The following is a 72,089-nucleotide window of genomic DNA, read 5'->3' as shown; positions in this document are numbered from 1 at the left end:
GAATCAAGCATACATATATAATAGCTATATGTACAACTGTATAAGAATTATAGTTTGAATAGTAATCCACAAATAAAATATTTATTCAAAATTTGATATCAAATATACATATATAATAACTATATTCAAGATTTATTTTCTTAAAAGGGTTTAAATCTATGATTTATTTTATTTTATTTTTTTGGGTAGCAATCACAAAACACATGAATAAATGAAATTTTACTTAATTTATTAGTGGGAATCATTTAAAAATAATAATAAATTATCTATTCTGTGGGGATATATTTATGAGTACCAACACGTGACAAGGTGACGCCGATGTGTCAGCCGAGGTGCCACGTGTCCTGGTTATTACGCCGAGGTGATCTCGGCAGGGCCGAGGTTATCTCTGAAGATATCGAAATCCGAGATAAACGGATAAGGGACAAGAGTCCTAGGATAAAGAGGGGACTTAGTCAATATGAGGATAAAACTCTTAGGGAGTTTATCTTTATCTCTTGAAAAGTTCAAAGTACTGAATTGGAGTCCATAGAAGTCAGACTTCCTGTGGGACTAGGATTAAGTAAACTATAAAAGAGAGGCACCCCTGTGGGTCTAAGGTACGCAATTTACGCTTTGAGCAGTAAGTCTAGCACTTGATTATCTTTAAGAGAGATACTGACTTAATCGTCGGAGTGCCCCCGGGTGGAAGAGCCACTGCCGGAGCCTTTTCTTTTTGTTGCAGGATAACTGAAGCCATCTATTCTGCCAGTGCTCTCTAGCTGATTACTAAGCGGGCAGTGTGATCAGAAAGTCGCCCACACAATTTGGCGCCGTCTGTAGGAACTTAGAAGAATAGATGGCCAGTAATGGACAGAAGGAAAAGATTGGGGACGACACTCCTGCTGGAAGCGGCAGACCAATCGACCTTGATATTGAAAGAGACAACAACAATACAGAAACTCGTAACCAGGGCCACGGAGAGAATGACTTCGACCAGGAGGGCGACATTTCGAAGAAGGCAGACCAAAACAAGTATTATAACGAAGATAACCTCCAGGTATGGAGGGATAGGTGCCTGCGGAGGGATGAAGAAGTAAAAGAATTGGCAAACAAGTTGACAGACCTACAGTCGGTCGTCAACTTCATGATGCAAAACAATGTCATGCAGCCACCGTACCCGCTGCACGACACGCCGATTCCAGCAACTAATACCCAGAAGGGAGGAAGGAAAACAATCCCTGACGCCCCTCAGCACACCAGGAGTGGAAGGCACTCACACCGATCTTCCAGGGAAGTCGGACGAGAGGAGCCACGACAAGAGGAGTCCCAAAGGACACATCACACAAAGGACCCAAAGCCCAAAGAACATTGGCACGTTCAAGGACAGGCGCTCTGCTTTGACACAACCCATGGAGAAAGATCAAAACGGGCCCACCACGAGGCCGAAAGTAGTGTGCCGAAAAGATTAAAGTCTAAAGATAGCCGAGCTCTAGGAAGGAGTAAAAAAGACTTGAGAGATTACCTCAAGAGGAAGCAATAGAATACTGAAGCCGAGGTAACTTCCCCGGTTAAGCCGAAGACACCATTCTCGGTGGAACTGGACAAATTTAAAGCACCAAAGAGATTCAGTATGCCGAGGTTCCAAATATGTTATGGTAAGTCAGATCCCAACTTTCATGTTGGACTATACCTGAATTCAATGGCACTATATAGTGGGAACGAGCCGTTGCTCTGCAAAGTATTCCCCTCATCCTTCGGGGAAATTGCATCAGATTGGTTCCATAAACTACCGAAGGGAAGCGTAAAGACTTGGGAAGGCCTGGCAGAGATGTTTGTGGCCAGGTTTGTGACGAACAAATTACAGTCTTGAGGGTTGACGCACTAATGGCTTTAAAAATCACCAAGGATGAAGGCCTTAGGGCCTACGCAAAAAGGTACTACGACGTGTTCAATCGAATACCTGAATGCAAGCAAGAGGTGGCGGTCGTGTCTTTCAAAAACGGCCTGAAAGATGACTACCCACTATGGAAGTCTCTGGCAAAGACATTGCCAAAAAGTATGGAAGAACTCATGGCAAGAATCAAGAAGTACGCTAGAGCCGAGGAGGATGCGTCGGGAAACAAAGACATAAAGTAGAAGAAAGGAAACAGCTAGCCGAAGCGAAACCGAGGTAACAATGGACCGAACAAACAAGAAACGGAATTGAGGGCTAAACAGGCAGTAACGACTATATTCCAAGTCCCGATCCACAAAGTCTTGGATCAAATACGAAACCAACCCTATTTCAGAGAACCGACAAGAACACCAAGGGAATTTATGGGAAGAAATGTCGGTAGGCGTTGTGCTTACCACAATGAAAAAGGGCACCCAACTCAGGGTTGCAGAGCCCTAAAAGCACACCTAGAAGACTTGGTGAGGCAAGGCCATCTGAGGGACCTTGTCGATGAGGCCAGGACTAGAGAAGAACAGACAAGATTGCCTCAAGCACCAGCAGCTCCGCCTCCCCCAGCTCAGCAACCACAGGTAGGAGGACCACGGGTGGTTAATGTAATTCACTCAAAGGTGAACGAAAACGACATACGAGGGGAGACTCAGAAGGTAAAACACCTACAGCACGTGAACCAGGTCGGACACAAAAGACCTCGGCATGAAGAATGCCAGGGACCAACGATAGCTTTTACTGAAGCCGACCTAGAGATGGTCCAGCATCCGCATAATGATGCCTTGGTAGTATCCCTCCAGGTTGGGGAGTGCCAAGTGAAACGCATCCTGGTTGATCAAGGCAGCTCTTACGACATCATGTATGTTAGATGTTACAAGGAGCTGGGCCTTCATCCTGATGACTAGGAGCAATCCAATGGCCCGATGGTTGGCTTCAATGGAATGCCGACATGGCCACTGGGCGCAACAAGCTTGGAAGCCGGCACTAAGAAGGTGAAGACAGAATTCATGGTGATTGACACGCCGTCACCATACAACATCATATTGGGAAGACCATGGTTGCATGCAATGGGGGCAGTTCCCTCAACGTTGCATCAACTACTGCGATTCCCATCAGAGCATGGGATAGAGGAAGTTAGAGACGACCAGCTACAGGCGAAGAGTTGCTCCATGGCAGCAATGAAATCTACCTGCAGTGTGCGAGAGCCAGAGAAGGCAGAAATTAAAGATGAGGACTTGGAAGTCCTAGAAGACGTCGGCAAAGAACCAGCCAAGAAGAGCGAAAAGGTGCTAAAGAAAATCCTCGTCCAGAAAGGAGATGAAGAACGATTCTTTCTTCTCAGCTCGGGCTTAGCCGAAGAAGAGAAAAAATAGTTGGAGACTTTTTTAAGAGCAAATATTGAGGTGTTCGCTTGGACGCCTTACGAAATGCCTGGCATTGACCCCGAGGTCACTTGCCACAAACTGAATGTTGACAGGTCGGCCAAACCTGTAATTCAACGAACCAGAAGACCAACGTTGATACACGTCGAAGCAGTAGAAGAAGAAGTAGACAAACTTCTAGAGGCCAAGGCCATTAGAGAAGTGCACTACCCAACATGACTATCCAATACAGTGGTGGAAAAGAAGAAGAACGGTAAATGGAAGGTCTGTGTAGACTTTATCAGCCTCAACAAAGCTTGTCCCAAAGAGAGCTTTCCCCTGTCCAAAATTGACCAACTAGTAGATGCCACTTCAGGGCATGGAAGAATGAGTTTTCTAGATGCCTACAGGGGGTACCACCAGATCGCCATGCACCCCCCAGACGAAGAAAACACCACATTCATCACCCCAAAAGGCCTGTACTATTACAGGGTAATGCCTTTCTGGTTGAAAAACGCAGGAACAACTTACCAAAGGCTGGTAACCAAAATGTTCAAACACCTGATTAGCCGAACAATATAGGTCTACATCGATGACATGGTCGTGAAGACCAAGGAACCTCAGGGTCATCTTGCCGACCTAAAAGAGGTCTTTGATATACTCAAAACATACCGGCTCCAACTCAACACATCGAAGTGCGCGTTTGGAGTTGGATCAAGTAAGTTTCTGGGGTACCTGGTAACAAGAAAGGGCATTGAGGCCAACCCAGATCAAATCAAGGCCATCCTAGAGTTGAAGAGCCCGACGTCGACAAAACAGATGCAGATGCTAACTGGAAGGGCCGCAGCCCTAAACAGATTCATCAGCAGAAGCTCAAACAAATGTAAACCTTTCTTCAACCTAGTGAAGAAGGCTACGGACTTCCTATGGACAGAGGAATATGAAGCCGCTTTGGCCGACCTAAAAAAGTATCTGACCACGGCTCCAGTCCTCTCAACACCTGAACCTGGAAAAGAACTATTTTTGTATTTGGCAGTTTCAGAACACGCAGTAAGTGCAGTACTAATCCGAGAGGAAAAAGGGGAGCAAAAGGCTGTTTATTATATAAGCAAAACCCTGGCCGATGCAGAAACAAGGTGCCTACCACTAGAGAAATTAATGCTGGCCTTAATAATGGCTTCAAAGAAGCTGAACCATTACTTTCAAGCGCATAAGATTATAGTGCTAACAGAGCACCCACTGAAGTCCTTGTTACAACAAGGAGACTTAACTGGAAGAATAGCAAGATGGGCAGTGGCCTTAGGCCAGTATGACCTGGAGTTCAGGCCGAGAACAGTAATTAAAGGACAAGTTTTGGCCGACTTCGTGGCCGAATTCACGCCAGAATCCATCGAACATCGGGCTCCGTTGAGCCAAGATGAACGATGTCCAAACGAACAAGGAGAAGCCCAGCCAAAGGCAAAAGAACAAGGAAAGGAAAAACTTAGACCCTGCAGCATTTACATCGGTGACTCCTTTCGTCTGTTTGTCGATGGGAGCTCAAACCGGCAAGGAGCAGGGACAGGAATGGTGTTAATAGCTCTTGATGGGGAAATATTGGAACAGTCTATTCGATTAGGGTTCAAGGCCTCGAACAATGAGGCAGAATACGACGCATTGATTGCAGGACTAAAGCTGGCAGTGGCAGCAAAGGCAGATGAGGTAATAATTTTTTGTGATTCACAACTTATAGTAAATCAAACAACAGGAGAGTTTGCAACCCGAGAAGAGAGGATGTCGGCATACGTAAAGGAAGTCATTAAGCTGGCCGCCTTGTTTCGCAACTGCCGACTTCTTCAAGTTAGCCGAGATAATAACAGCCACGCTGACGCATTGGCCAACTTGGCAAGTTCAATACAAACTAGAAAAACAAGAACAATCATGATTGATTATTTGTCAAGCCCAAGCATAGAACCACCGATTACAGAACAGGAAGCAATGTGTGTGGACTTGGGACCAAGCTGGATGGATGCAATTGTTGCATTCCTAAAATAGGGAAAGCTGCCAGAAGACCATAAGGAAGCACACAAGGTCAGATTGAAGTCGGCAAGATTCAATCTGACAGCGGACGGACATCTCTACCGAAGGTCCTTCACTGGACCCCTTTTAAGGTGCGTACACCCTTTGCAGGTTGAAGATTTTCTATATGAAATTCATGAAGGGGTTTGTGGAAGCCACGCTGGGGGCAGATCACTAGCTCACAAGGCCATTACCCAGGGGTATTGGTGGCCCTATATGCAAAAAGATGTTGAAGCCTACGTGAAGAAGAGTGAACAATGCCAAAGGTTCGCACCTTTGATACACCAGCCAGCTGCTGACCTGAACCTTGTATCCAGTCCATGGCCATTTGCCCAATGGGGCATGGATCTCATTGAACAGTTGCCCCAAGCAACTGGGCAAAGGAAGTACTTGCTGGTAGCAACAGATTACTTCATGAAGTGGATAGAAGCAGAACCTCTTGCCAAAATTCGAGATGTGGACGTCAAGAACTTCATATGGAGAAACATCATCACCAGATTTGGCATTCCAAGAGCAATAGTTGCCGACAACGGAACGCAGTTTGACAGCAAACTCATCAAGAACTTCTGTGCGAAATTCAAAATAAAGAATTACTTTTCAACACCAAGTTTTCTCCAAAGCAATGGACAAGCAGAAGCATCCAACAAAGTAATTTTGGATGGGATAAAGAAGAGACTGCAGGCAGCAAAAGGAAAGTGGGTAGACGAGTTGCCCAATGTACTCTGGGCATATCAGACTACGCCGAGAAGATCAACAGGGGAAACCCCCTTTGCCATGGCCTACGGCACAGAAGCAGTCATCCCACTGGAGATCGGCATCCCAGGGATCAGAACCCAAGGAGTAGAGAGTGGGACTAATGACATACTTCTAGCCTGAGATCTGGATCTCTTAGAAAAAAGAAGGGAGAAAGCTGCAATTCAGCTGGCAGCATACCAGCAGCAACTTGCTAGAGCTTACAATAAGAAGGTTAATCCAAGGGATTTTCAGGTCGGCGACCTAGTCCTGAGGAAAGTTGTTGGTAACAAGAAGGACCCCAGAGAAGGCAAGCTTGGCCCAAACTAGGAAGGACCCTATAGAATCACTTCGGTATTGGGCAATGGAGCATACCGGCTTGAAGATAATGAGGGCAAAGCATTGCCAAGACCTTGGAACACTTGTAATTTGAAATTTTTCTATCATTAGATGTTCCTTGTTATTTTTTACCGATGTCATCAATAAAATTTTAGCAAGATTGTCCAAAGACTTGTGAATTAATAAAAGACGCATAATGTTGTTTCTGAATAATGAGAACCCAAGTGGAACTCAAGTTCACATTGGGGGCAGAGAGAAGACAAAAATGCTTAACGCTTGTTGAAATTTATAGCAATTTACAAGTTGAAGTTAAGTCGAGATAATTGTTTATCTTCACTTGTTGAAATTTGTAGCAATTTATAAGTTGAAGTCAAACCGAAGTAATGCTTAACGCTTGTTGAAATTTGTAGCAATTTACAAGTTGAAGTTAAGCAGAGATAATTGTTTATCTTCACTTGTTGAAATTTGTAGCAATTTACAAGTTGAAGTTAAACCGAAGTAACGCTTAACACTTGTTGAAATTTGTAGCAATTTACAAGATGAAGTTAAGCCAATATATATTGCTTAGCACTTATTACAAAAGTTTATAAAGATTAAACCAGTTTATGTTTATCCTTGTTGAAATTTATAAGCAATTTGCAGGACAAGAACTTGCCGAGGTAGATCATCGGTTGGCATAACCGAGGTGTGTCACCTCGAGAAGGTTACACAAAGGAGGAAGAGTATACATAAACAGAATATTCTAAGTATAGAATCATGCAAAGACAAAAAAGAGAAGACAGAAGTACAAGCACTTATAAAAGAAAAGTTGTATTAACATTCACCAAGAATGGGGCACATCGGCCGTACAAGAGCTTACATTGTCTAAAAAAAAAAAGAAGAAGAAGAAAACAGTACAAAAGACAAGATAGGAAAAACATGAAAATTAAGGTTCATCAGGATCAACAGCAACTTGGGTTTGGACCTCGGAAGGTTCTGGAAGAGCTACCTCGGCCGCCTTTTCCATTGCAAGTTCTGTATCAATCTGGGCAAGGGTTTCATCAATACTTTTTTCGGCTACAGGAACATCAGAGGATGCCTGCTCCAGCGTAGTTTCCTTGACAACTCCATCGCCCTCTTCATCTTAAGTCAAGTCTAGGACTTGCTCAGTTGAAGGAAGGGACTTGGACGCAGTAGCCTCTTTCTTCCCTTTTCCCACCAAGGCATCGTCCTCTTCCTCATCACCATCTTCAGACTCAGATTCGCTGATGTCTTGACTTGAAGATTGAGCTGGAGGGAATGGAAGAGGGATGGCATCGGCTTTCCTCAATGGTGAGTCTTCAGGAACATTGAGTTTTTTCAAAAGAGACATCCAACCAAGGGTGAAACCCTTGTTGCATGCCTGCTTCACTTGAAGTTCATAGGCTTCAGTAACGTCGGCCATGCCTTGAGTATATGCCTTTTCATCAGCTTCTTTTATTTCGGCGTCCTTAGTGGCCAGGGCCTCCTGAAGCTCTTTTTCGGACTGGGCCATTCGTTCCTCAGCTTCTCTCTTCTGAGATTCAGCCACTTTTCTAATCGCCTCAGCAGCCTCAGCCTTCTCTTCAGCATTGTTCTGAGCTTTGATTGCAGCCTCGGCTTGATCCTCCAATTTTTTCATCTTTGATTGTAAACCTTTATTAGTCTTTTGGAGGGAAGAGAACTCCCTCTTCATCTCGACAAGCCTCTCCCGATTCTCAAAAGACTGCATTGAGAAAGAGTGGGCATGCTGGATGGCCTGAAAAAAAACAGAGGTGTTAGAGAATACTCAAAGTATAAAATAAAGGGAAGAAAAGAAGAAAGATACCAAATAGAAAACATTTACCTAAACGGAGTGTTGAAGCATAAGGGCATAGTTCTCATACTCACTATACTGGGCATTTCGCTCTAGATCGCCTGGAAGAAGCAGAGCGGTACTAAGTGCGACGCCGACGTTTATATCATCAGCACTATCGCTCGCCATGACAGGCTTGTCCTCCAAAGTAATTGTGGGAGCCGAGGGGGCATCGGGCTTTTTTGATCCCGAAGTTGTTGCAGAAGAAGACCTCGGCTTTTTGGATTGTTGGGATTCTGGTGGTTAAGACTCAGAACGCCTCTTCCCAGCAGAAGGCTGGGATTTATCACTCGCAGTTAACTTTGAAATAGGGAGAGTGCCTTCAGACTCAACCTGAGCTACCTTGGCCATTGGTTGAACCTTTTTTATTCTTTTTGGCTTCGGTGGAGGAAGGGTTTGTGTTGGCTGCTCATCGACAGATGATGGAATACTGGCTAGAATATCTTTTGCAACAGGCTTAGGGCGACCCATCTTGGCAGTAAGGACAAGTCGTCACCGACGTTTTCGTTCTGCAATTGGAACCAAGTATAGAGCTGAAGAAGATGGCTGATCTGGTGGATCAGATGTTGATCCTTGATCTGTTCGTGATGTGGAAACAGTCAATGGAGTTGTAGCTGAAGGTGGAGAAAGGCTCTTCTTCTTCCTTTTGGGAACGTCGGGCAAAGTCGAGTTATATAATGGAATAAAATTAAGAAGCACAGGTGCTTTCCTTTTATGGATTGGCAAATCCAGAAGTCTCTTCAAGTCCTTGCTAGGGGCAAAGGATTGGCGAAAATCTTTTGGTGGCTGACGAACAGCTGCAAAAAGAACAGACGTCAGAAACAGACAAAGTATTTAAGACTTTGAAAGAAAACAGGCAAAGCTGAATACTGGGCTCTTACCCTTGCCCTCTAAAACTGATTGGGGAAGAGGGTAGAGATGGATGTCCTCGTCTGGAGCAAACTCCCAATTTTCTGAGGTAATGAGATAGTCATCTCCAGCCCCCTTGTTGGAGTCTGGGAGGTCAGCTATGATTTTGAATTCTGTAAACCTCGGCTTAAGGTAATAAATGAAGCCTTTTTTCTTTCAAGTTAAGGGCACACATGGTATAACAATACTGGATATCGGCTAGGGAGATCCTAACGTTTTCCTGTTTAGCTAAGGCGATAATACCAAAGACCACTCGATAAGAATTGATTGCTAGTTGCATGGGGTTCAACTTATAATAATGAAGAATCTCACGAAAAATGATGGTGAGTGGGAGCCGGAGTTCGCATTCAGTAAAAGCTACGATGAGAAAGGGCATGGCGTTTTCTGTAGGCATGATGAAGTCATCATCCCTAGCCAGCCTCAGATGGACATCGGTAGGGATGGAGAACTCTTGCCTAAAAGTACTCAAGTTTGGTCGAGGTATCTACCCTATGTCTCCACATACCCATGATATCGGCCGGAATTTGAAGGGTTGAAATTCAGAAAGAAGATGTTTCTTACTGATGGGACCTCGGTAAAAACCTAGGTTTGGGCTGGTACAGAAATTTGTAAGGAATGTTTCAATTTTGCCCTAAATCGTGGGTTCTACAAACAAATCCCAAACCTAAAACTATGGAGATGAAGATCAAAGGCACAGATCTGGAAAAGACACAAGAAACAGAAAGCAAGAATGGAATTTCAGAATCAAGAACAGAGATGGTTCATCAAGAGCATAAAGAATACAAGAAATACAGGGCCAAGATTAGTGACAAAGATACTGGGAAATAGTGAAATAGTGCATGTGTTCAAGATATGGGCAAAGGGAAAATCATGAGAATGACACATTCAGGTGTATGAATCGCAAAATTAAAAGTTTCAACAGATGCAGTAAAGGCCACAAGTAATGAAGAATATCAACAGAATTAAAAACGAAAGGAACAGTAGCATACCAGAAAAGAGTGAAGCCGGTATGAAGATTGCCGAAGTCAGACGAAGGTTGCAGGAGTAACAGAGTAGCGAAAGCTTCACAGAAAGGAAGAACGGAAGGTAATTACAGAGCTTGGAGCTTGAGCAATGGCGGATTCGAAAGAAAGAGTTTAGAGAGAGAAAAAGCAAGAGAAATCAGATGCAGAAGTGGAAAAGTGAAGAAAGGGGGAAAGATTTTGTCAAAAATGAAAACGGCGGCAAAAAAGTAATCAATACGCCTAGAAGAACGCACACGTCGGACGGCGCACGTGAGAAAAAGATGACTTACGGGCGCGTCACAGGTACGAACCAGTGAGAAAGAAACGCGTGGTTAGAAACGGCTGAAATATGGTGTATGACAGCTCATACGCATGGAAGGGTTCTTGAAATTCTTGTTCTTCAATAAAGAATATCGGCCAAGTTAATGATCTCGGCTGAAATACTGAAAACGGACGTACTGGAAAAATGGAATGATATAGGTTCCATCACCTCAGAATGCCGAGGTAATAGAACCTAGGGGGCAGTTGTGGGGATATATTTCTGAGTACCAACATGTGGCAAGGTGACGCCGATGTGTCAACCAAGGTGTCATGTGTCCTGGTCATTACGCCGAGGTGATCTCGGCAGGGCCGAGGTTATCTCCGAAGATATCGAAATCCGAGATAAACGGATGAGGGACAAGAGTCCTAGGATAAAGAGGGGACTTAGTCAAGATGAGGATAAAACTCTTAGGGAGTTTATCTTTATCTCTTGAAAGGTCCAAAGTAAGTACTGAATTGGAGTCCATAGAAGTCAGGCTTCCTGTGGGACTAGGATTAAGTAAACTATAAAAGAGAGGCACCCCCGTGGGTCTAAGGTACGCAATTTATGCTTTGAGCAGTAAGTCTAGCACTTGATTATCTTTGAGAGAGATACTAACTTAATCGTCGGAGTGCCCCTGGGTGGAAGAGCCACCACCGGAGCCTTTTCTTTCTGTTGCAGGATAACTGAAGCCATCTATTCTGTCAGTGCTCTCTAGCTGATTACTAAGCGGGCAGTGTGATCAGAAAATCACCCACACATATTCATATACATTTTGTGATTAATTTTAGGACTAATTTATGCATTCTTAAACTTAACCCAACAATTAACATGCAAAGAATGTAAACTTAGACCTAAATAATGCGAAGAGTGTAAAGAATGTAAACTTAGACCTAACTTTTTGTATATTGCTTTGCAGACCTAAATTTGAACTGAACCTTATGATATTTTGGGTTTTCCACATGCTTAGAGTGGCAACATTAAAAATTGGTATCCAACACAAACTTCCAAACTTTTCATTGTTACTTTTCTTTGTTATTTTTTCTTTCCACTTTGTTTGAATTTTGAATTTGGGAATATATTTATGAAGAAAAAGCTAAAATAATAAGTATGCAAAAAAATTCACTGAAAATGAATGATGTGCTCGAGATTCAACTTGGATTTAGTGTTGGTCACACTTAAAATAATTTCTACCACACAATGCACTTGGCCATTGGGACACATGGATTAAAAGTCAAAAGTCAGCTTTTAACACATTTTAAGTCATATTACTTTCACATAAAACAGTAAAAAAAGCTTAAATTTTTTTTTAAAAAGTCAACTTTTAACCATCTTCCCAAAACACCCATGTTTTTAATTTTGTGCATTTAACATCTAAAAAAAAAAAAAACAACAACAACAAAAACAACTTGTACTTCATTTAGTAGAGTGGAGCAATTTGTAAAAGAAAAGAAAATAGAAACAAACAATTTTACTTTATTATTTTTTTAAAAATTCAAAATTCAAACACAATTTCATTTGAATTATTTCTGTCTCCCACTCCTCACTCTTTTTGTAAGCACCATTGTTTCACACTAATTCTTCAAATGTAAAAGATAGGGGGAAAATATCTAACATGATCAATTAAGGTATTTTTAATCATATGACTATTGCCCACCTTGAATTAACCATTTGGATTTCTTAAGATTGAACTATTTGTTAAATGATTGTGGCTTTTTCAATCTAATTATGCCATAAATGTCACAAAATAAGAGAGATGACTACCAACATAGATTCATGCATAAAGGTAAATTAAATTGTTTTTTTTTTTTTGTCGGCAAAATAGAACATATTGATACATCAAATTAAAGTATAATGCACATAGATACATCAACGAAAAAAAGTAAATAAAAAGCAAAAGTTGGAGCATCAAACTGTAGAGTGAGACCCAACAAGATTGGACCACCATAAATTACATTGTATTTGGAGAAAACATAACAAGATTAACAGTTTTAACATAATTATATTAGGTTCTGTTAAAAATTAAATTAATATAATAATAACTTTTTTTTAATCAATAATTCATTAGTTATAAACAAATTATAATCTTACAAACAAAAATTTAAAGGTAAAAACACATTTTAGGAATGAAATATCTTAATTACTAAAAGTATTATTGTTGTATTTTTAACACCAAAATTAAACATATAGCCATGAATTACTATCATTTTATGACCAAAATTATTATCTAAAAAAGTGAATCTTTTTGCATCAAGTTGTTTGTCACCAATGTATTTATTAGCAACATATACAAAATTGTCGCAAAAAGTCTTTTTTTTTTCGAGATATTTTTTGGAATGACTTTGTGACGCCAGCCCTTGAAACGATAGGAATTGATTTTTAAATATTTTTTGAACAAGATTTTCACTTTTAAGAACAAAAAAAAGTTTTTAAAATCCTTATATGGTGAAATGATATTATCATGTCTTTCACATTATAATATATAATTTATATATTATTTATTTTCATATCTTCATACTATCTACATTACTTCTAGTATAATCTTATTAAAATATAATAATAATATAATTATATTAAAATTAGATCAGTATAATTTGTCGTATTATTTATATATCATCACTTTGCGTATAATATTTGAAATGATGAAAAAGCACATGGAGGAGGGACCCATTACTGCAAACTACAAAGTTGTCGTGTTTCATGATGTGCTCAGTGGCTGTCCAATGGGGACCAGGTCCAATTCTACCTATATTACTTTCTAGGCCCGTTTCTTTAGGATCGTTTATTTTCAGAGATAAAATAAAAGAGATTGATAGTAAAGGAATTAATAATGAGAAGATTAATAGTGAGAAATTATTAAATTATTTTTATATAAAATAATAAAACAAATAAAAAAATATAAAAATTAAACATTAATATTTAAAAAAAAATTCCCAATATATAAAAAATAAAAATAATAAAAAAATTTCTAATCCCCTCACTATTTTTCTAATACCATCTCTACCTCCTCACTATGAATCCCCACTCCAAGGTATTAGTAATACCAAGGTATTAGTAGTCTCAAGGCCATCTCTCAAAACAAACAAGGTATTAGTAATACCAAAGTATTAGTAGTCTTAATCCCCTTCCTAAAATCCCAAACAAACGGGGCCCTAGTATAACCTTACTAAAAATAGAAAAAATAATATAATTATATTAAAATTACAGTATAATTTGTCCAAGTATTTATATATTATCGCTTTGCATGGGCAATAATATAGAAAAAATGTTTGAGGGCCCGAAATCAGTGGCTTGAATTCGGCTCGAAACCCAAAACGACGTCGTTTTGGGTTTCATTTTTTTTTTCTTTTTCTTTTTCTTCCTTTTCTTTCTTTTCTTCTTCTTCTTCGTTTTTGAACACAGAAGAGAAACAGAGGCGAGAGAGAGAAACAGAGGCGAGAGGCGAGAGAGAGTCGTCGCAGCTCGTCGGCCGATCGTCGCAGCTTGTCGCTCGTCGCAACTCATCGGCCGATCGTCGCATCGCAACCTCGCCCCCGCCTCCGCCCGCCTCCGCCTCCAGCCCCATTTTGATGGCCCATCCAGTTCCTTCCTCCTTCTCTTCTTCTTCTCCTTCTTCTTCCTTCTTCCTTCTCAAATTCGAGCCACAGCTTTCGGGCTCTGTAACGGGGCTGAATAATACAGTATTTGAAATGATGAAAAAGCACATGGAGGAGGGACCCATTACTACAAACTACAAAGTTTGTTACGTTTCATGATGTGTTCATTGGCTGTCCAATGAGGACCAGATCAAACTCCACCAAGCTCAATCTTCAATGTGAATGTGAAGCTTCTCACACTACAAGAAGTTGGGTCTTGAATGACGATTTTTTTTTTGTTTTTAAAGTGTTAATTTTGTCACTATAGATATATGTGAGGAAATATTTTCGTCACCGATTTTGTCATTGAATATTTGTCACTAAAAACCACTGTGACGAAAATAATTTCGTCACCAATGAAATTACTTCAGTGATGAAATTTTTGTCACCAATAATTCTCGTTTTCGTCACGAAATAGTTATTTAGTACCATATTTATAACTTTAGTTGACGAATAAATTTTTCACACATATTGGTCATTGATGAGAAAATAATTTCGTCACAGTAAGATGTAAAGGTGACGAAATTTTTCGTCTCCAAAAGTCATACATGGGTGACGAAACGAAATATATTTCGTCACAAATATATATATACATGACGAAATTTTTAGTCACCAAACAACAAAATCAATGAAAACTTTCATATATATGCGACAATAAATTTTATCACAAAAAATATTTATTAACGACGAATAATCACTTTGTCATAATAACAAGTACAAATGACCAAAAAAATTGTCACTAAACTTATTCCATATTTTATATTTCAATTTAAATTATTATTTCACAAATATCCCTACTCATATCCAAATAACCTTTGAAATGTACTAAGAAATCAACTAGTTATTATACACCACTCTACAAAAAAAATTCACCAAATAATTTATATTATAACTCAAAATATATCCATCCAACAAATTTAATAATAATCCATTAAGTATAAAAAAAAAACCATCATAGTAAATTCCAAAATGAACTAAGAGCATCTCCAATGGCATTTGCTATAATAGCATTGCCATTGCTATAATTTGGTAATGAATAGTAATAAATCGCCAAATTATTACAATGATGCTCCAATTGTCACATGCTATTTTCGTAATTCTAAACCAACTTTCCCTCCAAATCAACGTTTGATGTTAATTTGCAACTAGAACTAAGTATCAATTTACGGGGGAAAAAAAAAAAATTCAACACTTGATCTTGATTTGCAAGTATGCTTCCAGATGTCACAAAAAACCAATTTGCAAAGAAAATAAATAAGGAAAACATTAACATATTATCAATTACATCTAAACTCGTATATAAATAATTTTATTTTATAAACCAATTTAGTAGAAATGCATATAACAATCCAAAATTTCAAAGAGTTGAGGTGATCATTGATAATAAGCAACACGGATAACAAAAGATGCCAAAAGATTGTAGGAATGCCATTGTACCGATGATGTGTACTGATCCACCACTATAACCAAACTTTATAAACAAGGCTATGGTGATCTGTTTCAATTACTATGTTCATCAGATTCTAGAGAACCAAAGAAACTCTAGTAAGAAAAACAAAGAACAAGTTTTCATATATGCTATAAAGCAAGACCAACACGAAATTTCCTGATCATGTCCACTTGAGAGTTGAAGTCCAAATTGACCTACAAAAGCCAGAAATGTATCCAACATTTCCCATTCAGAACACAACTTATAGATTTGTAAGGGAAAAAAATGCTTAGAGACTTCAGGAGTCCTGATTTGAGATGACTGGAACACCAAAAATGTAAAGTTTCTCACACCTGAATAGTGCATGTCTGAAACATCATGTCAAGTCCAAGAGTGCCAACTTTGGGCATGTAAGTCCTTATAATCTCATATCTTCCCTAAGCCAAAATACTGTGTCAGTACACAGATAGTTGATCTTGTATTCATATATCGATGTAACATCGTGTTGGTTTTTCTCCTTTTCTTTTCTTTTCTTTTCTTTTTTTGTGTGTGTGTGTGTGTGTAAATAATTCTGTTGTTGATGTTTGGCATTTCTACAAATTTACATATTTGATCCATGAAACTTATTAATAATATGAACATTGTTTTAATGTTTTTCTCATAATCTAATCTCTCTCTCTTCCCTCCCCCCCCCCCCGGCCTAATGTGCAAATTAATTTAGGTTTGATTTTTCTTTTCAAGCTCAAACCCTACTCGTATATGTAATTGAGTTGATTTGAGTTTAGCTCAAGTTTTTCAAGCACTAGGCAAGCCGAGCTTGGGCTCGATTTTTTGAGCTCAACTCAAGCTCGAACTCGACTAATTTCAATGAGCCAAACTCGAACACCCCAAAACTTGGCTCGACTTGTTTGCAACCCCAAAAGCAGGTAAGCTAAAGGAGTCATACAAAACTAGAACAGGAACCTTGATGGGTTGGGCTTAAATCTGGGTTGTGCATGCTGACAGGTATCTAAATTCCTTTTTAGTCCTAACTAATTCAAAATCTATGACAAAGTAATCAATTGTACTAGTGAGTTAAGTCTTTGTAACCATATGTACTACAAGTCATAAGCCATGCTCAACTGGTGGTAGTGGGGTAGGAAACTAATCTGCAACACAAACAACTAGCTCTGATTTGGAGGATACCATAAACGTGGTCCCAGTCACCAAGCTCGGACAATTCATCACATCTTGCTTATATATAATGAGTACATCTTCCTAAAATTCCCCCCACAACCTATGATTTAATACATGCCATCAAGCATGTGTTATTCCTTCAACTTCCTTCAACTCACATGTGATCCTCAAATATGATAAGCTTGGCCTTCCATAACATCATGTGTGATTCATGATACCATCTAGCATAGCTAATATTTCTTGGTCATCATAACATAGACTTGAGATCAAATCCCACCTTCGCCAGAACCACATAAAAACTAAAAGCCATGATATATGGTTTGAGAATCACATACATTCATTTTCTCATAAATCATCATATTCAACTTTGGCTATCCAAAAAGTCTTTCTCCAATGGATTTCATAGCAATTATTAGTGTCTTTGTATTTTTATTTGTATTTTTATCAGCCATTTAGTTTTCGTTTGGCATAAATTAAAATAAAATTTTTTAGTTAAAATAATAATAAAAAAATAAAATAAATTTTTTTAATCTAATAAGATAAAATGTCACATCCAAATCATAATAATTTTATTTTTTTCTCATAAAAATCAAAAAAATTAAAAAATTTATTCCAAACGAGATTTTATAGTCCCAAAAAATTAATAGCGACTACTTTTTATGATTGCCCATGGCCACTTAAATCATGCTTTTAATATTCCAATTTTAATCATATATTATTATATTATGATAATGTTACATGGAATTTCTTTGCAATATTTGACCCTACAAGTGTTGGATAGTGGAACCAACTTTATTTTACAAAGAAATGCAAACGAAAGCCGTGGAAATCTTGAATACGTTAAACAGTAAAAGTGCTTTTACTTTAGATCCTGTTTATTTTCCGCCATCACTATCCGGATGGACTGGGAAGGACGAACAGTGAAGCAATTCCATATTTGTTTTGGTTTTAGAATTTTGGATTTGTAGTCTCTTTAGATTATGAAAGGTCTCGGTGCTTCGGATTATCAGTTTAGACTGAGAGATGATATTAACAAAATAGTCCGTCAGCTTAGGGGGTGACTGGTAGTCTAAAAGACGTCCAATCAGACATCCAGCCACGCAACTGCATTTTTTTTTTATACTTATCGGCCATTTTTTTGAATATTAATATTTAATATTTTTATATTTTTTGTTAAGTAAAAATCATAGTTTTGTTTGCTTTATTATTTTATATAAAAATAATTTAATAATCCTCACACTAACAACTATTATCAAAATAAACACAATTTTACTAATCTGCCCTCACTATCAATCCACTTACTATTAGTCCCCTCTATTCTATTTCTAAAAACAAACGGACCCTCAATTTATTGTCCAACAAAACTCAGGAAAAAAAAAAAATAAAAAAGAATCTCATGAGCATATTAAAAGTTATTGATGTCAAATCAATAATATTAAAATTAGGATGAATTACAAATACACCTTCTGAAGTTTGATTAAAATACAAATCACCCCTATAGTTCTGAAAGTTACATTCCACCCCTTAAAGTTTCTGATTTTATAAAAAATCGTCATTTTTATTAATAAATTATCAAATCAATTAACAATTTTTAATGATATTAGAAATATGTTTCAATTAACAATTTAGGTAATTTTATTATTATATAGGAGAGCAATTATGAATTTTATTTTTTTTAGTTAATTCTGTTAAATAAATTTTTTTAACAAAGGGGTGTTTGTAATTTTTCAAATCACATAGGACAATCTGTACTTTAAGTAATTCTCGGGAGATGTATTTATAATTTATCCTAAAAATTAAGGACAAATACATCAGTGGTTCTTATATTTTGTCCCTTATGTCATTTTGATCTCTCTATTTTCAATTGATTCAATTTTGACAATTAATTTTAAATTTCGTGTCATTTTGATTTAATTGATAGTGCCGTTAATGTTTTTGATGGAAAACAATCAATAAATTGGTTGAGTTTGTCTTATTGAGTTTAGTATATCTATAGTTTTACTATAAAAAAATGTGATGCATACTACTTATATACATATTTTTCATAAAAAAATGTTAAAAGTTATAATCAATTGTACCAAATTAAAATAAAATCATAAATTTATTGTCAAAATCGAGCCAATTAAAATTATAAGAATTAAAATAACACAAAAACCAAACTATAGAGTCTATCGTCGCAATTTGCCCTAAAATTAAATTTTGACATTATGCGGTGCTACAACATTATAAGTTTTTTTTTGGGTGAATAACAACATTATAAGTTAGCAGTTGAGTCTTATGGTGTAAAATGTAATTTTTTTTTTTTTTTTGGTCAAAATGTCAAAATATAAATATTAAAAGAAGATTTTGTCAAATTTAACCATTACTAAACCTTGTTTTACATTTAATACAAAACCATAAATTATAATCGGAAATGCTGAGTCAAATTTTGGCTTTAGCATTTTGTTTTTTTTTTTTTTGGTAACAAATTTTGAGATAGTCTAGTTTGACAACTTTTAGTTTTAGTCAAAAAGTTATTATAAGTTATCACGTTACTCTCTTTATTTTTTTTACATTTTTTCATAAAAATTCAAAAAATTACTAAAATAATCTATGCCCAAACGATACATGGAATTAAGCATAACTTTGTAAAGTAATAATCCCCATGTTTTTCAAAAAAAATATAAAAATGAAAGAGCCATGCTTCGAACCTCCAGTGGAGATCACACCCCCAGTAACGTGGCAGCATGAGGTTGGTGAAAAATATAAAAAAAATAATAATAATAATTTTTTTTTTAGACCAATCACACACACGACCCCATTACCTCCTTTGGGGTCCAAAGCTTTTTCCAAAATGAAATGAGATGAAAACGTACTTGACATTATTTGATTGGTGGGAAATGCTCAGGTGTGTCTTGTACACTATATATAACCATATATAAAGTTATGTAAATTTTTACGAACTTATTTAAGTGATATCATAAAATACGTGAATTAAATATAAATTTATATAAATTTATAAAAACTTACATAATTACGTAAATTTGTGTTCAATTTACGTATTTTTATAAGATTACTTATATAAATTGCACATTGCACACTAAAATTTTTTTCCTTGATGATTGGAATAGTGGATCCCACATCTTGCTATTTGAATAAAGAAATCCTCCACTTCAATGGAGACAAACAAACATGAGATAACAAATGCAGTGTGTTTGGTTTACTTTTAAGAGAGTGATTTTTAAAAAGAAATTAGGGAGAGAGTTTAAATTTTTTTTAAATTTGTTTAGTTGTATATTTTGAAAGTAGTTTTAGAGTTTGAGAGTTTGGAATGATTTGATATTTTGTTATAATTGAGTAGATGTGTATGAAAGAAAAAGTGATTGAAAATAAGAGAAAAGAGAAAAAAAAAATTGATTGATTAATGTGTAAGAGAGATAAAAGTGATTTTGAAATTTTTTTTCAAAAAAACTACAAACCAAACAAAATTTTGGAAAAAAAAATTCAAAAACAACTCTCCCAAAAACAAACCAAACAATCCCCTAATGTTTCACTAAGAGCATCCCTATCAGAGCCCATAAACCATGTCCTTACCTATTTTAGGGGGTTGGAACTCCCTTATACCATCACATCAGATCCCTTATACGTCATCCTAAACTAAGATTTGCTACAGTGATTCCCTACAAATAGGAAGTCACTGTAGTTCCCTCATATTTGACAGAATTGCTTCGCCGATCGTCCACCTAGACGTCCGGCTTGTCGACCTCCCGAACGTCCGATTGTTCAACTCCCTTAGTCACTGCTCTCAGAAGAAGACACCAAAAGCACATAGATCATGAGCCACTATACCCAATAGTTGTTCTAATAGATGAGCTTAAGAATGATAACATTCAACTTCGGTTGAATTCGATATATCAGTGGTAGGGTTTTAGAAGCAAGAAAATAGAGAGAGTTTGATTACTTCGCTTTGGCTCTTCAATGGCCTGGCATTGTGTAACGCCCTCCAAATAATACATAATTCCATCATCTCACTGTTCTATATACATGATAGAGAAGTCACATTTCCATACATACATTAGAGTTAAATATTACAAAAGAGTATTTCATACAAGTTACAAATGTTTACAACAATAGTAAAATGCCCTGTGGGCTTACATCTTTCCAAATTTTAACTTGGTTATACAAAAGAAAAGTTCGAACTCTTTTACAAGTAAAGCCCTTGGCTTAGGTTTACATTTAAATACAAAACAAACAAAACAACAAAATGAAGCCTTCAGCTCCAAACCTCCCAAACTATACCCCTGGAGGTGGCATATCACCTGTACCTAAAAATGGTGTCCCAAGTAGGGTGAGCCAAAGCCCAGTAGAGATACGCTAAACCAAACATGAGAAATAACTAAAACATTAGCACTCGACAAATGGATAACACTTGTAAACCAACTCACACCCTTCCCATAGCCCAACAACAATTACGTCCATATTTCAATCCACTTCCCTTTACTTATCCAATTCAATTCATAGACATGGTTCATTATCTAACCAAACAATTTAAATGAAACTACAACTCATCTTATTAATACTTCCATTATCCATAATTCAAAATGAGACTACAACTCATAATATTAGCATTTCAATTATCAACAATTCAAAATGAGACAACAACTCATAATATTAACATTTCAATTATCAACAATTCAAAATGAGATTACAACTCATAATATTAATACTTCAATTATCAACTTCATTCATACACTTCCATTTATAAGGTTTCGGGACTTTCACCCTGGACACTCCGACCGCTCCGGCCAACTTAATTATCAATGGAGTCCATCCCTTATCTCCTCCAAAACAATAGAATACATCCCCTATCTCCTCCCAAGCAAGATACATATACAATGTATTTAAGCATGTAATCACATATTGAGTACATATACAATGTATTAAAGCACATTATCACATATGGAGTATATATACAATGTTTTATAGCACATTATCACATATGGAGTTCATCCCTTATCTACTCCCAAACAATAGAGTACATCCCTTATCTCCTCCCAAGCAATGGAGTACATCCCCTATCTCCTCCCAAACAAGATATATATACAATGTATTTAAACGCATTATCATATATAATGATCAATTCAAGCACATATTCAATGTGTTAATCTCACCATCATATTCAATGACATATTTCAATTGATTAGTTTCAATTCACCTAATCATCATGATTTTCTACAACAATCATGGCTATCCTCCACCGATAGCCCAAAACAGTTATATCTAGACAGATAATTAAATTTACCAAATAGATAAATTATTATATTTCCCACCGGTGAGTGATTTATCAATCCAACTACGCCATTCAATCTCATGTGTTTCCAATTTCATCATTTTCAAACCAATTTCATCTTTTCCCAATGTTTCATAATTTACACAAATATTTTATATTGCTCAAATTATGGCATTAACCTCCATTTCTCAAAACTTACAATCAAGGCTAAATTCCTTCCATTTTACATAACTATTTCCATTATCAAGACCTCATATACACAATGGAACCCTTTCCAACATTTCAGATTTCAAACCCTAACTTCCCAAAATTTCCAAATCTCCCCATTTGTACAAAATGCCTATCATTTATGTTAAAACTCATAAAAATGAGTAGATTATCCCTACCTCAAATGGAGAAGCTCAAAGGAGAAAGAGAGAAAGACCCAAGGTGCTCCAAACTCAAGATTTTTTGGATCAAAATGAAGCCCACACAAAGCTCTACCTTTTATACAAAGGGACTAAGGTAGAGAACCCCTAAAACAAAGTGTATTTGTAGAGAGAAGAAGTGTATAGAGAGAGAGAGAGAGTCGGGTCTAGGGTTTGAGTGAAAATGGGATGAAAAAGTGATTAAAATCACGCTGCTGCGATCTGATATATTCGAAGCTCGCTCGAGTGAAGGAGTGGTCGCTCGAGCGACCAAACATAATAGAACCTCGCTCGAGCACAAGGAGCGTCGCTCGAGCGAACAATGCGAAGCTTCAGGTCTACAACCCAGAAGCATGCTCGAGCGCAAGAGTTCTCACTCGAGCGAAGAAACACAAAACATAGATCGCTCGCTCGAGCGAAGAATACCAACCTTCAGGTCCAAACTAGACGCAAACGTACGCTCGAGCGCAATAGTGCTCGCTTGAGCTAAGAGACACATCACAGAAAGCTCGCTCGAGCGCAATAACCTTCGCTCGAGCAAAGAAGCAAAAACCCAAGGCTCGCTCGAGCGCAAAAAGCCTCGCTCGAGCAAAGATGCCAAATTCTAGACAGCAACTATTTATTCCAACACCCAACCGATATGTTCCAAACTTACCCAACATATCCCACAACTCAAATACAAAGGATTGAAGAACGGAAAAAAGATATAGACAACAACAATCACCCACGAAATCGAGTCCGGAATACAATATATAATTGGAGGAAAACCAGGAATGCTATAACATTGTTTGTCAGAGATCTACTAGCCATTGTTGTTCAATTGATTTATACATTAGTTGGGTATATATATATATTTGTATGTCTATATTTGCAATTAATTTTTATAACGGGGGTGTGTTCTTGTGGAAGCTTCGATTTTTATGTATGTTTTGAGGACTTTAGATTGGGATTTTTCTATACATCAATTTCTCAAGACATTTTCTATATAAAAGTGGAATTGGTATCTTTAATGTTCATATCTTTAATTTCAATCCAAGAAGAGGATGAAAAAGTGAAAGAGAAAGGAAAGAATATTTTAATAACATTTTAATGAAATAATAGAGAGTTTGTTGGGAGAAATAAATAAAAAAATAATTCTTAAAATAAAAAATAAACTTTTTAATAATATTTTAAGAAAAAATTTAAGTAAGTTGTTGCGGATGCTCTAAGATTTTAAAATGGCACTCCTAAATTTAAGTTGGTATGCTTTTTAGTACTTCACCAAAGATGCCATAATAAAAGTCAGTAGGCCTTCATTTGGCATATTCGCTTTTTAAGTTTTTTTTAGTTAAAATAATTATAAAAAGATAAAATAGACTAAAAAATTAATAAGATAATATGTTACATTTAAATCATAATTATTTTAATTTTTTCTCATAAAAGTTAAAAAAATCTATTATAAATAAGGCTTTTTAACCCTAAATTAAAATAATTAAAAAGTCAAAAAATTAATCTACGTCTCAAACAAATATCAAAGAATACCGTAATAAAGTTGGTATATGGATAATAACGTAGTGTAGCTTTAAAACACTGGCATGGGATGTACGTAAACAACAATACTAGAAACACATACGGGATAATAGAAAGGTATTTACATATAGGTCTTAATAAGTGAATTTATTGTCTAATAGATCTTATGAAAAAATTTAACATAAAAAAATATCACTAATTGTAAGTTTTAGCCACAGTTTAGAAAAATCATGACAAAAAAAAGTCACTAATTGTTAATTTTTAGCAACATATATAAAAATTGTCACAAAAAATTTATTTTTAGCCACAATTTTACCAAGATTTATTTTCAATAGGACTTGATGGGAATTAGGTCCAACTATTAGAACCTATTGGTAGTTTACCCTAATTTTTTTATGATAATTTTTTACATACGTCGCTAAAAATTGACAATTAATGCCTTTTTTTTGTCATGATTTTTATAAATTGTCGCCAAAACTTACAATTAGTGACGTTTTTATAAAACAAATTTTTTTGATAGGACCTATTAGACAATAAGTCCACTTCTTAGGACCTACATGTAAGTACCCAAAAAAATTATTTTTAACGACAATTTTACCAAGATTTATTTTCAATAGGACTTGATGAGAATTAAGTCTAATTATTATGACCTATTAGTAGTTTACCCATAATTTTTTTAGAATGATTCACAGAAAATGTAATCTAATTGTGAGATTAAACCCAATTATAGAAGGATTCACATTTAGAATAAATCTCAACCAATACAAGAATTATCTGATTGAAAAAAATAAAAAAATACAACAATTACATTTTTCACTGACTTAAGGCCTCGTTTGGGAACGGACTTTTTTAGTAGTTTTTTGGCTTTTTAACAAAAATATGATGTAAAAAAAATTAGTATGTTTGGGATGACTTTTTGGTTTTTTACAAAAAAATGTACAAAAAATAGAGAGAAAATAAAATATTTAATTTTTTGATATAGGTTGTTGGTTTTTTGTGATTTTTAACTTTTTGACTTTTAGATTAAAAAATGATATTGCCAAGCGAGGTCTTATTCTATATTTTAATTTTTTGCTCGACATTAGTGGTTACATAAAAGGGCTATATGCTTCCCTCAGATGAATTTGTTAGAGGTCTTGTGGTTGGTGGGAATTAGGTTTGATGATGGCTGAGCTGAACTGTTTATACAGCTAGTTGTGTTTCAAACTTGGCTTCCTCAGGATCTCTCTCCCTCTCTCTCTCTCTCAATATCATCTTACATTTTCAAGCAGTTGTACCTTTCAAAAGCAATGCACAGAGGCAACCAACTAATGTGAAATATTAATCCAAAAATAATATATGGATGAATCCTTGAATGTCTTTTTTCATTTTGAAATTTCATACAATTGTACCTTTCAAAAGACTTACAGAAGCAGCCTTATGAAATGTCCAAAATAGTAGTAGGATCTTAAAAAATAAAAATAAAAAAAATAGTGGTGGGATGTCCACAAAAAAAAAACATAGGTCTACATACTCTGAATTTTATTAAAAAAAACAACATATTATTCAAACTCATTATAATTGTGGATGTCATCATACAAGACTTAAATATCGACCCCATATATTTGTATTTTTTAAATAAAAATATTAGTATAAATGTATATAACACTTAATTTATTTATGATTTTAATAAATTTAAATTATTTTTGTCAAAATATTTAAAATAATAGTATTGTTTTTAATAGAATTTGAGTAAGTGAAAAAAAAAATTCTTAGAATTGCCACTGTTCTTGCATACCATACATTTTTCAAAAAAAAAAAATATATTCAAAAAAAAATTTGCAAAATGGGACTCATATTAAAGATTAAGGGGTGAGACTTACATGGCTCATATATGAGTCACATTCTTTGTTTTTTCTAATCATTGTTTAATGCCTAGCACAACTGCAATAGGTAATTTCACTACAAGAAAAAGCGTTTTTGGCGACTAAAATTTCATTTTTCGTCGCTGAAAGTAGTAAAATTGGCAACTAAAATGAAATTAGTCGCTAAAATTGAACACTTTTGCCGACTAAAAGAGTTTAGTCGCCAAATACAAGGGTTTTAGCGACTAAAAGGCAGTTTAGTCGCCGAATGTAGGGGTTTTTAGCAACTAAAGGTTGTTTAGTAGCCAAAAGTGACAGTTTTTGGCGACTAAAATAATTTAGTAGCCAAAAGTGATGGTTTTGGCGACTAAAAACATTTTCGTCACTGATTATAGGTGTTTTGCCGACTAAAAACAGATTGGTCGCTGAAAATGAAGCTTTTTGGCTACAAAAAAAATTAATAGCTAAAAACAGTCAATTGGCGACTAAAATTCAGTTTAGTCGCCAAAACTGCTTATTTTTAATTTGAACTTATTTTTTTAGCGACAAAAAATTAATTAGTAGCCCAAAATAATAGAATTGGCAACTAAATCCATTTGGTCGCCAAAAGTGGCCTAAATTTTTTTTTAATAAATACTTTATTTTTTACATAAATTATATTGAATAAAAATAATTATATTTATATATATAGTTTTGTATTAATACCGGTCAATATACTATATAAATAATATATATTGCATATATATTCATGTGATGTTGAAGTGGCATAATAGAGGGAGTGTGTTGCTAAAGGTGTTGGCGGTTCAAATGTGGGAGAGGTTGGCGGTTCGAATCTCAGAAAAAGCAAAGAAATTGGTTTTTTTTTTTTTTTTTTTTCACGGAAGGACCTTTGGCGACGAAAATTTTAGTCGCCAAAAGTGTTTATTTTGGGCGACTAAACCGTTTAGCCGACGATTCATGGACTATTGGCGACTAAAAGATTAGTCGCCGAATGTGTGATTTTAAAAAGTGTAAATCACTATTGGCGACTAAAAAGTTGGTCGCTAAAGAGCTATTTTTTGCCGACTAAAAAAATTTTAGTCGCCAATACCTCCGACGACCATATATACGCGACAAAAGGGGTGACTAAAAAAATTAGTCGCTGAAAGTAAAAACTCGACTTTCGGCAACTAAAAACGGACTTTTGGCGACTAAAAATTTAGTCGCCAAAAATGCTTTTTCTTGTAGTGTTTGGAGAGAGAACAAATATATGGGGGAAAAGAGGGATTGGCTTCCACTTCTTTACATTAGGATAAATTACAAACACATTTATGAGGTTTACTTAAATTATAAATTATTTTTTATAGTTTTAGAAATTACATTATACCTTTTAAGGTTTTTAATTTCATAACAAATAGGTTCTTTCATTAATAAATCATCAAATTAATTAATAATTTTTAATAATGTTAAAATTTTATTTCAATTAATAATTCAGATAAACGTGATGTAAGGTCCCGATGTCCCATATCAGGAATGGAGAGGGAGTTCATGAACTATAAAAGTAAAAACCTAAACCCTTATATAGTATCGAGACCTTTTTTCGAGTGGTGAAATCCTTAAAAAAACTTCTCAGTTAAGCGTGCTTAGGCTGGGGTAGTTCTGGGATGGATGACCTACTGGAAAGAACAAATCCGTGCGGGCGTAACCCAAAGCGAACAATATCGATGATATGTGAAGGGTTGGGGCGTTACAAATAGTATCAGAATCGACTCTCTAGAGTACCGAGTGTGGGCCCCTAGCGTCTTTTGGTGCATGTGGGTGGGCTTGTGAGTTGGCAGGCTACTGCATGGGGACATGCAGCCCTAAGGGGGATGGATAAGGTCCTAGTGTCCCACATCGAGAATGAAAGTGGAGTTCCTGGGCTATAAAAATAAAAACCTAGAATCTTATATAGCATCGAGACATTTTCCCGAGTGGTGAAATCCCTAAAAAAAACTCCTGTTAGATTTATTTATTTTGATGATTTATTTAACTATGTTTTTAATTTATTTTGAAGAGAAAAATAGAATCAAAATTTATTTTGATGATTTATTTGAAAGAGAAAAATGGAATCAATATTTATTTTGATGATTTTATGTTTTAATTTATTTGAAAGAGAAAAATAGAATCAAAATTTATTTTGTCCCATTATTTCTTACCTAAAACTTTTATCCTAAATGTCGTTAGAATGTATTTAATATTTGATTAAATTAGAGGTTCAAACAGCCCAAAACAAAGGTTCAAACAGCCCAGCACAGTAGCATGCCAAAATGTTCAAACAGCCCAGCACAGCAGCAGGTCAAAAGGTACAAATGAAAGATATTCAAATTAATAATAATGGAGTAGAAGATATTCAAATGAATACAACGGCTATAAGTTTTATTATATATACCAAAACCTCTAATGTAAACAAGTTACAAAAAAAATCAAAAAATATTATTTGATCTATAATCACTCACATCTATTCTCTGAAAAATTCTCTAAGAAGTGTTCTTCACTTTTTATTTACATCCTCTTTTAGAAATTATACACTGAGACGTATAACATTAAGCCCATATTTCCTGTGTGAGGTTTACAGAAAAAACAGAGCTTCATTTTTATATCTATCGTTGAGAGATAATTCTTGTAACTTTCTGTGAAAGCAAAAACACATTATTTTCAACCTTGTAAGAGTGTAGTACACTCAGTGTTCTTGACTTAGAAAGTCTGTGTAAAATTCATGGAGGATTGCTCCATTTGTAAAGAGGTTGCTAGCACCCCCGTGAAGTTAGAGCATAGTAGAAAATCTCAAGTGAAGTTTGAGGAGTGCATGTAGGCCGAGTTGAAACCGAACCACTATAAATTTGTTTGTCTCTCTCTCTCTCTCTCTTATCTCTTTATTTTATTTAAATTGTTGTAGTTATATTTCACATTTTCACTGTGCTAAAATTATTAACTGACATTGTTGTTAGAACACTTTATTTTAATTATTTTTATTTCAATGACTATATTTATCTATTGTGCTAGTTATAATTTTTATTAGGGTATTATTAATTTTTAATTGTAAAAACCTAATTCACCCCCTCTTAGGCTGTTTTTTGGGTAACAACTCTCCAGTTAAGCGTGCTTAAATTGGAATAGTTCTAGGCTGGATGACCCACTGGAAAGAACAAATTCGTGCGGACGTGGCCCAAAATGAACAATATCGATGACATGTGAAGGGTTGAGACATTACATGTGAACAATTAAAATTTTCACTTTTTTAATTAATTTTGTTAAATAAAAATTCTGATAGTGAGATATTTATAATTTTCTAAATTACAAAAAATAATTTATATTTTAAATAAATTTTAAGGAGTGTATTTATAATTTACTTTTCAGATTACAAAGGAGAGACTAAAACAGAGCAAGGCCGAGAAAATTTTGAATTAATTGGTTTTAATAGGGAGAAATGTAGAGAAAAAGGAAAAAGTACATTAACATATAACAAAACTTTAATGCTCTCTCTCTCTCTCTCTCTCTCACTCAGTGAATGAAAACAAAGCAATGTTTAGGGTTGGTTTGGGAAGTGAGTTGATTTTTTGACTTTTTGATTTTTTTTTGACTATTTTAGTCTGGGTTAAAAAGTTTAGTTTGGAAAGAATTTTTTAACTTTTTTACTTTTTTGACTTTTTTTGTGAGAGAAGAGTGTAATGCTTATGGATTTGATGTGATATTTTATTTTTTGTGACTAAAATAGCCTATTTTATCTTTTGTGACTAAAATAGCCAAAAAAAACCTACTTTAGCTCTTTCCAAACGGTGCCTTCTCTTCTTTTCTTTTTTTACCATGCTTAAAGGACTAAATCAAAACACTTTATAAAACTATGTCACTTTCTTTAGTTAATTTTAACTATTAGAAACAAGAATAATGCTTGGGACCCCCTTTTGGGGGTCACCCCCTCACCCCCCTTTGCCATGTGGCAGGGGGTGATTGGAGGAGCAGGAAAAAAAAGAAAAAAAAAAAAAAAAAAGGTAACCAATGAGAGAGAGAGGGGGTCAAAGGGGGTGGGGGGAAAAGGGGGACGAATCATTACTCTAGAAACAAATTGAAATAATGTAAATTATTACTTTTCATATACAATAACAATTAGCATTGCAGTAATGATTTAATATTACTGATGTATTGATTTTACTGATGTATTGATTTTTTTAATTTTTATTTCAAAATAAGACAATTTAAAAAGGTAAGTCCATTATTGTTGTCCACAACTAGGATTGCTCAACTGATGTAAATATCAACATGTTAGGCCTCGTTTAGGAAGTTGACTATTTTAGTAAGACTATTTTAGTTTTTGAATATTTTAATAGACTAAATTTTTTGTATTTGGGAAGATAATTAAATTTTTTTATAATTGGATGTGATATTTGCGAGAGAAAAAATAAAATGATTATGAGTTTGATGTGACATTTTATCTTATTGACTATTTTAGTCTATTTTATTTTATTTTATTTTTTTGTAGATTTTAACTAAAAAAAAGCCCAAACCCACTTGCCAAACAGGGTGAAGAAGTCATTACATTGAATGGGCTTGGTTTGGTAAACTTGTGATAGAAGATTTTAACCTGTTTGTTGCAATGGTTGAATTATAGTAGTTGTTTAAATAAATTGCCAAAAAGAATATTTTTTCACCAATGCTATTATCCTAGAATTTTTCCGAGTGAGGTGTTTATGCAGTAGAGATTGAATTGGTATATTTGTTTGGTTTGGAGTTTTCGATTCGCATTTTGTATTTTGAGTGATTTTTAAAAATATTTTAATCTATTTTTTATTTTTTTTACTTTTTAGATCTACTTAATGTTGATATATTTAAAAAGTATAAAATTTGTAAAAAAAACCTTCTAAAAATTTATTGAATACAACAAAATATAAAATGTACTGAATTTTCATATTTTTTTTTGTATTTGGTGAATTTTTTTAAAAAAATCACTTTCTAAGTGTATTAAAAAATAAATAGTTTGCATAAACTATTAAAAAAATTCACTAAAAATAAAAAAATATGAAAAACAAGACACAATTTTTAGAAAAACAAAGATAACCAAACACGGGCCAGCCTGTGTACTCTTTCGATATTCTTTGTTTTGGGCTAAAGAACGGGCCAGCCAGTGTTCTCCAATCTTGTGACAATGAGCTAACTCGCCATGGGTCCATAAAGTATAGCCCAACCCTTCCTTGGTTTTAGTATTAGCCCAAGCTCATGAGTCCATCTCATGAGCCCAAAAAAGAAGGGCGTCTCTTGGGAATATGAGTTGACGCTTCGGGTTAACGGGTTGTACCCATTTGGGATCCATAATACCCATTCTGCAAATTCATGTACCAGGGTTTAGGGTTTTGGATCCCCCGCTCTCTCTCTGAAGCTCACACAGCAGGTCGAAACGATAAACGGTCTCTCTCTCTCTCTCTCTCTCTCTCTCTCTCTCTCTCTCTCTCACACACACACACACACACACACACACATTAATACACACACAACTAGATGGTTCTACATATCTGGACATTGATTTCCCTAATTTCAAATGCTGTTATTATTATTATTATTATTTTTCAACACAAGTGATTTGGAAATACTTTGCAGTTGTTTTGTAATTCATTGTTAGTTTCTGCGACTTTAGTTGTAATTGTTTGCAATTTTTTGTTGCTGTTTGATTGTAATTTATGTACCTTATTAAACAAAATTACATTGAGAATTTTGGGGATTTTTTTTGTTCTTTTTTGTTCCCTCTCTTGCCTCGCATTAAACATAACAATGATTGATAGTTTTCAAAATTCAGTGATATTTAGAATAGCATTAGTGTTTAGTTGTTGCGTGTAAGTTATCTAATGTATTATGAATAAATAGATGAGTGCTTAGTTGAATGATTTAATTTGTTTAAATTATAAAGTTACCTTTTTGCCCATTAGAGGAGAATCTCAAGGGAAGTGCTTGGAGAGTCGAAAGGGACGGGACCCAGCGTTAGGAAAACTTGGTGGTGGAGGGAAGAGGTTCAAGCGGTAGTTAAGGCAAAAAAATAGTGCTTTAAAAAGTGGCAGAATGATAGAACTGAGGAAAACCTTAAGAGTTATAGATTGGCTAATAAGGAGGTGAAAAAAGTAGTGAGAGAGGCTAAGTTGAAAGCTTATGATGACCTATACACTAGACTAGATAGTAAAGAAGGAGAGAAGAGAGTATACAAACTTACTAAGATGCGAGAGAGGAAAACAAAAGATTTTAATCAAGTTAAGTGCATCAAAAGTGAGGATTCTAAGGTATTGGTGAAGGATGAAGAGATTAAGGAAAGATGGAAGAACTATTTTGAGAAACTATTAAATAAGGAACATGGAGGTATGGCAATAGGGGAAGAAATGGCTAGTAATACGATAAACTAAGATTATAGGCTTTATCGCAGGATTAGGAACTTTGAAGTAGAGATTGCACTTAAGAAGATGAAATCAAATAAGGCTTTAGGACCCGATGATATCCCTATTGAAGATTGGAAGTGTTTGGGTAAAAAGGGAGTTGCTTGGTTGACTAGGTTGTTTAGCAAAATTTTATTGACTAGGAACATGCCAGATGAGTGGAGGAAGAGTATTTTAGTGCTAATATATAAGCATAAAGGAGATGTCCAGAATTGCAACAACTATAGAGGAATCAAGCTAATGTGCCTTATAATGAAAGTGTGGGAGAGGGTGATGAAACGCCGATTGCGAGATATAACAGAGGTGTCAGAGAATCAATTTGGGTTTATGCCCAGCAGGTCAACAATGGAAGCGAGTTATCTTTTGAGAAGAGTAATAGAAAAATATAGAGAAAAGAAAAGAGACATTCATATGGTGTTTATTGACCTTGAAAAAGCATATGATAGAGTGCCCTGAGATACAATATGGTGGGTGTTAGAGAAGAAAGGGGTGACAAAATGTTATATTGATGTGATTAGGGATATGTATGAAAAGGTGGTGACCACTATTAGATCGTCTGCTGGAGAGATAAATGAATTTTCTATCACTACTGGGTTACACCAAGGATCTACCTTAAGCCCTTATCTTTTTGCTTTAGTTATGGATGAGTTGACGAGAAATATTCAGGATGGCGTGCCATGGTGTATGCTTTTTGCAGACGATATCGTGGTAGTGGATGAGACTAGAGAAGGAGTTAATACAAAGTTGGAGAGTTGGAGAAAAGCTCTTGAATCTAAATGTTTCCGGACAAGCAGAAATAAGACAGAGTACATAGAGTGTAAATTTAGTAACAGTAACAATGAAAGCAAAGGAGAAGTGAAGATTGAGAACTAAGAATTGCCTAAGAGTGAACATTTTCATTATTTAGGATCGATTATCACAACAGCGGGGGAGATTGATACGGATGTGGCCCATAGAATTAAGGCGGGATAGTTTAAGTGAAGAAGTGCGTCTGAGGTACTGTGCAATAAACGAATACCCACTAGACTAAAAGGTAAGTTCTATAGAATGGCTATTAGACCAACGATGTTGTATGGGACGGAGTGTTGGGCAATCAAGAAACAACATGTAGATAAGATGAGTGTGGCTGAGATGAGGATGTTAAGGTGGATGTGTGGCAAGACTAGATAAGACAGAATTAGGAATGAGTGTACTGGGGAATGGGTAGGAGTAGCACCAATAGAAGATAAGTTGAGAGAGAATCGATTGAGATGGTTTGGTCACATTCAACAGAGACCAATAGAGGCAGTAGTGAAGAGATGCGATGCTGTAACGGTAGAGAGGAGTGTTACGGGACGGGGTAGGCCTAGATTAACGTTGGCTAACGTTGTAAATAGCAATATGGATCTACTTAATTTGACTAACGAAATGGCCTTTAATCGGGCCGCGTGGAGAAGAATGATTGATGTAGCCGATCCCATTTGATGGGACTTAAGACTTGGTTTGGTTTGCTTTGGTCCATTAGATTAGATTTTTGCACGGATTGTCTCCAATTGGACCACATTAGTCGAAAAACAAAACAAAACAAAATTTTAGGGACTGCATAGATGAAATTGGGGGGGGGGGGGGGGAATGACAATAGTTTGGGGGTATAAGAGAAATTAACCCTCGAAGTTATCATCTTTTCCAGAAATGACAATAATATATCATATTCTTATTTATTTATTTAAATTTTTTTAATGCAAAGTCATATATCATATTCAAATTGTTGTTTTAAGGGGTTTGTTGTGGTTCATTTTTATTCCTGAATTTCAGTCATTTTAGTTTCATATATTCAATCTTGAGGCCTTGCAGATAAGTGTGTGCTTCTGCGGCTAATGTCATGTATCATGACATGAGCACTTGCACCATTGCAATTTGATAATTTTTTAACATTTGTATTTTATATTTGTTTATTATTAATAGGTTTATTGTAAGGAACCATTTTCCGGGAATCTGGTTATGGTTTCTATTGGCTCAAAAGCCTTGCCACTGAGAAAACACAAAACTAGTAATTTAACTGAGGACAGTTTCATGGCCGGGGAAGATAATCCTTACGGAAAGCATGGAAAGAAAGGAAGCATGAGCAGAAAGTCATTTAAAAAACGCCCTGGTTTTGATGGAGATCATTCTACTGAAAATTTATCTGGTGGTATGCCCGATAATTCTGCAAAATCTTCAAAAGTTTCGAAGCATCAGAACGTTTCTGTGCCACAAACATCGTTTGTCAGGTTTTGCAATTGCTTTGCATACTTGGTTCCTTCTATTTGTTTTGGATATTGTAATTAAGGTTTTCAATGGTCAATATAAGCATCTGAATGAATTAGAACTATTTCCTTGTAGGAAACAGGTTGATCCTGAGACTGCAAAATACTACTTAGAGATTGCAAATGTTATTGAAGGTACTGAAGTTAACTTAGAGGAAAGGTCAATTATATGTGGTAATGCTTTGGAAGAGAGTAGAGGGAAAGAAGTGGAACTTGCAACTGATTATTACATAAGCCACACTATGCAAGCGCTCCTTGAAGGCTGTGATGTGGATCACCTATGTGGGTTTCTCCAAAGCTGTGCAAAGGACTTCCCTCACATTGCAATGGATAGATCTGGTTCTCATGTCGCTGAGACAGCTCTCAAGTCGTTAGCTATGCATCTTCAAGATGATGAGACTTACTCTCTTATTGAAAATACACTAACTACGATTTGCCAGGTATTAAGTACTTGGTGGCTAGTTAATGTTAATGAGGGGTGGAGTTTAGCTTTATGTACCGTGCTTGTATATGTGCATTTTCAGATTAGTAGTTGCCTCTTTAAGGGTATTGTTAACGCAATAATTGTTAGTTGGGTGGTACATTATTAGCATACGATGTTCTTATTTTCTCAACAGGAAAAACATAGTGCAGTGTTTTGTTATTTGAACTTGGCAAAATAGATAGCGGTGATTAATTATTATCTAATTAATTATCTTTGTTTTATCATTTTCTTTCCCTGCCAGGTGATTGTAGACAATCCTATTGATATGATGTGCAACTGTTATGGGTCTCATGTTCTTCGGAGTCTTCTTTGTTTTTGTAAAGGAGTGCCATTGGACTCTTCTGAGTTCCATGCCACGAAGTCATCGACTATTCTGGCAGAGCGGTTAAATTTGAGGCCGTCTCGAGTGGATGAAAATGATTCACAATATTCGCAGCAGAGATTTCCAGATGTACTCAAATTCCTTGTGTCAGGAATGTTAAACTGTGCCAGAAAAGACATTTCAACCCTTCAAACTGATCAGTACAGTAGTTTAGTTTTGCAGGCATGTTTCTACTACTTTTTTGGTTCTTACATTTTTTCTTCTTTTATTTATTAATGATTTGTGTTAATGTCATGTTTCCGAGGTTTTTTTTTTTTTTTTTTTGTTTACCTCTTATTCTCAGCAAGCATGGTCAATTTTCATTTAAACATCTATATTTTTAGTAGTTAACCATTTTTTCATCCGAGTCTACCTTTTTTCATGTCTTATCTCATAAAAGTCATATCACTAGGTCTTTCACTTCCTTATCAATTTATAACTTAGTTACTCTTTTCATAAATCTTGCTGAGACATTTTATGTTTAATAGATTCTGTTTGTTATGTGGCAGACTGCTTTGAAGTTATATGCAGGACATGAAGAAGGGTTGTCGCGTATAATTCCCATTCTTCTTGGCTGCAACATGGAAAATGCTGTTGAAGGGAATTTCATTGAAAAAAAGTCAGCGCAAAACCTTCTACGTTTGATGAAGGAAACTGCATATAGCCATTTAATGGAGGTGAGGTCTCTTAATAGGGTAAAACTATAGTTTTGCTTATTTTTCTTCTTTTCCGTGGATTTATATATATATATATATATATGCTAATAGATTTGATTTTGAATCACCTTTGGACCATTTCAGACCTTCGACCATCATTTATTTATTTTAAATCTTAAATGCCATGTTGTCTTATTTATATGGGTGTTGTCATGAATGAAAGCCAAAACATTATGAGGAGAAATGAGACTAAATATTGTGTGACGCCAGGTTAGTTGTTGAAGGAGAGTTGAGTATCTTTTTGCATGAAAGTAGAACTCATGAGTCGGACTCTCTTTTTAACCATTATGAAAATAATTAATATAACATTAACCAACTTTTATGAATCTGCAATTTCTTAGATTGCCCACATTACTGTAATAAATACCATACTGGAAACTTATTCTTCAAATGTAATTATTTTCTGGTCATGTCCATTTCTGCAATGACAAAGTCGATTCCCTTTGATGTGGATACCAAATTGTTTTGAAGAAAAAAAAAAGAAAAGAAAGTCAATAAGATTGTTTTGGGCGATTTTCTTATTAATGCATAACTTGTTTACCATATTTTTCACTTTGCAGGGCACTTTCCTGTTGTGCATTCGCATCCTTTCCTCTCATAAGTTAAAAATAATTACATCTTTAAGTATTCACCATGCACTATTTGTTGAAGTTGATCCCCTGATATTTGTTTCTAACAGTAGCTTTCATGAACTTCTGACTTGCTTGAATTTTATGCCATTTTTTTAGGTCATCATGGAAGTGGCTCCTGAAACATTGTACAATGAGCTATTCACAAAAGTCTTCAGGAATTCATTGTTTCAGATGTCATCTCATCATTGTGGGAACTTTGTTGTCCAAGCATTAATTTCTCATGCAAGATGTCAAAGTCATGTATGTACTTTTACACTCCACTTTTATGAATTGTTGTGCTGCCTGTTATGCATTCCAAAATTTAAACAACCTCTGTTAGTGATACCTCTGCTTTTTATGTGGTATTTTATACAAGTCTGAATTAGTTGCGCATACTGATCTATTCATTGTTTCTTTTCTTTTTCCTGGGATTTACTCTATGTTGAGTTGATATGTTCTAACGCTTTCCGATATTTATGACACCACAGATGTTTGTGTTACAATTTGCTTCTGCAATTAACGTGCTTTCACTTTTCTTAAAATTTCTCTCTGTTTTGCCTTCAAGATGGAGTTAATATGGGAGGAACTTGGTCCAAAGTTTACGGATCTTCTTGAAATGGGAAGGTCTGGTGTTACTGCTTCTCTCATTGCTGCAAGTCTAAGGCTTCATAGCCATGAACACAAGGTTTATACAAATGTCAACCCTTCAATTTTTGCTTCATGAATTATAAATTGAAAAAATTCAGCAGTACTTGGAAGAATAGATGTTCTATACATTATATCCATCTATCCCTTTCATAATTATATGTACATTTCGATCAAATCTCAAAAAAGAAAATACGAAAACTCTATTTTATTCACCTTTGGCTCAGATCTTCATCCTAATCATGGGTTTTATATACAATCACTTGATTGGCAGTGTTTACAGGCCCTTGCCGCTGCTGTGCATTCAGTGAATGAGTCCATCGGGTGTATTGTTCCTCGAATATTATTTCTTGAAAACTACTTTAGTTGCGGAGATAAATCCAACTGGAACTGGCCGAATGGTGTGAAGATGCATCTCATGGGTTCCTTGATTCTGCAGTTAGTTTTTAAATTTTCAAGTGTACGTCTCTTTTCTTGCATCTGTTGCTTTTATCACCTCATTGTTACTTTAGTACTACTTATCTTTTTGTCCATATTACAGTTAATAGCTGTAAAATGTCTCATATACCCAACCCATTCTTAGCATGTTCTATTCAAACTCTATTTTATGGGAAAATTATAGGTTGAGCCTCTTGTGCTGTAATTGATGATGAGTCTTGCCATTATTGATAATAAAGAGGTTTGTTTTATTTAATTTGTTTCTCCTGTTGGTTATTCTGATAAGCCATATTCTCTCTTTAGATGGTGAGGATGCTTACTGTGCTATTCCTAGCATGCATGTGCCCTGCTAATTCTGTTGTTGCTGTAAAAAAGAAATGTGAGAGTCAGTTTTATGCTGGTACTGCCACTGCAGGCTCAGCCTTTAGTTTGTTTTGCTGGAATGAAAGGAAATATTTCTTTTTTTAGCTAATTGTCAGATGCGGTAGTTCTATGAGCTGAAAATGCAATAAAATATTGCTTCTATGATAGAAGTGAAATCATGTGTTGCTTTTGTATCTGTGAGCTATTAATTTTCTTAGTAAATATATTGCTTCCATAGTTTATCTACAAGGCATAAATACAAATCGATTCTCTATACCAAAACTTTGTTCTTAAAATATTTTTTTTAAGCTTTCAACTGAACACCTGCAAAATGAAATTTGTGTGATCTTTTTCATCAAATTTTTTAGCATGTAAAATATTTTACATAAAAACAAACATAGCATTAAATTAGTATGACACATCATTTCTGTTTTACAGGACTTCATTCAGCCTTTTATTACAAGTATCACTTCAATGGAAGTTGAGCATGTTCTTGAAGCATCGAAAGACCCTGGGGGTCAAAGGGTTGTTGAAGCTTTTCTTAGTTCAAATGTTTCTGGAAAACAGAAACGTAGATTGGTTATGAAGTACGTTATGCAAGCTTGGGTGCTCTTTGTTAATTTTTATATTTCTTATATATGCCGAGTCTGGTTTGATGCATACCAGCCATATGCTGCATTTTTATAATGATTCTAATAAGTGCCTCATGCATTTTAGAGGTGCATATGAGCTTTTAGATTTTGGTCGTGTTGACACTTTTGGGCCTACTCATGTCCCTACTAGTTCTGTTGTGTTTCATTTCTTGAAGTTTGGTATCATTTTCACTTTTGATACTTTTTGTTTGTTGTGTTTTTGGAAATAAATTTTCAAACACTCGTCGTTTTCATTTCACTTTCATTTTTTGAAAATTTGAAAAACAACTTAAAAGTGTTCCTTATAAAATGAGGTGCTTCCAGAAAGTTTTCAATTCTGCATCTCTCTCTAGCTTAATGCAACCATGTGATCATCAAAGTTTTCTCTCTAAGTTCCTGGTCCCCCTCCCTACTTTTATTGCTAAATAATGATTTGAGTTGGCATATTTGGATCTCAACCATGAGATTGCAGAGATGCACTCAATAATCTTTGATAACTCCATCTTTGTTGTAGCATCTCAAGGGACTGCAATTATGGAATTGTTGTATCTCATGCTCTTTCAAATTTAAAATGTTTTTTCCTGGTAATTACTTTGAAGGCTTAGAGGACATTTTGGAGGGCTTGCATTGCATCTGTCAGGCTCATTTACTGTCGAAAAGTGCTTTATCGCCGGCAACTTATCTCTGAGAGAGGCAATTGTATCTGAGTTGTTAGAAGTGCAAACGGAGCTCTCAAAGACTAAGCATGGCCCTGTTCTTTTGAGGAAACTCGATGTTGATGGGTATGTTGTTTGCTTTGTATTATCCTTCTATGATCTTTCTATGTTATTTAAATTTTTTGACATTGTGCATGCATTTTGAAGACACATAGGCATTGCATTGTTTGGAGTGTTTTAAAACTACTTTTAGTTTTTCCTTGATGAATGGTCGACTGAGGCCCTTTTCTTATGTGTGTGTTGGGGTGGGGAGACTCCCACTGACTGAGACTGTTATTGGATTTTCATTACATCATTTGATACTCATTTGTCAGACTGTCAAGCGTACATAACATGGTTTTATATCTTGTTAACCATTTTTCAGATTGCCTGACCCTGCCTTTATGACAAGTTAATTCCGAAGTTGTAGAACTTTTTTTTTTTTTTTTTCAAAAAATAATCAAGAATTATTATTTGAGCCCTCCAAAATGTGAAACTGGCTAATTTTTATTTTAAGTGGAATTTATTTGAAATGGTGGTCGTGAACCTTTTTTATAATAATTACTTGGACAGGCTTAATAACTGATTTGTTTGATCATACTGTGACTGCAGTTAGTCCAAGCAGTATAAAGTCATTTCAGAATTCCCATATCCAGTGCAAATCTCCTTGGAAGCATCACGAATTTGTTATATATGAAGACCTGATTTGTTAGATATGAAATGTTTTGCAAATAGCATCATTGTCAATGGCAATTTGTGTGCCTGCCATCAAGTTGAACACACCTTTTTCATGCAGAAGAGTAGTAATAATGACAAATTTTTGTCAAACCTCTCTAGTCTAAGAATATGGCATGTAGAAGTTGCTGTGTAAATATGTTTTTCCTCTACACACAACACTAAACTTCTGCTCACTTGGTTTGATGAATTTTAATGTTCTTTATTTTCAATTTGTGATTGAATATCGCTAGTCTTTCTGTTATTTTTATTTATTTATTTTTTTTACCATCAAGTAAGTACACACTCTGCACCTTTGCTTGCATGGCAAAAATTGATAAGAATGCGACAATTGCTTGAAGTTACTGGTCAGTGTGTTGATATTGGCCATTATGAACCTAATTGGAAAAGATGGTTTGCTTTGCTTATTCCATGTTGGACTTTTAAAATTTCATTGTTTTTGTCAATTTGATTCGATGTTTTCTTCACCTTTCTCAATAGATTTGCAAGACGACCTGATCAGTGGAAGTCGAGACAAGCATCAAAACAATCAGTTTACAAAGAGTTCTATGCTACGTTTGGCTCAAAAGAAACCAAGTCATCCAAAACTGACCACTTTCTTGCGGAGACTCCTCGTACATCACAGCCAGAAAAATTGAAGGAGATGAGGAAGGAAATAGAAGCTTCCCTAGGTTCTGCTACTGCACCATCTTCCAGTACTCAATTTCTAGCCAATGAGGACTTGACAACGAAAGTGAGAATGTCAGGCCATAAGCGTCATGCAAAGAGAGAAGAACAGTATGATGATGATGTTTTGGAAAGCAAAAACAAAAAACAGAAAAAGAAAAAGAATCACGATGGGATTGAGCATGTTGCTTTGGCTAGTGAATCATCCCACCCTGTTGACAAAAAGGAGAAGAAACGTCGAAGGAAGGATGGCCTATGAAATTCTTTCTAAAGAAATCGAAAGCATGAGATTTCAACCCTGTATGTGTATTTCTCTTTGTTTTGAATCTCTTACATCTACATTGTTTGACTTAAGTTCACAGACTAATTAGCTAGATGGAGAATTTCACATAGCTCTTTTAAATTGTTCCAACAAAGAAACTTGTGTATTTACATCTGAAAACTACAAAATCAATAAACATAAAAAAATTGGTACTCCCAGGGAAACAACACCGCAGTGAATCTAAATAGCACTAGATTTGTCTCTCTCTCTCTGCACTAGACTTGTGTAAGACGACTCTAAAACAACAAATTGTATCGGTAATCTTAATATAAAAAAAAAAAAAAAATTGTAATAACTGTGAAGACTTCGTTGATTGCCTTTTAGTACTTCATCGATTGGCATTACTTGTTCTGAGTTGGGTTTGATGTGCTTGGCGGTATCATCCGAGAGCTCGAGTCCAGCTTCTTGAATGGATCTTTCTTCTTTGTATGCAAATCTTTGACAGTTTGTGAAGCCACAGACGATGAATGTGCTTTTGCAAGTACGACCCGGGATGCTTGGGCTTGACTAGGCAATGAATGTAGAATCAGCAGGAGTGCAAGAACGAAAGCCGCTAGTGATCTGAGGTTAGACTTCATAACTGAAAGTAGTGTTTGAGCTGATAGTTGAGTGAAGATAGAATTTGGAGTTGTTGTGATGAGGTTTGATGGGTCTAAAGTGTTGATTTATATCATTTTTTTCTACTTCTATAATCTACGGGGGGGATCTGATGCAAGTGGGATCATGTGATTTTGGTTTGACTGTTCCTTGCTATGACTCTCAACTTCCAGATTAGTTGTTAACAGTTTCAGAGAGGTCACGTGATCGATGACGTGATAATATATTAAAATCAGCTTGGGAATCATACTGTGCTCTGCCTCAAAGATATTATTTAGTTTAAAATTAATAGACAAATTGGTGAGGCATGAATGGCATCCATAGGTTTCCCTATTCTTCTCTTTGTTTATATATGCATTGTCATCACCTGAAAACTTGTAAAACATGTTTGGTTGGTACATATGAATGTTGCAAGTTTTTCCTGTCCTCGCTTTGGATACTCAATTTTTGGACACAAAATTCAACAACCTAACCTTAAAAAAATTGGGTTAGGCCTGCGGCTGATTTTATTGTATTAATTAATTATATAGGCTTTATTCGTTTGGCAGATTGGGAGAGGATTAGGGGACTGAAAAAATTGTGCAGGTCACGCCCCATTTCTAACGTTTTATATAAGAATTTTTTTTAAAAAAATGTTTGGTTCTAACCTTGAAACTGATGTATTAGTTGTTGTATTAGTGGTGGTGGTGTTGTGGTGAAGTGGTAGACGTGTTGATGGTTGTGAGATGGTGGTGATGATGATGACAATGGTAGTGTGGTTGTATTGGTATAATTTTAGTTTGAAAAATATTTTTTACCTTTTAAAAGTAAAAATATTTCCATTCAAATAAGTTTGTTTTTCGTTGAGTGTAGAAAAAGTTTTCTATTGACTTTTATTTTTTGTCACGTCAAATGCACAACAAAAAAATATATAAAAAATGCTATCTTTTTTTTTTTTTTTTTTGTCAAAACAAACAAAGCATCGGGTCTCTTGTGTTTTTTTAAATTACTATTCATAGGTTTATGAGATTATCTCCCTCATTCATTCAATAGTTGGAAATAAATTTCTCCTCTTATTCCATCTTTTATCTCATTATCACAAATATAGTATAACTAATTATATACGTTTAAAAGTCTCTGTCAATGCACATTAATGTATCCACCAAAAAGGAAAAAGCGACAGACTCCCACTGGAGGTGACCCCGAAGGCCTCTAGTGGGGTGTGATTGGTCCAAATTTTTTTTTATTTTTTGAGTCTCGGTCTGGCAGCCCCCCAGGTGGAGGTGGAGGTGGAGGTGCTGGGGGTCACCTCCCACTAGGGGTCCCCAGCACTGCCGCACCAAAAAATGGGTAAATAAGGAGAAGAAAAAGATGAGGGAAGTTAGTAGAGAATTTACTATGCTATCCTCAAATTTTATTAATAACCTATTGTTTATTAATGGTATAATAGTAAAATCGGCTTTTTTTTTTTCTTTCCATCAGAAAAAAATAGCCCCAATTCAATTTTAGAGAGTAAATGAATAAAAATAAATATAAAAAAGGGCAAAAAAAAAAAAAAAAAAAAAAAAAAAACCTTTGCTTTTAAGGAGATTGGTTTACAAGAAAGATAAGCATATTCTAGAAAGTTGAATCATAAAATGACTTTATTTTTATTTTTTTAAGCATAGTTTTTTTTATATTCTATTTTTCTTTCATTTTCCCTTCCATTTTTCCTCTCAAACATAGCACTAGTACTTATACATGAGTCCTATTTAGACTATCTCCAATGATTTAGCAAAATTTTCACTAAATTTGAGTAAAAAAAAGTTGATTTTTTTGATCTGATATGTGTAACTCCAATGGTTATGGTTACTGTAGTGTGCATTAAAAGGAAATGGGACATCCGGTGAGTCGACCGGTTCAATTTTTTTTTTTTGAACCTTTTTAACCAGTAATTTGAATCATTTGAACCAGTTCGCAGGCCATTTTTTGCATGAGCCGGTTGACCGGTGGGTCAACCTGCCGGACAGCCGGCCGATTGATCGGTGGGCCCACCTCCAACGTTACAGCACAGTGAAATGGTGAAATATCTCACGCAAATCCTCAGTTTGATGAAACTTTTGCTCCGTTCTCAGTTTAATACCACTCTGGTGAAACCATTAGAAAGAAAAAAAAATGATTTTTTTTATCAAATTTAAATTTAATACTAAATCTGATGTAACATTGGAGATGATCTTAGACTTTAGAGTAACCACATTTTATTTCTATATTCAATTTAGTAATGCGTTCGCTAAATTTCAAGTCATTCTCTTGAGGCACACTAGTAAGTCGGTTTGACTATATAATTTATTTATTTATATTCAATTCCAACTTTCATTAATCACAAAAATCACCACTCACATGTTATTATTCTACAATCACACCAGCATTAAAGGTTACGCATAAATAAAAGGATATTTATTAGGAGTGAACAGTGGATATTTTGATTCGTTTAAACTGTTCTAACTGAATCGATCTGTCGCATTTTGGACGGATGCGTGATAATGAACGAACGGTTGTAGATAGATTTTTTTCAATCCGTCTAATTTTGGACAGATAGCTGATTTAAGATTCCTTTGACCGCAACTGAATCCTCAAACAGCGAACACCCTTAATAATTTATGAGACTTTATGTTTTCAATTTGTTAGATATTCTGTTTGTATTTTTAATTGAAAAAGAGTTTAGATATTCTGTTATATTTTCAATTTAGAAATCCTTTTATCATATGGCAATGGTTGATGTTTGGTATTTTGTGTGAAAAATATTAGGCTTAATTTTGTTATTTTTTAAAAAAATCAAATTAAATAATTTTTAAATAAAAAAGTAATCAAATAGTTTTGATAATGCATAATTTTCTTATATGTATTTATCATTAATATTTGACAATTTACTTGATAATCTTTTGGTTATGTTGAGTTGAATTATTATCCAAAAAAAAATGTTGACAAGTTGTATTATGTTCAAAATTTGTAAAAGTTTAAACCGCCAAACTGATTCACATCTATTTGCTAATTTACCAATCCGCTCAATTCGCTTCTATCAAAAGGATGCAGATTGATTTTTTTCAATCTGCCCACACAGCGGACGGATGACGAATTAGAGGTTTCTTGACCGCAACTGAATCGCAAACACCCTACTATTTACTAGTAAATCTTATCTCACAAATGAGTATTTCAATTAATCCTAAATTTTCTTTATTGATCTATTAGTGGTGAGTTTTTTTTCCCGTGTAGTCTTGTTTTCAATTTTGATAGTGTTTTAATAGATAAATATATCATTTTATTAATATAACAGATATAATATGACATTTCAATGTGACAAAATAATTCAATATAGTATGATATGACACATTAAAAAAAAATTAATATACTTTTCATTTGTGACACCCAAACACGTGCCGACGTGGCAAGTGAGGAACCACCGACCCAAGCAATGTTATTAAAAAGGAAAATACCATACAAACAAAAACAAAAACAAAAAAAATTACGAATTTTTCTCATAAATTGATATGACTTGAAATAATACAATTTTAAAATGTGAAATGAGACATGACTTATTAATATTCTAAATTGATATGACTTGAAATAATACAATTTTAAAATGTGAAATGAGACATGACTTATTAATATTCTAGGTGACGCATCAATTTATAAAGAAAATTTGCTTGAAAAACTTGTTTGTATAGCACCGCTCTATTAAAAAAATCCTATGGTATGCTTCATCCAAACGTGGCACTTAAAAACGTTTCCTCAATTGATTTCCAAACACAAGTCACCCGCCGATGTGGCACTTGTCCAACCACTACCCCAAATGAATGCAATAAGAAATCCTTTTAGTGAGTTTCAGCTTTCATCTATACGTGGCATCTAAACACGCGTCCTCAATTAATTTTCAAACAGATGTTACATTTTCTCTCTAAACTCTTATCAATGCTAATTGTGTCATTTGACAACTAAAAGGACCAAACGGAGGAAGAAATTTTTTTTGAGACTATATGGTTAACAATTTCAACAATTATATATGATTTATTGATGCTTCCCTCTAAATAAAATAGTTAAATAAATCAAATTGCTTATATTAATGTGTGTTGGAATCATTAAAAATCAATTCCTATGTAAATAAAATAACACATTTTCAAGTTTCATTTGGTTGTGATTTAATAGCAAGCTTATAGCATATTGAGCAATAAGAATCTCATCTTATTACTTTAGTTAATCATTTTATTAATTTAATTAATCACTTTATTAAGGTACGTATAAGAGTTCTTAATATTAGTGAGATGGAAATTTAATTAATTGTGAAACTATTAAGTTTTGGAAATAAGGACATTCTTTTTTTTTTTGGATCAAGAAGTAAAGGAGGTTCTGAGGTGTCATCATGACCTCCGGAGGCTCAGGCCCAGTGATTCGAAACTTCCTGATTTAACTCAACCCATAGGAGGAGACCCATTACCGAGATACCAGTGGAGCACATCACCCGCTCCAATCATGGCCAAGGTTCGATCGAAATACAACGCGAGATTTCCGAAAAGAACTCCTGAAAAATTTAAGATTTTCACGCCCCTCAGAAATCGAATTTAACTCATGATAATGGAAGGTAAGACCTTCACCACTGGATCACCACCCTCGGTGGTGAAATAAGGACATTTCAATGAGAGGGTTTCGAAGCTTAGGAATCCGTTGATCCTCAAAAGGACCAATCAATGATTCATATCCACTAACAAAACTTAAAAGGAAAGGAAGAAGCAAGTGAACAGTGACTCAATAGAAGCAACAAGATAATATTCATCAAACACTCTTAATCTCTCTATTTTTTTATATATTATTTTTTATAAAAAATCAAAAAATATATTTATTTAAATCATTCAAAACACCCACTGATATAATGATTTTTCTTAAATTTGACTATCTATTTTAGCAAAATTAATGTTTTAGCTAGTCTAATTGTTAATGCTCTTGTTGGTGTTTAAAAAAATAAATAAATAAAAAATAAATAAATAACTCATTTTACTTAAAACAATGTTAACTCACTTGATAAACTCATTTTTTATAATAATAAATAAATAAAAACTCATTAACAATTTAAAAAAAAAAATCAGTACAAAAAAAAATTAATTAATAAATTAGCAGTTTACAAAAACTCTCAAGAAAATCTAAAATTTGTTAATTTCATAAAATTAGGCTTAAATAAACTTAAAAATTTTGTTAGCGTCCACTCTCAGAACATATGTCAAGAAATTTAACTCAAAAACATATAAGAAAAAATAAAGAGCAAATTAGCAAAAAAAAATATAATAATAACAAAATAATAATTTAACCCTTTTAATAAAATAAATGATGATTTTTTTATTTTATTATTTTAAACTTTAATTTTTTAATTTATTCTAAATCTAAACCATTTGTTTATTTTTATTAAGTAAAAATGACGACAAAAGTATATTAGTCATTAAATTCAATGTAGGTGTACATAAAATATCTTTTTTCTATTGAATTTAATGTCTATAATACAAATTTTTCGTCAATGTTACTTAACAAAAAAGATCTGGAAAAATTACTCATAAATCCTGTTTGGAGAAAAGTTGTTTTATTTAGTCCCATAAGTTTTCTTTCAAACCAATTAGTCCTTTTTATTTTGGATATGTTGTATTTCCTTAATTTGTGGGTTTGGGAGTTTACTTGTTTGCCCTTGTGTATGATTTTATTTGGATTTTTTTTCCTAATATTGGGTGTATATGGGTAAGGTAGGCTTTTATGTTTCTATTTTTTTGTAGGAATTTAGTGGAGTGATTTGTGGGTGAATGATGTTACCCCATTTTGTGGTGTTGCTGGTATAGTGTTCGTTCCTTTTTATGGTGTTCGTCCCTATTATAACATTGACATTAGTTAACATCCAAATGACCAAAACCACTAACACATGCTAGTATATCCCCAATAACCATAACAATGTTAAAAAATAGGGGCCATTTCAAGTGTACAAAACACGTATTAATACAAACATCATAATAATAAAATGTGGCCAACAAAAACCACAATATTATACAACACAATCATTATTTGATAACACAACGTTACATCAACTTGCCAAATGACATCTACACATAACTTACAACAGAACAATGACCACACCACCAAAACCCTAATTTACTCCAAACTCACATTACCAATCACATACAACATCAACATGATGCAAACCTATACTGACCCAACATTACATATAAAAATACACAATGATGTTGACAATGCAATTGGAATATTTATCAAAGAAGTAAAATAACAACATCGAAACATATACTCGACACCATTACCTACTAACACAATCGCTGCTGACGACGCAATGAAGAGTGTACACATACCAGTTATACGTTGATAACGTCAACCCAACGATGGAATGATGTAGTTTTTGATCTTAATAGTTGTATTGATAGAATTTGAAATATGTATTTCTAAGGTTTGGGAGGAACCAAATGTCAAAATTAACAACACAAATAAAGGGTTTAACGTTGCAAAAATCATATAAACAACCAACAAAGCAATCTACACTCATTACCATCGGGAATCCACAATGTTTTTATATTTGTCTCTTCTGTTTTGATCGGGATTGAAGGAAAACAGAAAAAAAAAAAAAAATACTATAGTAAGCTTTTTGGGTACAAACATAATTTTCACATCGCCAAATCTCTAATTTACCCATAACATTTGGGATAACACACACTAACACTATGTACAAAAACGTCATAACCACTCAAATAAGACTTTTCAATGCATAAAATAAAAGATAGGATTACGTGGTTCAAAAGTCTATGATTTGAAATTTATTGGTGCATTATCCAAAAAGATAAATGATTTATATCCAAAATAAATAAACAATTTTTTTTTTTTTTACAAGGATCAAAGTAAATATATATATATATATATATATATATATATATTTGTAATTTCCATAAAAAAATGTATAATTTTTATAACTCATAAAAACACATTTCGCGACTAAAAAGTGAAATAATAATAATAAAAAGACGTCGTCGTCGAGGAGGGACACAAGGACGAGGGCGTTCGAGTCCCCAGAGGCAGAGGAGCGTCAATTTCTCAGCTTGAAGGTCCTTCGTAACCCCCCTAATCACATCAATTCATTGCTCTCTCAATTTCTCTGATCTCAGGTCTCTCTCTCTCTCTCTCTCTCTCTCTCTCTCTCTCTCTGTGATCGCTTTTGCTTTGATGATTCATGGATCTTAAAGCTGTTGAATTTCGTTGTTAGTGTTGATTTCCTTTTCGTGATTCAAATTTTGTGTTGTTGTTTGGATGATGAGAAACTTGTACTTTCCTTTTTTATTATTGTCTTGATTTTGAATTTATGTGTAAGAATTATGCTCTTACTTCGATTTACTTGTCAAAAACGTGTATGTTTTTGCTTTGATTTACTTGATTCTTTAATTCTACTGTTGTTCGGATTTTATGTTGTGTTTTTCTTCGTGAATTCTGATTTAGACATTTGATATCGTGGTTGAATTTTTCTTGTGTACGCGAATTAGGGTAAATCAGGAAAAATATATAATGATGAGATTCAAACGTTGCATTGAAATTGAAAAGTGGATTACTAATAAACGGTGTTGTTTTTGCACTTTATGTGACTCTCGGGTTCAAATGAATTTGTCAAACCTGCTTCCATTTCTAGTGAACAGTTGGGGAAATATTGCACTAATTGGGCGTGTTCATGGTGAATGAGGGGGTCAAAAGCATTTTTCTTATGACGAGGTCCAATTTCCTGGTTGTTGTGGGAAGGAAAACCATTATGAAATAGTTTCATGGGATTTGACCAATTTTTTGATAGTGGAATTTCATTGGGAAATAGCTTGAATGAGTCAGTCATCATTTTGGCTCTCAATTTGTGGCCTAGAATATTGATGTTCCCTTAATGTAGCCCAACTGCCCAAGAGATATTACAGTTTTCCTGTAGGGGGTGGCCTAGGATATTGGACAAAGGTAATGATCAAAAGCTTCAGAGAGAGAGAGAGAGCCAAAAGGTGGGGACAAAAGGACAGGCCGACAGCGAAAAGTGATTTATACTACTGACTAGATAAAGAAGTCTCCAAGTCACCGTAATTACAAAAAGATCTCCAAAGGTTCTTGCTTTGTACCAGTTGACACATTGAAGGAGTGATATGGAAGTGAACGAAACACCCAATACAGAACAAGAACAGTTGAAAAGTTGCTCGAGACAAAAACAAGGCTGATGTGTACTGTTTTATCTTCAGAACGGTATTTTGGATTGTACTAGTAAAATGGTATCAATAATTCTGGTGCATATTTTGTACCATAGTTGTTGAATTGAGATACAAATATTGAATCAGAATTTCTTTTTCAAACCATGAACTAAATCAAGTCATGAATCATAAAATTTGTTAACAAGGTATAAAAACATACGTGTGATGTAAAAATTAAAAATCTACTGTAAATGTGAACAATTGGACATATTAGTGCAAATTTTATTGTGAATGATATGACCATATGGTCCAGTAGGTCAAGGTGCTTGCCTTCATGTCAAGGTATGGATCAAAATCTTACCTTAATTTATAAGTTTGTTATATATATATATATATATATATGTATATATGTGCATTGATTTACTTGAAATATCCAAGTACCTTGACCTACTGGATAAACTTAAAAAAAATTTCATAATAATTCATTAATCATCACAAGTTCCATACTCATCAATTAGTTGAAGTAATCTATCTCCTTCTTCTTTTTTTCTTAAAAAAAAAAAAAAATCAAACTTTAGTCTATACTATATGCCGAACCATGTTCCAATATATAAGGTCACTAGAATTGTTCTTTTCCTTTTTCATAACAACCATTCTCAACAAGTATGTAAACAAAGTGAAACTCCCAAATTTCAAACAATAATAAGTTAACTACTCAATTATTTATGCTACTCAACTTCTCACTTCAAAGGGGTCAAAGTACCCATACGACCAAACCTTTTAAGTCTCTCAATGAATAACTCCAAAAGATTCATTTCGCAAGTAAAACCAAATGGCTAAAGCTAAATTTGAATACGGAACCTTGCAGAGAGATAAAGAAGAAATCATTATTTATGTTGGGGCTTGAGAACACATAAAAGTAGGAGAAATAGAAGAGAAGGATTCAATAGGACAAGCTTAGAATCCATGAAAGGCTTTGATAGATCATTTTTGAAAAGAAAAAAAAAAAAAAGAAGTAAAAGAGCCAAAATTGAAAAAGAACAATTCTTTAGAATTGATGGTGGATTGGCCAATTCAATCTACCCATTGATTCACTGATTCACCCATTAATTTAGACCTATGTTACGTGGAACGTGGGGATGGAAACATTTAGAGAAATATAAAAACTTTTGAAATCGCTTTGGATCACTAAATTTACCGTTATTGAATGGAAGTGTGTCATGTTTCAGAACATGCATACTAATATATAATTTGCTAGGGTATTAGTATTTTATGGGAGCACAAATTTAGACCCTATGCTCATTCACCCTACTGATTCATATTTATTAGGGCTTCAATTGACCCAAATCATAAGATTCGAATTGTGAATTGTATGAATTTAATAACTATGTTGGACTATGTTTGGAGGATGCTTTATGTTGAATTTGTAACCGGTCGTAGTCATACTTTTGATGAGGCCACTATAAGATTGTCCATTCATACTATACCAGTTAGCTCAATTGTATACCATTGTCTTCATAAAATTTTGGTTATTACTTTTAGTAAATCTATTAATTCCCACTTTTCTTTAAATTTGGGCAACATGCTATTTTTTCTGCAATAGAAATTATCCCTTTTAGTATCTGTCCTGTTTAAGTATTGATTAGATTCGTGACTTGATTTTTCTGCTCTAGAAATTTTTAGTTCACACATTAATTCTCAAGTTGTAGAATGACTCTTATGTTTTCCAGTCAACATATTACAAAATCAAGGGACAGCCAGGGGACTTAAGCCAGGGAATTGATCTGCTGTTTTCTTGCCATTGGAAGCTGCTAGATGGCAGAGAAAGCATGTGTAAAGCGCCTTCAGAAGGAATATAGAGCCCTTTGTAAAGTATGTCTTATTTCCTTTATATGTTTGCCAACTATAATGACCATAATCTATTATACATTATTCTCCCTTAGAACTTTAGTTTCTCTTTCCTCTCTACTTTCCATCTAACGTTATGAAAAACCATCCTCTGGTTTATAGTTCAATTTCCTGTAGGACAGTGCTATTTGTGCTTCACTTCTTTTTGGTTCTGTACCCCCTCCGCTTTATTGATTTTCAACCTGCACTTATTATGTGGAAAGTGGGACTATTGCTTGGTGCAATGGTGATAATGCGGAGAGCATGAAGCTGAAATTGGGTTACTTGAAAACTTTTTTCTTCTTTGTGGTTAAAATTATTTTTCAATTTCTTTTGCTCTACAACTTTTCCTGATCTGCAAAATTTGTGGCCATCAGCTTGTTCTTTTGACTTTGCTTCTGTGCAATGCTTATTGTATTGTGTTATGTCCTACTAATATTGTTGATGAATAGGCCATTCACCACCAAAATTTTGTAGTGCTTTGACTTTTTGTTATTTTCTATTTTGTATTTGCAGATGATAACCAAATCTAAATGTGATGAAATTGATGGGACTTAAGGCTTGGTTTGGTTTGGTTTGGTTTGGTTTGGTTTAAATGTGATGAAATTTCGTGTATTGAGTTGGGGGGGGGGGGGGGGAATCATCAGATTGATTTTGAAACTATTATGAGAGGCAAACCCTAAGGCCTCGTTTGGGAACAAGCTAATTTAGTAACTTTTTGGCTAATTGGCTAAAAAGGTAGGTAAAAAAAACTTGTATGTTTGGGATGACTTTTTGACTAATTACGAAAAGCTGTGCAAAAAGTAGAGAGAAGCCGTAATTGTTGACTTTTTGGTATGACTAATTGGCTAATTGGCTAATTTAGTAACTTTTTGGCTAATTGGCTAAAAAGGTAGCATCCCAAACAAGGCCTAAGTATATCTAATTGGTGGTTTTCTTTTCTTGTCTGCCTAAGGACTGAATAACTAAGAATTTTCGTGTATTTACTAATAATATTGTGATAGTTTAAAAGAATAAAAATGTAACGATCTACTTACAAAATATAGCTGGGATAAGTAGTCCAGGTCTCATTAGATTTTTATGTGATCCCTGGTTCAACTCTCATGAACGATACTTTCAAACCTTTTCATCATTCAATATCTTGGTCACATGCACAAAGAAATGTACAGTCTACAGCGGTACTTGACACCTGAGGGTCAACTACAAAAGCACAAAACTTTACATAGTTAATGAATCCGTCCTTTAGTTTAATTGATTCACAAATTTGCCACAAATTTAGCATGGGAGCAGAGGTGTCTTTGCGCAAATTACATTACTTCGGTTTAGACATTTAGTAGCATATATTTTCATTCTTTATGTCTTTGTCAGGTTTCCTTTATAAATGATTAGGCACACACTCTTTTGCTGTGTTTAGTTTGTATTTTCATTGTTAATACGTGGTAATTGTTGTTGCCGAATATTGAATATGACTGTGTATCTGTAAGTGATTTGTAGCTCACTTGTCAGATTTGGCATGTTGAATTAAATTTTCAGTACATTCATTTGTGTCCGTGGGTGATAGTGTCCTATGTGAATTTGCAGGAACCTGTTTCCCATGTCACTTCCCGGCCTTCCCCAAGTGATATTCTTGAGTGGCGTAAGTTGCCTTCTCAAAATTTCTTCCTGATGAATTTATGCTTAACAGAATTTTGATTCAGATAAGGTTTCGAAGTTCTGGATTGACCTATTGAGCGTCTCTATTTCTCTCATGCCCGTGCAGATTTTATTAAGCCTGTGTTGTCTTTTAAATTCAGAGTGACTTCGAATAAGTATGCTTATTCAAAATAATCTTTGCATGAGTTGTTGACTGAATATTAAAAGCAACCCCATAATTTGTAATTCTTTCGTCTGTATACCTCTTTGTTAGTGAAATGTTGCTAGGGAATTTAAGCCCTCTCTTTTATATTTGTACATATTTGAAACATCAAAGTGACTTCTTGAACAAAAATGCTACCCACACTATAAAAGAAAGGAAATTAGGCAATTGCTGGCACCTGGGTGAGGAGCAAAGCAATAAAATTGTCAAACTTAGGCTTTTGCAGCAGCCATCGGCATCACAAAATGAGGAAGTTTCTTGTCTTAGATAGATCTTACGTTTTCTTTCATGATTTCATTTGTCTTTTTATATTTTATATCCTCCGATATCAGTTACTTTTTGATTCAGTCTAGATTCTAGTTTTTGTTAATCAAACTTCCGCATAATGTTTTAAAGAAATAGAAAAATTTAGGAACAGATGGCTAACTGTGCTAATCTAAACCAAACTTATGAAGAAGAAAAAAACAATACTGGTATCTCAATTTATAATTTTAGGTAACTTTTGAGGAAAAAATTGGTGATAAGTAGTTTTTATTTTTTATTATATATATTTTTTTAATGTGTTAATTTGTGAAGATCCTTTATTTTTCAGTTTCATTTCATCACATTAACTGTGGCAGTGACACTTTTCGCAGCATTTATGCATGTATCACATCAGCTGGCAATGGCATGCATCATTTGTCTATATGCTTTCTCATCCACTTGTTGTTTGTCAATTACGTAACATGATTTTATTCTATAATTATATGTTGCAGATTATGTACTAGAGGGAAGTGAAGGAACACCTTTTGCAGGTTTGATTTGAAGTGTTATGCGTTTGTGGCACACGACATTTATTTCATCGCTGGTTTTGTTTGCTATTGTTCTTGGAACATGGAATTTTTTTATTTTATTTTATTCATGAATGTTTCCCACTTATTATGGTAAGGTGGATATTATTATGGGAAGATCAAGTTTCCTCCAGAATATCCATTTAAACCTCCAGGAATCAGGTATTGTGGATTCTGTCTGCTTAAATTTTTCCAGAAAAAATATTTTGATGCTTTTTTAGCAGCTTCATGTTTATTTTTATTTTTAACATTTTCACTAGGTTTCTTTAACTGAAAATTACATTTGTTTCCATTGTAGTATGACTACTCCAAATGGACGATTTATGACACAAAAGAAGATCTGCCTGTCTATGAGTGATTGTAAGTGCCATTAAATATCATTGGTCTAGGAATCATCTGTTCTTTCTAATAAACTGATTTTATTTTCACCTCCTTTCTATCATTTTTCAGTTCATCCAGAAAGTTGGAATCCAATGTGGTCTGTATCAAGGTAATACATTGTCATTGATGAAAAAACAGATGCCATTTTTTGTAACCATTTCATCTAGCGTCTGATGCTGACTAGGGTTTGTATGTCTTAAATGCAGCATACTTACTGGCCTTCTCTCATTCATGGTGAGATTCTGAACTCTCTAGTATTCTATGGCTATTGTCTGCTAACTATACAGGATAGATAAACGACTAGATGAAATGTGCCTGAAATCTTCTTTATGGACATCTCAATCCCATTTGCATACCAAAAAGTCCTTATTCATTTGACTTTTGAGTCTTTGAGTTCTTGCCAATGACTGTATCATAGGAATGTATTCTGCGTTCATGACATTGTATAATACTCAATTTTTAACTAAGTATCTGGTTGTGCATTGGTGTAACTGGTTGATTCACTTGTTTCGATGAATGGAGGTTTTGTGCACCTTCTCTGCTTCCTTCTCCATTTTCCATCTTAGGGTTGTGAATTTGAAAGGAAAAAGGTATTGTTAGTTTGGTAACTTCTAATGGGTCTTCTGATCATCTTCGTGCATCCGTCTCCACTTCTATTTTAAATTTATTGAATGTTTGTAGACTTGAGGCCACCAGGCACCAACCTAGTGGGTTGGCCCCTAATGGCTCGTAGCTCTAATATCTGAATGTGCCAAAATAATATAAATGGGAACCATTTGCACCATAGCTTGTGCCAAGCATATTTTCCAGATTTATTGCTACGATCGACTAAATTGAACATGCATCTAACCAGGAAATTGGAGAACAAAACTAGTGGGGCATTGTTGCATTGATAACTTCAAAGCATTCTATTGTGCTTCCAAGCACTCCTTTCCTAAGTGTACTTTTTACTATTATTATTATTATTAATTTTTTCTGTTGTGCAGATGGATACCAGTCCCACGACTGGCAGTGTTACAACTACTGTTGCTGAAAAGCAGCGACTAGCAAAGTCTAGTCTTGCTTTCAATTGTAAGAAGTAAGTCTCTTGCAACACTCATACAGTATTCTGTGATTGTCTTACCTGTTTTACAGAATCCGCATGTTGGTCCAATGCATCTATGTAGTTGTACATTGTTACCTTCTTTATTCCTTATTTAGTTAACAAATACTGGCTTTTCTGCCCTGTAATGGATGGGTCATTGCTATGATCTGTCCATGTTGCTAACTGTTAGTAGGCTTTTTGAATTTTGTGTTACTGGTGTCTTAACATGCACATACTGTATGCTATATACCCAACTTTAGGCATGCAAATTTGGCCAAAGGCCTGTAGGCTGGTTTCAGCCTGGCTGCCTAGGGCCGGACAATTCCAGACCCAAACCCCCTCTGTTAGGGCCTGGCTGAGATTTTTGAAACCCAGCCCACCTGGGGGCTTGGCTGACCGGACCCATCCAAGCTAAAATTCATGATCTAAGAGCTTGGATGGGTCGATAGACTGTGTAGTTGAAATTGAGCAGCAACACTCGATAGACTATCAAAACAAGTTGACCATGTGTTAATCCGGTTGATGGAATGCTCAACATCATGCTTTGTGTTTTATTTGTTGCAATTGCTAAATTGATTCTGACATTTTTTCTCCTAATAGCCCAACATTCAGGAAAATGTTCCCCGAGTATGTGGAGAAGTATGAACAGCAACAACTTTCCGAACTGCCTGTTCCAGAGCAAATCTCACTGACCCCTACTCAGCAAGAAGGTCACAGACCTTTACTGGACAAAACTTGTAATTCCGCACAAGAGGACCTGAATAAAGTAGAAGCCCTGAGGGACCCCAGAAACCGCAGGAAGCAATCTTTCCCAACTTGGATGCTGCTGTTACTGGTTTCCATCTTTGGTGTTGTAATGGCTCTGCCGCTGCTTCAACTTTGATGTCTGTGACCAAAAGGACGGAAAAGCCTTTATGTTAAGTGTTTTAATGTTCTTAGGTTTGTCATGGTGTCTAACAGAACTTGTATAGGGTTGGTGCAAATGCAGGAGAGAGGAGTAAGCAGACTTTTTGGCAGGGAGTGGTACTCTTTTTTCTATTTTACTGCTGGCATATTTGAGTTTGTCAACCTTTAAGCATATTACAAGCTTGTGATGTCGTCTTAATGAATTTAGATCTTTTTTGTTTGGTATCAATATTATAGGTGTTTCTCTCTCATGTTTTTCTCTCTCTCTCTTAACTTTGGTATACACTTTGTTGTATGGGTGGAGCTTTGATCCAGTGGATGGCTTCGTAGGCTGTAATATCTCATAGGTAGAAGAAAGAAAGCTTTGTTCGTAGCAATTGGGTTGTAAGGGTTTGTTTGGTGCAGCTTATGAAGCCACTTAAATATTTTTATTTTGGAAATATATTTCAGTTTGTTTGATGCAATTTGTACTTATAGTTCATGAAGTAAAAATAATTTAAATAAGTTAGAAAAAATTTATTATAACAAATTAGGAACATATGTTTTAACTTATGCTTTTTAATTATTAATTTTTCATTTGTTAAAATCTGCATCAAATAGAAAACATGGGAACCATTTTTTTTAAACGAGGAAAAATAAATTTTAGTGAGGGTATCATAGCTTTCACAAGTCTCGATTCTGAAAAAAGTCAGTTGACAATCAAATTTAATTCAATTTAATTTAATTTAAAGAAAGGAACCCCCCACGGAATAATAGTGGACTTCACACTCACTCTATAACAAAGATTGTAAGATGACAGTTTTCAGATTGTGCCTTTTACGCGACAACCCCGGTGTGGAAAGAGGGCAAAGACCACTGAAACGTCATCCCGGTGGTTACGCGACAACCACCTTACATCTGATTTTTTTTCCCACGTGATTTTTCTAGCAATGCATTATCTTTTTAACTTTTTTTTAAGAACATCTTGGTAAGCTTTCAAGATCCAATCTCTGGAACAAGTTTTAAAAAATAACTACATAAATAAAAGTGGTCAACCTTGGTGGAAACCCAATACTTATGCCGATGGTTCTGTCGTCTCTTTTTAATTTCAAAATAAGAGTAATGTTGGATGAATTAATAAATTTATGCCTATTACATTGGATCTTTTTAACATTTTAAATATTATTATTACATGATATATTAATTAGTAAATAAACTGATAAGGTTTTCTTTTTTATTTGTATATATATATATATATCTTTTACCTATGGTTATCATTTATAGTAGACTTGCTATTACGAATTCTATTTTGTTCACATGTTTAAACAGTCGTTGTATAATCAAAAATTATTATATAAATAAGAAGAATCACGTGATCATGTACCCTTCTCTAGCAATGTAATTATTGTTGGAAATGATTATAAATTCTGGGTAAAATCAGAATTTTATCCTAAGTTCAATCTATTTTTTAGGTGGGCCCCGAGCGTCGATTTACTCGAGTCAAAGTGGTAACGCGTTCTATGCCGCGTTGTGATTCACGTGGTATATTTAGTTGCTCAAAACCATTACTGAGTGAATGGGAAATTGAAGCCAAAGTGTGCTCCATGGAAATGGAGTTTTGGTGGAAATTCCTTAAGGTTGTAAATTGGTTTGTCCCACATTGATTTGATGGGAAGTTTTGAAAGGGTTTATAAGGCTTGGGTTTGATACTTGGGGTGTGTCCCCAAGGGGTACCCAAGTGTTTTAGAGAGAGAGGTTATGGACAAAATGGGTTAGACCCATTGGACCCAAAAATTACCAGGCGCACCGCCGTCGTCTGGGCGGGCTTGTTTGGGCCAAAAACATTTGAATTTAATTTTATTTTTGATAAAATAAAATCCAGAATTCAAATTAAACTGATTTGGATTTTCTGTACATCCAAACAGGGCCCTTTCCATTTTCAAACAGAAATAAACTAGTTTGGAATTAGTGCACACCCAAACAGGGCCCTTCCCGTTTTTTGCTATCTGTTTGAATTCAAAACCAACAGGTATCATACCTGTTCAATTTAAAACCAAGAGCCACCTTTACATCTATAAATAGGACCACCTTCATTTGATGTTATTCATTCAGAAATTTCGTATTTCACCTCTGCTTATTCTATTCTTCATTTTGTTGCATTTTATTTCTAAAAGAAAGAGTGTAAACACTTAGTATGTTCGTAAGGCAAACAATTTGTAGTGCTGCTATTGTTTGTGGTAGATCATTTCTTCCTGGGAGATAGACGTCCAAATTCTGAAAGAACCGTGGAGAGGACGAATCTGTCTTAAGGACACAGTGTCAAACACTGGACTTGATCAGAAAATAATTCGAAGAAATTAAATCAAGTTATATAATTTATTTTCAGTGTTGTTTTTTTATTTATTAAAATCAGATTTAAATTTTATTTTTTGTAACAAAATAAAATCTGTTATTTTTTTTTTCGAATTTAATTTTTGTAATCAAACAAATTCTCTCATTTTCTTTATTTCTTTATATTCTTGTTGTTGTTTTGTACACAACAGAATTTAATCTATTTAAATACAGTGAAGATTGTCCTACAATTATTTAGCCACTTATTATTGGTTGAGTATACCGCCAACAAGAAAAAATGTAAAAAAATAAAATAATTACTCTTAAATAATTTATATATTTTTATTAGTGCAAATAGTGGCATCTCAATTTGTGAGTGGGGCCAATACAGAGTGGGGTTATTTGGGGTGTACTAAATAAGTGTACTTTTTGATTTTTTAGACTAAAAAATTTAAGAAAAAAAATGATTGTTTCGGATAACTTTTTGACTTTTTATAAAAAAATATGTATTAAAAAATTGTATAAATTAGTGTATAGGGAAAGATTGAATGAAATAGGTTGTACGATCAGGTGAATTGAGGGACAGCGTCGGAGAGTAGTGGCTGGGAGATGATTCCCTGCTTTTCAAGCATTGAATTGGAGGTGTTGTTCGGCTTGTGGGGGCTCACCACGGGTTCTGTTTTTCTAATCAAAACCGTTTAATGTGTAGAACTCGTCGAGTACTATATTCTTGTAAAAAATCACGTTGATCGGATATCGATAGCTATCTCATCGGATTAGTTTGTTTTCAACCGTTAACTATAACACCATCTATTTTATAAATTTTAACTGATTTGATCATATAGTTACAGATATCTGATCAATGTGATTTTTTATAAAAACATAGTACTCGACGAGTTCTACACATTGACTGTTCAGATTATTAAAAAGAGACCTGTGATGGGCCCCCGAGCAACTGCACTGTGTTATTTGTACACCTAAACAAAGTAATTTTTCCTAAAAGTCCATCCGCTGCTCTGCCGTAGAGTTGTTTGAAAAGTAATTTTGTGTAAATTAATTTTTTAATATTTTTTTGGTAAATAGTGATAACTTTTTAATTTTTTTTATGGGTACCCAAACCAGGCCATATGGGGCTCACTATATATCCTTTGTAACTTTGTCCATACACTAATCCCGGTTTGACATTTATATTGGGGCTAAATAATTATAAAAAGACAAAATTGATTACAAAAATCAATAAGATAAAATATTACTTTTTACTGATAATTATTATACTTTTTCTCTCATAAAAGTTAAAAAAAACTCCAAAACAAAAACCGAGGCTAAAAAAATCTCAACACAAAAAAATTGATTATATTAACCAATGCCAAACAAGCTCTAAAATAGTATATAAATGTATCTAGAAAAAAAAAAGAAAAAAGAAAGTATGCGAACAAAAAAATTTTAGTAATTTATTTAGAGTCTCTGGCATAATTTTTTTTATATCAAATTTTCTACCAAATAAATGATCAAATATTTTACATGGGAATGAGATTCACAATTTTATTGACTCTATACCCATGTGAGAAGCTCCATGATATGCGGCATATATTACGCCATTGGTATTTTTTTTTATTTTACATTAAAGAATAAACTAATTAGTTGAATCTTCATTACTCCTATTTATTTATTTATCATACAAGTCACCTTATTTATTCCATCTTTGAGTTTTGAGCACCCTTCTTTCTCTCTCTCTCTCTCAACACTTGCACCTTTTCCTACATTTACAGTTCTTTACAAAAGAAGATCACCAAAAGCCAAAGCAAGAAAAGGGTTGTTCGTTTTCTGGACAAGTTCACTAGCTATAGTGGGTAACATTTTTCACACATTATATTATATAGCCCATTTTTATTATTATTTTTATTTTATTTTATTTCGAATTGAGTTTGTTGAAAACATTTTTTGATTAAACTTCTCTGTCTTTTCCTTTTGATAAAGTGATGTTACTTGTTTCTTGTTTTGTTGCCATGGTTTTGGATTTGTGCTTATTTTGGGCATATCTTCATTTTTACATTGTCTACCTTTCCATTCAATAGACTCTGTCCTTTTCTATGCAAAATACCCATTCATTTATTAGTTTCTATGAACCTCTGTACACCAGTCCTAGGGGATTTAATCACCTTTTCAATGAGTTTTTTTTTTTTAAACCAAACCCGTGTTATTTTGAATTTATTTTTCAAACTCAAATTGTTGTTTGAACTCGTGACTTGGAAATTTTTTACATTAGGCAGTATTTTGAAAAAACGAAGTCATAAAACTACTTGAATTTGAAAATAAGTTCAAAACAGCTCGCATATGAAAGATTTGTTTAAAAATGGCATAGAATTGGTAAATACTCATCTCTTCAACATATAAATAGGAAAGCTATAAAATAAAGTAAATGAAAGGAGAGTGAAACAAGGAAATAACTGATTGGAAGATCTGATTCTTATGCTATTGCTTTTAGTACTGTAACTTCTTTTTAAAGCTTGATATAGCTGGTAGGAGAAAACTGTTGAGTTCCATTTCATCTTCTTCAGTCTTGCAGTTTCTTGAATTGAGCCATTGATTTTCAGGTCTTTTTCTGGGAAAAATATGGATTTTGATGCATCAAATGTGATAATAAGTTTTCATATCTTTTTCCCTTTCTTTTCCTTTCCTTTTCAAATCTTTGTTTTGATACATGTTTTTTATTGGGTTTTTGGTGTTTTGCAGAATAAGATGAAAAAGTCTTCTCCGATATACCCCGGATATGACGGTGGGGATTATGGTTTTGATCCCCAGCTGGATTTTTCACAGGTAGACAAACTCTTATTGCTTTTTCTTCTTTTGTCTAACCGATTACAGAATTGGACACAAAATGTATATGAACGGATAAAATTTGTCAAATCCACTAATAAATCATGTAAAATACTATCTATTCGTGTGTATTTTGTGTTTGATTCTGTGATTATTTTTTGTATTCATAGTAAAATTGGCTTATTTTTTTGTGTGTGGCTCTAGCCCTTTGTTGAAGAGAGTGTGCTCAGGTCGATTCTTCATCAAGAGAGCACATCTAATCACTTTCATAGGATCAAACTATCTCGTTTTCTATCTTATTGTCATTGTTGAATTTGTAGTTGTTATTACTATTATTATTTTGTCAAATGATCATCTTGCAAAATACAAATTCCCCAACTAATATGTTCTTTTCAACATTATCACAGTATTTTGGAAGATGATCTACATAAGCAATGTGGATTTTCAATTCTTCATGTTGGCTGTCTAAATTATCATGTATATAAAAAAAATTAAAACAAGCACTTATTGTGATGGCTCCACAGTCATCAATTTTTTCAACATTATCACAATATTTTGCCTGTCATCTTCATAACATAAGCAATGTGGATTTGAATTTTTCATGTTGGCTATCTAAATTATCATGTTAAAAATAAAAAAAAGTATTAGTACTTTTGTGATAGTTTCACATTGTCATCAATTCTTGGTTTGCCTTTTTGATTAGTTCTTGGAAGAAGCAAGAAAGCACGCAAGCAAAGAGAATTTTCAGGTTGGGCCACAATATCAAGAAGATCAAAAGAGACAACTAGATGAAGCGCAAAAGAACAAGAAATCATGGAAAAAGTTCATCTTTTCATGGTGGAAAACCGACAAGAAGAGCAATTTCACAGTTGAACCTCAAACTAGTTTTCAAATTTCTCAACCAAAGTGTGGTCGTATTTCTTCTTCCTCTGGTCTGATATATGGAAGTGGAGTTGGAGGTGGAGCAAGCTGCAAGCCCCGGCGTCCAACATCTGGGCCCCTCACTAGTCTCTTCCAGCCAGCAAAGACAGTGGAGAATGAGATACCCTATATGTGTCTTGACAAGCTTGATGACCCTCATGGTGTTCAATCCTATGGACCTGTTTATTTGGTAACATAGTGAAGAACTAGGGGATTGCAAATTGGCAATTCTGTTTCCATCTTGAAGAATCTTGATGAAATTGTCAAGTGGAGAGTTAAAAAAATGTGGTAAAATTTGAATACCGGCTATGATGGATATGAATGGCTTGAAAATTAGCAAACTAAATTGAAATGCTTAATTAATTATAGCATTTTTTGGGTTAGTTATAGAATTATCAATATAAGGACTTCTTGAGCTTTTTATTTTCATTTTGCTTAGGGTAAATTACACTTTTACCCTCAAACTTTCACTCAAATTTCATTTTGGTCCTTCAATTTTATAATTATAACAATAAAATTCTCATGTTTTAATGTGGCGCTCTCACCACTTACCATTAAAAATTTGGACAAAAAGTCATTTTGGTACCTCAATTTTATAATTATAACAATAAAATTCTCATGTTTCACCCTCTTGCCACATACCATTAAAAATTTGGACATAAAGTGCTCACAAGAGGGACATGTAAGCACATTTTAGGGACATTAAAGAAAATAATTTCTCTGTTAAATAAAATACTTTTCAACCTTTATTTTTCACCCAAATTTTAGTTTGACAATTCAAACAATAGGGCCATAGAATCACCGCATTGAAACATCGATTTAAGTCTGAGAACCTAATTGTTACAATTAAAAGACACAGAATGAAAGTAAAATTTAGATGCAAATTTGCAGATGAAAAGTGTAGTTTCCCTTTCACTTATAACTTCCAACTCCTTGGCTTGGAGTGCATTTGCCTACAAAAATCGTTTGCTAGTGCCCTGTGATATTGTTATCAAAGTTGACAGAAAGAAAAAGAAAGGTTTCTAGCTGAACAAAAGGGTCACTATATCCCACCACAGGACTAAAGATTCCAAGTTCCTTTTTCAAGTCCTTTGTTCTCTTCTCTTTTCTCACAACACAAGCAAAGATGAATCAATAACAATGTCTCAAACACACACTTTTAAAGTCTGATGAAGCATATCTGTTTTCATTTAACTGTTGAATTTGCCAGCATTGAATCATTCGAATCAAAGCAGTCTTTGCTATCTACAATCAAGCTATTTAATTAGAGTCATTTTCACCCTAAGAATGTGTCTGTTCCTATGTTCTTTTCTCTAAGGTCGAGTCATGTCTTACTTTCACAATGATGTGTGTAGCGAGAAATTTTTTTGGATATATTTAGAAGGCATATGGGAATCTTAAATTTTTCGGTCTGAATGCATATGTTTTCAAGTTTTTCCACCACGCAAACAGTCTTAACAAGTTATAATTCTATTAACCAAGCTCATGAAAGTGAGAAAAACCAAAGTCTATACACAAAATATCCATCAAATGCATGTACGATACGTGCCATATGTTGAAAATTTCCATCCTTAAAATAAATCAAACAAAGAAAAGAAGATGCACAACTTCCATAACATCTTCTGAAGGGAAAGATGGATTAATTGATCCAACCTCTCAAACAGAGAAGCCTACAATGTTTCAATTTTGTACAGTATACCTCTCTTCCCAATCAATTGTGAAGCTGGTTTTCAATTCATGACTTATACAAATGCATAAATAAAGTAAGAACTGACTCTAAACCATCTTTCTTAACAACCAAACAACATTGGAGATGAAAATGTGGATGTCCAATTCTTCTCCACATCAAACCTCCAATCCAATCAACAAGATGCCAAGCTTCTATAGTGAAATTTCACATCAAAATCCATTGATTCATTGCTCCTAGCATTGTCCTCTGTGCACTTGCTCTGCATCAACACTCGTACTAAAAGGATTCACCCTTCTATCCCTGCTCAAAAGCCTCTTCAATGACCTCAATCGCGTTGTCACCGGAGATTTCACTTCTTCATCTTCGCCAGTCTGCATAGGTATGTCAATCACCAACATCCCATCCGGTTTATTACCAGTCGATGAAGACGATGACGAAGAGGACGAAGAAGAATGGGATTGAGAAGAAGCAGGACATGGATGATCTTCTTCCAAACAAGACCCCAAAGTGTTAACCTGACTCTGATTCCCCCAAAACAACACATTTGTTGGGAAATTGGGGGTTTCAGCTGAATAAACCCCAAAAGCAGAGCTCTCTGTTCTCGGCGAATTGAGAATAGTCTCTAGGGTTAATTCAGGGGACAATTGGGTCGAGTTCGAAACTGGGTTTCGACACAATGGACAAGTCGAATGAGATTGAAACCACATATCAATGCAATCTACATGAAACCCATGATTGCATTTCGGTAACAACCGAGCTTTCTCGCCGGAGACAAGGTCGGAGAGACAAACAGCACATTCCAATCCATCTTTGAAGTCTTTGGAATCGACGATCACTACGGGAATGGTTTTGAGAACCTCTGGATCGAGACCGCGGCGGAGGGCGGTGGTGGGATTGGACAATTCGAGGTGGCCGGGGGCGAAGTTGAAGCGGCGGCGCCGCCGTGTGGTGGAGGCGGAGGTGGTGGTGGTGGTGGGTTCTTCTTCGCGGTTGTACCAAAACCATTTGGCGTAGAGGTGGAGAAAGAGAGAGAAGACTACGACGAAGAAGAGGAATACTATACCTACCACCATGAAGATTTTCCCTGTGAGCTCAATTCCACCTGAGTCATTCAATGTCTTGTTTAACCCCAATGAGTCTCCCATCTCGAGCTGAGATTTTCTTTCTTGATTTCCGAAAAAATTTCTGGGGTTCAGGGAAAACCCAGTTGGGAAATTTCAATCTAAGCTTGTTAGAGAGTGTGAAATTGGATTTGGAGATTCAATGAGACAGAGATCTGGGTCTAAAGAATGAAAGTCACAAGAAAGTCAGAGATGGGATTGACACAGCTTGTGACTGAAATTTTGAGCTTGAGATTTTCCGAGAAAATTCCGGGGTTTCAGGCAAAACCCAGTTGAAATTGGATTTGGAAACAATGTTTGGGTCTAGAGAATGAAAGTTACAAGACAGTCACAGAAGGGATTGACAGAGCTTGTCAGAGACTGTGAAATTCCGAGCTTTCTTGATTTTCCAAGAAAATCCAGGGGTTGAAGGAAAAAGCCAGTAGGGATTTCTCAATCTAAGCTTGGAAGCTTGTTAGAGACAGTGTGAAATTGGATTTGGAGATGTGAAGAGAGAAATCAAAGGCCTTTAAAAATAGTAAAAGATGTAAAGAGAGAGAGAATTGGACAATGTTTGGGTCTAAAGAATCTAAAGAATGAAAGTGACAAGAAAGAGAGAGAAAATTGAAGAAAAGGAAGAGACTTTGGAGTAGTGGTGAGTGAGAAAGACGAAGAAGAGTTCAAGGATGAGGCCGTGGACTTCGTTGCCTTTTTCTTTCTCAAAAATGTTTCAAACCCCCTTTACCTCCCGTTCCCTTTGATTCCCTTTCTCTCTTATTGACCAATTTTTTTCTTTTTTTTCCTTTTCTTCCAATTATCATCTGTCATGTGTGTGTGAAGGAGGTTGGGATGGAGGTGATGATTGGAGGGGTGTCCCGAATGCTGTTTCTTTCTACCGAGTGGATGCTCACTTTGACTGCTATAGCAATGGGTACACAAACTTTGAAGGGAAAATTGGAAATTATATGAATATATTCTTTTATTTGTTTGTTTTTTTAAATTGAAATAAAGGCCCTTCTGGAAAATGAGTTATAATCTATTTTTCAGATTATAACTCACTTTTTCTCTTACAAAAAAACAGGCTTATGACTTTTAATCAAAAAGTTAATTACAACTATCTTTCCAAAATAGCCCAAAGAAGTAGGAATAAAAATTCACAATTGGAGGTTATTGTCATCAAATTCGTTTGATCTTACTTGAAAATTAAACCTTCGTTTGAGATGTGAGTTAATTTTTTAATTTTTTTTTGATTATTTTAATTTAGAAGCAAAAAAAAATTATTTGGAATAGATTTTTTAGGGTGTGTTTGGTAACGTTTACGTTTTCAGTTTATATTTACAAAAATTTTATAAATTGGTTTTTGTTTATTTTTTGTTTATTTTTAGAAAAACATAAACTGCAAACGCGTTTGGTAAATGACAAAATGTTTAAAAAAATTTAAAAATATAAAAAGAGTAAGAAATAGCAAGTGGCGGCGGAAGACAGTGGTGGAAAGTGATGACGGTGGGTGGTGGGTAGCTGGTGGTGGCGGGTGGGTGGTGGTGGTGGATGGGTGGGTAGGTGGCAGGTGGTGGGTAGGTGGCAGGTGGTGGTGGTGGTGGTGGTGGCGGGTGGCAGGTGGATGGCGGGTGGTGGTAGCGGGTAGTGGTGGTGGGTGGGTGACGGTGGTGGGTGGTAGTGAGTGGGTGGTTGTGGCGGGTGGTGGGTGGTGGTGGTAGGTGGGTGGTGGGTGGTGGCGGATGGGTGATGGGTGGGTGGGTGACGGTGGCGAGTGATGGGTGGTAGCAAGTGGGTGGTGGTGGTGGCGGCGGCGGCGGGTGGTGGGTGGTGGTGGTAGGTGCCGGGTAGTGGTGGGTGGTGGCGAGTGGTGGTGGTGGTGGTGGGTGGGTGGGTGGGTGACGGTGGCGAGTGGTAGGTGGTAGCGAGTGGGTGGTGGTGGTAGTAGTGGTAGGTGGTGACAGGTGGATGGCGGGTAGGTGGTGAGTGGTGGTGGCAAGTAGATGGCGGGTGGTGGTGGCGGGCGGTGGATGGTAGTGGCGGGTGGTGGGTGGTAGCGGGTGGATGACAGGTGGGTGGTAGGTGGTGGTGGTGGTGGCGGCGGCGGCGAGGGGTGGATGGTGGTGGCGAGTGGGTGGTGGCGAGTGGTGGTGGCAGGTGGTGGTGGGGGGTGGGTGGTGGTGGCGGAGGACGGTGGTGGAAAATTGTGGCAGGTGGTGGCTAGTGTTGGGTGGCAAAAAAAAAAAAAAAACTGAAAACTCAAAATGGAAACACATTTTTTGTGTTTTCATTTTTTGGCCAAATTTATAAACTAAGACCACTGATTTATAAATCAAAAATTTTACCAAACAAGTTTTTATTTGAGTTTTTTAAATTTTTATAAATATAAACAGAAAACGTAAGTGTTACCAAACGGCACCTTAGTCATTCAAAAAAAGGATTGACCTTTTGATTTTTTTTTTTTACTTTTGTGAGAAAAAAAATAAAATTATTATGATTTAAATGTGATGTTTTATCTTATTGAGTTAAAAAGTCTATTTCTTCTTGTTGGGACTATTTTAACCCAAACATGACTCGCCAAACAAAGCCTAATAAATTAAGTTTGATTGTTCACTTTCAATTATGTCCAAAGTTTGTTTGTTGGTTTTTTTTTTTTTTTTTTTAAAAATTTTTTAACAATTGTTATGTGGATAAAAAAAAGAAGAAGAAGAGAGAACATAAATATGAGAAATTACAAATCAATTATAATTTTTTCAAAATAATTACATATTTATGAAAAAGTTTATAATTTTAATAATTGAAATTTGTAAAATTGTCATTAATCTAAATTGTTTTTCAAACGTACACTGATTTATTATTTTTCTAAGATAAGTTTGGGTAGTTTCGTAAGATTTATAAAGCTGTTTACGATTTCTTTAATTTGAAAAATCTGTTTCAAAGTGTTTTGTGTATTTTCTTCTTAGTCTATAAGTAAAAAACAACTTTAAAAATTTGAAAATAAAATATTTCTAAATTTTACTTTTTGATTATCAATTTTCAATTTCTTAAAAGCTATAACAATTAGAGCCATTGTGCCCTAATGAAACTCAAAATTAGATATTATACTCCATCAACCACACTAATCTCGTGGTCTCATCTCAAGTACAAAGTGTCAACTCTTGTAAAATTAAATAAGAACATAAACTTTCTTGGAATAAACCAACCCTTGATACTCTTCAGCCGAAGTAAGTGCAAGGCTGAAGAGTGGTTGGCTGGAATAAACCAACTCTTGTTACTCTTCAGCCGAAGTAAGTGCAAGGCTGAAGAGTGGTTGGCTGGAATAAACCAACTCTTGTTACTCTTCAGCCGAAGTAAGTGTATGGCTGAAGAGTGGTTGGCTGGAATAAACCAACACTTTGTACTCCTTAGCCGAAGTAAGTGCATGACTAAGGAGTGGTTGGCTGGAATAAACCAACTCTTGTTATTCTTCAGCCGAAGTAAGTGTATGGCTGAAGAGTGGTTGGCTGGAATAAACCAACTCTTGTTACTCTTCAGCCGAAGTAAGTGTATGGCTGAAGAGTGGTTGGCTGGAATAAACCAACACTTTGTACTCCTTAGCCGAAGTAAGTGCATGACTAAAGAGTGGTTGGCTGGAATAAACGAACTCTTGTTACTCTTCAGCCGAAGTAAGTGTAAGGCTGAAGAGTGGTTGGCTGGATTAAACCAACACTTAGTACTCTTCAGCCGAAGTAATTATGTCGGCTAAGGAGTGGTTGGCTGGTAAGTATAGTTTAACCAACCAAAAACCGAAATAACACTTGGAGTATTAGAAGACATTACAAAATACAGGCATACACATCAAAACCGGAATAAGAGTTGCGTAAAATTTTCATTCAACAAGAAGTCATTACATGGGCATACTTCGGTTACAAAGAGAAGAAAAAATTAAGAGAAAAGTTCATTTATCTCGGCGTCAAACTCAGCGTCACCATCAACTCGCAGACCGGTTTCCGAAGGGAGCTCATTCACAATCGGAAAAGCCACTTCGGCTGGAATCACGGTTTCCCTGGGAAGATCAACTGTCAAGTCTTCCACAGCGGGCTCCGACCGAACTGGCTGGTCCACATTATCAACCGGAAGGTCCTCAGGAGCAGAGGAGTCATCAGTGTCTGAGTCCTCCAGAAACTCCTGCTGCAAGGCGTCTGCATACGCCGCCAGGGACTTCAGTATAAAGTAGGCTGGAGGGTCGAAGACCTCGGTCTGCTCATCATGACCGAGCTTCTCCACAGCCCCCCTCCAGCCGCACTTGAAGAAGAGCTCCTTGGCGGCGTCGCATTGTTTGACGTAGGCATCTTCCGCCTCCTTGTAACCCCGCTTGTACCCCTCCTTTTCGACCGCCTCCATGTTCTTTTTCAGTTCGCTTATTTCGGCGTCCTTTCTCTTCTCAAGCTTCAACAACTCCCGCAAATACTTGTCCTTCATAACGATGGCAGCTTTCTGCTTCTCCGCTTCCGCCGAATTAACTAGATCGGCAAGACGGCCGTTCTCCGCTTCTAGCTCGGCCATTCTCTTTTCGGCTTGTAGTAGTTCGGCCGCCTTTGCTTCGGCTTCCGCCATCGCCTCCCTTGTGATTTTGCGGAGTTCTTGGACTTTCCTATAAGTGACATTGTTCTTTTGCAAGGCCTGGCAAAACAAAAATCTCATCTCAGCCGAAGTAAAAGTTGGAAAAATTTAGACAGAAAAAACAGACAGAGCTACTTACCAAGATCATGGACTTGGAAGCAGACCGAATTGATTTCATTTCGGTGTTCAGTTGCTTCAAGTGGTGCTCCATGTCCTTGGGGAGGCACACACTTTTGGCCAGGTTAAAGGCCAGTTGGTGGTCTTTTTCAGCCACGACCGAGTCAGTGGCTTTGATGTTTCGGTCGTTGAAGATCAGCGGCGGAGCCCACTTCGGAGATCGAGCTCGGTCAGTTTGCTCTAGTTGGGGGGCAGGATGAGGACTTTGGGGGACGGATTCGACTTCATCAACAAGTTGCTGTTCGGCTGACGTAGATCGGGCGCGTTTTGAAGGGCGAGATGAAGAAGGCCGTTGTGAAGGAAGGGCCACGACGGCGGGCTGCACCTCAGTAGTTGGTGTTACTTCGGCCCTGGTTGTTGCGGTCAGGAGTGCCCTAACTCTGCTTTTCTTTGCCATTTCTTCTTCGGCTGTTAGTGGGACAAGTCTTATCTCGGGCAAAGTTGGGTCCGGTTCTGGGTCTTCCTCGAGAAGAAAATCAGTTACCTTTGCTTTCCGTCGACCGCTGTACCGGTAGGTCGGTTCAAAATTCAGAAGCTTAGCCCAACTCCTCTCTTGGCACCGTAGTGCGGCTCGCAAAATTGCAAGGTTGGGATAACTATATAGAGAACGGAGGTGGGCAAAATCTGCAAAAAAAAGAAGTGTTAGTTCGGTCAATGGACTGAAGAACCGAAATAAAATGCAGAGAAGAAGACCGAAGTTAAATTACCAGGCTCTCCCATTTTCCAATTTATAGGTCGGCCAGGAATTTGAGCTTGAAAATCCTCAAAGTTCCCAGAGACCCAAAAGAAATCATCATCGTTAAGATCTTTGTCCGGAGTGTGTTTAATTATCTTCTCTCGGCGGCGGCGAATCCTAAGGTAATAGACCCACCCAGCATTCTTCGAGCCGATGGAATTCTGATGGAATATTTCGGCTAGGCCAAGATTTAGTCCGGTTTGGTGGTTCAGTGCGGCTATTCCCATTATAATACGATATGTATTGGTGGACAGTTGAGTGGGGCATAACCTAGTCTGTCTAAGAAATTCGCAGATTAGCGGTTGGACAGGAAACCGTAGTCCGGTTTCTATTATGGATTGAAGGGTAAAAGGGACGAAGCCTTCATTGTCCCAGGGAGTAGCATCTTTCTTGGCCAACACCAGTTGGACGTCATCGGGAATCTGGTAATCTTGCCTAAATTCGGCCATGCCACCAGGGGTTTCGACTAAATATCTATACTTACCCATTTGTCGTATAATTTATGAATAAATTATTTCGGTACAAAAACTAGGCTCAGTAGCTCGGTTGAGCACACGCAGGAATGCCTGGGCAACCTAAGTCTGCAAGGTAGAAAACAAAGGGGTTAAGCACAGATCGTTGGACCGCGCTACAAATTATAAGCAAGATATACAAATCCTACTTCGGCTCAGTGGGCTGGTTCTACCTCGGCCCATCAGAAGGTTTGTTAGCTCGGTTTTGAGCAGTTTAGACCGGTTTAATGTCTAGGGACAGCTTTCTGAGTTCGGTCTAAAAACTAAGAAAGCTGGTTTAGTCCCAACGCTTAAGTCGGTTGCAGTATGAGGAAAGTTACTTCGGTCAAGCCCTTAGGGGCGGCTTTCTAAGTTCG

The 72,089-nt window shown here is 35.4% G+C and overlaps 4 protein-coding genes across 11 annotated transcripts; 3 read left to right on the top strand and 1 right to left on the bottom strand.

Moving 5' to 3' along the window:
• Window positions 1-31,035: 31,035 nt before the first annotated feature.
• PUM23 (pumilio 23) lies at window positions 31,036-41,297 on the top strand. 2 transcript variants are annotated; one of them, XM_028232589.2, is made up of 11 exons: window positions 31,036-31,169; window positions 34,125-34,429; window positions 34,542-34,905; window positions 35,191-35,493; window positions 35,820-35,987; window positions 36,755-36,898; window positions 37,203-37,322; window positions 37,566-37,742; window positions 38,522-38,670; window positions 39,315-39,497; window positions 40,626-41,297. In XM_028232589.2, exons 2-11 carry the CDS (start codon window positions 34,161-34,163, stop codon window positions 41,068-41,070), a joined length of 2,322 nt encoding a protein of 773 aa, XP_028088390.2. In that variant the 5' UTR covers window positions 31,036-31,169; window positions 34,125-34,160; the 3' UTR covers window positions 41,071-41,297. The 2 variants fall into 2 exon arrangements, with proteins under 2 accessions (XP_028088390.2, XP_028088389.2); XM_028232588.2 differs by having other exon boundaries at window positions 37,557-37,742.
• Window positions 41,298-48,523: 7,226 nt separating this feature from the next.
• On the top strand, window positions 48,524-57,119 carry LOC114288959 (ubiquitin-conjugating enzyme E2 34). 2 transcript variants are annotated; one of them, XM_028232586.2, is made up of 10 exons: window positions 48,524-48,884; window positions 51,659-51,800; window positions 53,397-53,451; window positions 54,426-54,464; window positions 54,599-54,662; window positions 54,799-54,860; window positions 54,951-54,990; window positions 55,088-55,115; window positions 55,868-55,959; window positions 56,566-57,119. In XM_028232586.2, exons 2-10 carry the CDS (start codon window positions 51,744-51,746, stop codon window positions 56,846-56,848), a joined length of 720 nt encoding a protein of 239 aa, XP_028088387.2. In that variant the 5' UTR covers window positions 48,524-48,884; window positions 51,659-51,743; the 3' UTR covers window positions 56,849-57,119. The 2 variants fall into 2 exon arrangements, with proteins under 2 accessions (XP_028088387.2, XP_028088388.2); XM_028232587.2 differs by having other exon boundaries at window positions 48,724-48,884; window positions 51,638-51,800.
• Window positions 57,120-60,853: 3,734 nt separating this feature from the next.
• LOC114288970 (uncharacterized) lies at window positions 60,854-63,342 on the top strand. Of its 6 annotated transcripts, none has more exons than XM_082908818.1 (4): window positions 60,891-61,027; window positions 61,776-61,815; window positions 61,915-61,998; window positions 62,702-63,342. In XM_082908818.1, exons 2-4 carry the CDS (start codon window positions 61,795-61,797, stop codon window positions 63,116-63,118), a joined length of 522 nt encoding a protein of 173 aa, XP_082764944.1. In that variant the 5' UTR covers window positions 60,891-61,027; window positions 61,776-61,794; the 3' UTR covers window positions 63,119-63,342. The 6 variants fall into 6 exon arrangements, with proteins under 6 accessions (XP_028088401.2, XP_082764944.1, XP_028088400.2 ...); XM_028232599.2 differs by having other exon boundaries at window positions 60,891-61,031; XM_028232600.2 differs by lacking the exon at window positions 61,776-61,815 and having other exon boundaries at window positions 60,854-61,031.
• A 1,130-nt stretch (window positions 63,343-64,472) lies between these two features.
• LOC114288958 (RING-H2 finger protein ATL60) lies at window positions 64,473-66,648 on the bottom strand. Its single transcript, XM_028232585.2, has one exon. It carries the CDS (start codon window positions 65,752-65,754, stop codon window positions 64,843-64,845), a length of 912 nt encoding a protein of 303 aa, XP_028088386.1. The 5' UTR covers window positions 65,755-66,648; the 3' UTR covers window positions 64,473-64,842.
• Window positions 66,649-72,089: the final 5,441 nt, after the last annotated feature.

This window comes from Camellia sinensis, chromosome 15 (genome assembly GCF_055761805.1).
Source record: "Camellia sinensis isolate YWXY chromosome 15, ASM5576180v1, whole genome shotgun sequence".
Lineage (NCBI taxonomy): Eukaryota > Viridiplantae > Streptophyta > Magnoliopsida > Ericales > Theaceae > Camellia > Camellia sinensis.
The sequence above is the reverse complement of the archived record's forward strand: the minus strand, read 5'-3'. Positions and strand labels throughout refer to the sequence as shown.

Bases quoted from the DNA above. Each gene is read 5' to 3' on its own strand.
- PUM23 (XM_028232588.2), top strand. From the start codon at position 34,161: ATGGTTTCTATTGGCTCAAAAGCCTTGCCACTGAGAAAACACAAAACT. The intron at 36,899-37,202 runs GTATGTACTTTT...TTTGCCTTCAAG, and splicing joins ATGCAAGATGTCAAAGTCAT to ATGGAGTTAATATGGGAGGA. The intron at 38,671-39,314 runs GTACGTTATGCA...ATTACTTTGAAG, and splicing joins AAACGTAGATTGGTTATGAA to GCTTAGAGGACATTTTGGAG.
- LOC114288958 (XM_028232585.2), bottom strand. From the start codon at position 65,754: ATGGGAGACTCATTGGGGTTAAACAAGACATTGAATGACTCAGGTGGA.
- LOC114288959 (XM_028232586.2), top strand. From the start codon at position 51,744: ATGGCAGAGAAAGCATGTGTAAAGCGCCTTCAGAAGGAATATAGAGCC. The intron at 54,465-54,598 runs GTTTGATTTGAA...TATTATGGTAAG, and splicing joins TGAAGGAACACCTTTTGCAG to GTGGATATTATTATGGGAAG. The intron at 55,116-55,867 runs GTGAGATTCTGA...TCTGTTGTGCAG, and splicing joins CTGGCCTTCTCTCATTCATG to ATGGATACCAGTCCCACGAC.
- LOC114288970 (XM_082908816.1), top strand. From the start codon at position 61,516: ATGAAAGATTTGTTTAAAAATGGCATAGAATTG. The intron at 61,549-61,914 runs GTAAATACTCAT...GGTGTTTTGCAG, and splicing joins TTAAAAATGGCATAGAATTG to AATAAGATGAAAAAGTCTTC. The intron at 61,999-62,701 runs GTAGACAAACTC...CTTTTTGATTAG, and splicing joins CCCAGCTGGATTTTTCACAG to TTCTTGGAAGAAGCAAGAAA.